This window comes from Rhinoraja longicauda, chromosome 4 (assembly GCF_053455715.1).
Source record: "Rhinoraja longicauda isolate Sanriku21f chromosome 4, sRhiLon1.1, whole genome shotgun sequence".
In the NCBI taxonomy this organism is placed as follows: domain Eukaryota; kingdom Metazoa; phylum Chordata; class Chondrichthyes; order Rajiformes; family Arhynchobatidae; genus Rhinoraja; species Rhinoraja longicauda.
Window position 1 is genome coordinate 53,529,465 of NC_135956.1, and position 72,089 is coordinate 53,601,553.

Consider the following 72,089-nt stretch of genomic DNA (forward strand, 5'->3'; position numbering starts at 1 on the left):
TAAAATAGTCATAAAGTCATACAGTGTGAATACAGGCACTTTGGCCGAACCTGCCCACACCAACCTATACGCCCCATCTATACTAGTTCCACCTGCCCGAGTTTGGCCCATATCCCTCTAAACCTATCCTATCCATGTACCTGTCTAAATGTTTCTTAAACGTTGTGATAGTACCTGCATTGTTATGGATAAAGGCAGTGCGGGCCCACGAGCTAAAATTCTGAATTGGGCAAAGGTCAACTTTTGATGGTATTAGACAGGAACTTGGCAGAGTTGATTGGAGTAGGTTGTTTGCAGACAAAGGGACGTCCAGAAAGTCGGATGTTTTTAAAGTATGATGACAAGAGTTCGGAGCATACATGTTCCTTTTAGGGTGAAAGGCAAGGGTGGGCATAAAGAAGCATGGATGACAAGAGATATTGAGATTCTGGTCTGGAAAAGAAGAAGGCATGGGGCTGTTATAGGCTGCTGGGATCAAATGTATCTTTTTTGGAATTTCAGGAACTGGAGTATACTCCAGGGCAAAATGGGGGCAGGAGATAGCTCTGGCACATAATATTAAGGACAACCCAAAGAGATTTTGTAAGCATATTAAGGGAAAGAGGGTAACTAAAGAGAATATAGGGTTCTGAAACCAAAGCGGTTATCTCTATGTGGAGCAGCAGTAGGTGGGGAAAGCTCTCAATGAGTATTTCTCCTGTTTTTAGAGTGGAGAAAGATATGAAGACTGGGGATCTTGGGAAAGCTAATGAAGATGTCTTGAGGACATTTCATATTATGGTTGAGGAAGTGATGTAAGTCCTAAGGAGTATACAGGTAGATAAACCTTCGGGGCCTGATCAGATATATCTGAGGACTCTGTGGGAAGGCACCCTGGCTGAAATATATGAATCATCATTATACACAGGTGAGGTGCCGGAAGACTGGAGGGTAATGAAAGAATGAATGATGAATGAATGAATCAATGAAGGTATGCAAGTAGTCGCCCATAAAGGGCGTTCACAAAGTTACAAAGTTACAAAGTGCCCACGTGCAGTTCCCCCACACTGGGGCCTCCTTTGTTGCTCAGGTAGCTAATGTTGTGCCCCTATTTAAGAAGGGCTGCAGAGAAATACCTGGGAAATATAGACCAGTGAGCCTAACATCTGTGGTGGGCAAGTTGCTGAAGAGTATTCTGAGGGATAAGAAATATATTCATTTGGATAGATTAGGTAATGGTCAGCATGGTTTAATGCATGGGAGATTGTCTCTTATGAATCTGATTGAGTTTCCGAAGAAGTAACCAAAAAGATTGATAAGGGAAAAGCCGGAGATATCGTCTACATGGACTTCAGCAAGGCATTTGATGGTTCTGCATAGTCGGCTGCTCTGGACTTTACACTGCATAGGATGCAGGGAGAGCAAGTTAACTCCCCGTTGTCTCTCTCCCTCCTTTCTTAAAAGGTGGAGTTGCATTGGCTACCCTCCAGTCCACAGGAACTGATTCAGAGTCGAGAGAACATTGGAAAATGAGCAGGAATGTGAAAGAGGGAGACTTCTGGCAGTGTGCACACTCTGTTGCTTGAATGGTAAAACATTTGACTGGCCAAGGATCCCACACTGAGAATTAGCTCAGTCTATTCAGTCTGCTGTATATGAATAGCAGCTAGGCCAGGCTATTCCCTCCTCTCCCTCCCCAACACAGTGCAAATGGGGGCAAGATTTAATTGCAGTGCATGAAATTAGTGGAAGTCCTGATGGGATAGATCTGTTTCCTTGAGCAGAGAAGGGAATAGCTTGGAACTAAGCTAAGATAATTTAATGTGGAATTAAAGAGGAACATAGAGCATAGAATATAGAATAGTACAGCACAGGAATGGGCTCTTCGGCCCACAATGTTTGTGCCGAACATGATGCCTAGCTATATTGATCTCATCTACCTGAAAATGATATATCCCCCCATTCCCTGCAAATCCATGTGCGTATCTAAATGGTTCTTAAACACCACTATCATATCTGCCTTCAACACCACCCCTGACAATGCATTCCAAGCTATCCTCATTTTGCACTGCAAATTTCTGTGATTCATTGGTAAACAGAACACACCTGGAATGGACCAAATTACATTAGGAAGTATAGCAAACCACACTAAAACAGACACCCTCACCAACACGCAAGCACACAAATATCAGCAGGCAGCTCAATTCTTTGAATGATATAACTCTCCCTGCCATGCATCCATCCATTCCTGTTCTCTGATGCAAACAGCAGAAAAGTAAAAGTAAAGTCCTGAGAGCTGAAGATTAATGGTGAAGACAGATGGGTATATCATCCTCTGTGTAGAAAAACTTGGCCCGCTCATCTCCATTATATTTTCCTACTCTGTTGAAGTTGACTCAACTAGTTGAATTTTAAGGGCAGAATAAGCTGCCGAGGGAGAAACCTAGATTAGATTTTTTTAAATATTTGCAGCTATTGAGGTGCTTTCAAATGCACATCCACAGATCAAGAGCTAAGCGTTGTATTACTCTTGATAGCACATCTTTAACTAACATGAACTGAATATCCTCATTTTGCACTGCAAATTTCTGTGATTCATTGGTAAACAGAACACACCTGGAATGAACCAAATTAGATTAGGAAGTATAGGAAACCACACTAAAGCAGACACCCTCACCAACACGCAAGCACACAAATATCAGCAGGCAGCTCAATTCTTTGAATGATATAACTCTCCCTGCCATGCATCCATCCATTCTTGTTCTCTGATGCCAACAGCAGAAAAGTAAAAGTAAAGTCCTAAGAGCTGAAGATGAATGGTGAAGACAGGTGGGTACATTAAAGCTCTGATTACAAATCCCACCAATCATAAGTCAGCAAACAAAGAGTTTGTGTTTTAAAACACAAACATAATTGCAGTTTGTTATTTTAACTTATTTCTGTAGATGTGAGTAACCTAGCAATCCTGGGCGTTCGACCTAAGCAGGAACAGTGTAATCCATGGTGACAGTTGAGGATGAATTGAGGACTTTGACAAGATGTCACCATGATGTACTGAAGTGCTGAATAATGCTAAAACTCAAAAGCAATGTATCTATTACCCAATGTTTTGAGATCTTCCGAGAAAGCAAAATGCCATTTGTTTCTCTTTTGTGGAATTATGCTTCCATCTGCCTTGGTCAAAATATTGCGGTGCCATTATATTTTTTTCTATTTGTAAATCTCCGTGGCTCACTCTGAATTTTTTAATTTCAGTCTGGTAATTCTCAAAGTAGGAGTCTTGGGTGTCCCAGCGAGTTGTTCTACTGAGGTGAGTGAGCATGCAAATTCCCAAAAGTACTCTTCCCTCGTAACTCATCAAACTTCCAAAGCCATCAACATGGTGGTCCAGGGTCGTCACTAATTTTGTGTGCTGTCAGAGTCTTCCCTTAACCTCTGACGATTCAAAGAAAACAATCCAAGTTAGTCCAACTTCTCCTTATAGCTAATATCCACTAATCCAGGCAGCATTCAGATAAACCTCTTCTGTACCTTCTTCAAAGCAGAATATTTCACCTGTGAAATAATGAAAATGCTATCTTTAGATGCCAGGCAAGCATTATAAGGCAATTTTAAAACTATTTGGCTTTCTCATATTATATCTGGAGTACTGGGTGAGGGTTCTTGTTCCAAAAATGTTTCCAGTTGTTGGAAGTGATATTAAGAAATGCTACATTTTTGTTTTGGGAACGACAGGTGTGAAACAATTGCCACAATTGGCTCCATGCTCTGACAAGAAATGAAGTTTGAGAGGGGATATTGCAAATGCCCTTAAGATGACCAGAATCTTGGATAACATTGATTTAAGGCAGCTGTCCTGCCATGGATAAGATTTAAGCACAAGAAATGAAATTAACACATTAAGGACAACAAAAGATAATAGAAGTTACAGAAAGAACACTTCTGGTCAAGGAATGACAAGTGGAATAGATTGCAGAGATGTGCCAGAACAAGAAACCTTACTGAGATCCGAGAAGAAACATGACAGGTTTGTGCCAACAAAAGAGACTTCGGATTAATTGGAATGTACCAAGAGAATAATGTGGATAGATGGGCTGGATGAAATCAGTGTCTTGTCCTGCCAAAACTAGTACCACATCATCATTAGCAGGACATCCTAATTACAGAAACACACTATAAGCAGAAGGGCATACAAATAAAGAAGAACACCAGACCAGCTGTTAATATAAGTTGAGCCCAAACATGCCTGTTACAATCAGCTTGAGATTTATTTGGTTATGGATTTAATTTCTTTCCCTGAAGTCTTAGAAGAAGAAACAATTTTCTGGTTGAAAACGTATTTCAATTCAATATCCTTGCACGGTTTAGATTGAATAGCTAATCATTGATCTGATACTTTCTACTCATCCGTGAGTCCAAATAGACACTTTCAGATGACCCAAACATCTGGAGTTTTCAACTTTCAGCAGGCCAATTAGATTATTCAGACATTCTGTAATTAAAAGAGTCAGATTAGATCTAATTTCTCCAGCACTTTCATTTATATGCTGGTAATCAACTTTCCTTTGATCAGCAGCACTAATTAAAAACACTTTGCACAGTTTCTGTAACTTACTGAAATCAAACTTTTATGGGTTTCATCCAACGTTGTCTCACAACAAATTATCTTCTCCCCCTTCCTCTCCGACCCCGTCACCGTATAAAACTAATGCTGTTTGATCAAATAATGTTGCGCATTTGATGTGTCTTTGCATTCGAGGATGGAGAACCCATCTGTGCACCTGCAGATGGTCGGCAACTTAACTAAGCACATTAGAAGACATTTTCATGGGCAGAAAACTGCCACTTACTAGATTACATCTGGAGGCTGCGCAATGAGCTATAAAAGATCGAGATCTTCAAAATTGACGGAGGAGGCAAACCTATTTGGAATGTCATAATTTCTACTTATGTTGCAACAAATTTGCCACTTAAGATATCCTAACAATGTAAAGAAAACCATTAAAATACAATTATTCCAAGAGCCCGTAACACAATGAAATTGACTGTTTGTAAAATGGTCTTAGCTTTTTCGAGTGATGTTTAATTGCTCAGTTCAATATGATATTTCTATTGTATTATTGTCAATTGCAACTATATAGTTCAGCAAATATTAGCTTCTAACTGTTCAGGAGGCGCATCTGAGGGCCAGTAATATATACACTAAAACTCTTGTTTGTTTGTTTGTACCTGAACTACAGCCAAAACGGTACACGATAGCGCAGCACTTTTAGGCCCACCTTACTCATCGTCGTCCCTTTGGTGCTAATGGAAGACGTTTCATTGAAATCGGTGTTATACTTTTAAGCCCATTCAAATTTTAAAGTTTAAATCTATCTCCTAGGGAGGGAGGGGGGAGGAAGGGAGAGAGGGAGTGGGGTGGAGGGAGGGACGGGGAGGGAGGGGGGAGGAGGGAGTATAAGGGGGGGTTGAGGGGGATGGAGTGGGTGGGGAGGGGAAGTGGGAGAGGAAGGGGGAGGGGAAGGGGAGGGGAAGGGGAGTGGGAGGGGGAGGGGGAGTGGGAGGGGGAGGGGGAAGGGGGCGGGGAGGGGGAAGGGGGCAGGGAGGGGGGAGGGGAGAGAGGGGAGGGTACATGGATAGGAAAGGTTTAGAGATAGGGCCCTATGTGGGAAATTGGGACTAGCTTAGATGGGGCATCTTGGTCGGCAAGGATGAGTTGGGCCAAAGGGCCTTTTTCCATGCTGTATGGCATGCTCTTTGACTCTAGGACCCTATCATTCACCTACATGATTTTTGAGGTATCTGAAGAAATCCAGATGGTTACAGAGAGAATGTGCTAGCTCCATAATTTAGCTAAGATAGAACCCAGGTTGTGTGACGGCTGTGAGGCGGCATAGCTATGAGTAGTCTTACTGTGCTGCCACAGCTATGGGCCCCATGGCCATATTCAGGAGAGCGGGAAAGGAACTCTGTCCTCAAGAATCAAGAATGTTTATTTATCATTTGTGCTGGCAACGGAACTATCAAAGTATTACTTTCAGCAGCATAACATGCCTGTAAACATAGAACTCATAGATAACATAATAAATTTAAAAAATCAATAGATTAGTAAACCCCAACATTGATGCAAAAAGCTCAAAATCCTAAATGCCACAAAGACAGCTCATAGTTCAAAGTCTAGTTAGTATTTTGTAGTGATCAACAGCCTTATGGTTGTTGGGAAGAAGCTGTTCTTGAATTTGAAGGTCATAGTTTTCAGACTCCTATACCTTGTTCCAAACAGTAGGTATGAAATGAGAGTGAGACCAGGACAGTTGTGGGTCTTTGATGATGCTGGCTGCCTTTTCGAGGCAGCGTCTCCGCCTGATCCCGGTGATGGTGGGGAGGTCAGTGATGGACTCCGCGGTCTCCACCACTTTTTGTAATCTCCTTCATTCCTGGGCGTCCGAGTTGCTGAACCAGTCTGTGATGCAACCAGCAAATATGCTTTGTGGAAGTTCAAGAGAGTATTCATTGTCAAACTGAAACTCCTCAATCTTCTTAGGAAGTATAGGCTATTTTGGATTTAGTGCATCTGAAGGAAACTGTGTGGTACTGCGTAAATGTGAAAATGTTTTTGCATGTTTCCAGGTACTTTATCAAAATAATTGCACTGGTATATTATTTATATGGTGTTGAATTATCTCCACAGAGAGTTCTCTTTGCTAGGGGCTGTGGAATCTGATCTATTGAAGTATGGGTTGAAGTGGGGAGTGTAGATGCATTGGTTTGATTCCTGGGGTGAGAGGTTGGTCTATGAGAAGATTTTGAGGAAGAATGGAGCTGAGGAGAATGACAAATCATCTCTGAGATAAACGAGGTTCTGAGAGAAATGTGTGAGAAGGAACTGCAGTTGCTGGTTTAAACCGAAGAGAGAAACAAAAAGCTGGAGTACCTCAGCGGGACAGGCAGCATATCTGGAGAGAAGGAATGGGTGATGTTTCGGGTCAAGACCCTTCTTCAGACTGGTTAGGGATAAGGGAAACGAGAGATATAGACGGTGATGTGGAGAGATAAAGAACAATGAATGAAAGATTTGCAAAAAAAGTAATGATGATAAAGGAAACAGACCATTGTAAGTGTTTGTAGGGTGAAAATGAGAAGCTAGGGTGACTTAGGTGGGGGAGGGATAGAGAGAGAGGGAATGCCATGTCTACCTGAAGTGAGAGAAGTCAAAATTCATACCACTGGGCTGAAAGCTGCCCCAGTGAAATATGAGATACTGTTCCTCCAATTTGTATTTAGCCTCACTCTGACAATGGAGGAGACAGAGGACAGAAAGGTCTGTGTAGGAATGGGAAGGAGAATTAAAGTGTCCAGCAGCCAAGAGATCAGATTGGTTCACGCGGGCTGAGCGAAGGTGTTCCGCGAAATGATCGCCCAGGCTGCGTTTGGTCTCGCCGATGTATAAGAGTCCACATCTTGAACAACGGATACAGTAGATGAGGTTGGAGGAGGTGCACGTGAACCTCTGCATAACCTGAAAGGACTGTCGGGGTCCCTGGACAGAGTCGAGGGAGAAGATATAACGACAGGTTTTGCATCTTCTGCGGTTGCAGGGGAAGGTACCTGGGGAGGGGATAGTTTGGGTGGGAAGGGATGAGTTAAACAGGGAGTTTTGGAGGGAACAGCCTCTGCGGAAGGTGGAAAAGGGTGGAGATGGGAAAATGTGGCTAGTGGTGGGATCCCGTTGGAGATGGCAGGAATTTTGGAGGATTATGCATTGTATGCAACGGCTGATGGGGTGGAAGGTAAGGACCAGGGGGCTCTATCTCTGTTGCGACTAGGGTGAGAGGGAGCAAGGGAAAGGGCAAAGCTGCGTGGTACCAAGAAGACATGAGTGAGGGCCTCATCGGTGATGCGAGAGGGGAATCCCCGTACCCTAAAGAATGAGGACATCTCGGATGTCCTAGTATGGAACACCTCATCTTGGGCGCAAATGCGGCATAGATGGAGGAATTGGGAGTAGGGGATAGAGTCTTTGCAGGAAGCAGGGTGGGAAGAAGTGTAGTCGAGATAGTTGTGGGAGTCAGTGGGTTTGTATTAGACGTCAGTCAATAGTTTATTTCTGGTGTTGATGACTGTGACATCAAGAAAGGGGAGGGACGTGTCGGGGGTGGTCCAAGTAAATTTGAGTGCAGGATGAAAATTGGTGGTGAAGTTGACGAAGTCCATGAGTTCTGCATGGGTGCAGGAGGTAGCACCAATGCAGTCATCAATGTAATGAGATAGAGTTTGGGGATAGTACCAGTGTACGCCTGGAACAGGAATTGTTCAACGTACCCTACAAAGAGGCAGGCAGAGCTGGGGCCCATGCGAGTGCCCATAGCTACGCCTTGGACTTGAAGGAAATGGGAGGAGTCAAAGGAGATGTTGTTGGGGGGGGTGAGGACCAGCTCCACCAGGTGGATTAGAGAGTTAGCAGAGGGAAATTGGATGGTTCTGCAGTTGAGGAAGAAATAGAGGGCTTTAAGGCCTTCCTAGTGGTGGATGGAGGTGTGGAGTGACTGCACGTTCATATTAAAGATGAAGGTGAGGGCTCGGAAAGCGGAAGTCATTAAAAAGACAAAGGGCATGTGAGGTATCTTGGACATAGGTTGGGAGAGTCGACGTACGTGGAAATCATTTCCATGGGACAGGGGCAGGCAGAAACAATGCGTCTGCCAGCGAAGTTGTGTTTGTGGATTTTGGGGAGAAGGTAGAAACGGGCTGTGCGAGGCTGGGATACGATAAGGTTGGAGGCTGTGGAAGGCAGACAGCCAGAAGTGATGAAATCAATAATGGTGTTTGAGAAGAAAGGCCTGGTGCTCATCTGTGGGATCATGGTCCAAGGATAAGTAGGAGGAGGTGTCTGAGAGTTGTCGCTTGGCCTCAGAGGTCAGTGTGCCAGATTACCACGGCACCTCCCTTGTCGGTGGGTTTGATTATAATGTCAGGGTTGCTGCAGAGTGAGCGGAGGGCTGTACGTTCAGAGGGAGTGAGGTTGGAGTAAGTAAGGAGAGTGGAAAAGTTGAGATGGTTGATGTCACACCAGCAGTTAGAAATAAAGAGGTCTAGAGAGAGTAGAAGGCCATTCTGGGAGTCCAAGAGGAGGGGGACTGGTGGAAATGGGAGAAGAGGTCATCACTGGGTGGTGAGGACTCCTTCCCATAGAAAAAGGCATGGAGGCTGAGGCGATGGCAGAAAAGCTCTATGTCGTGGCGGACCCAGAACTCGTTGAGGTGGGGGAGGCGAAGCGGAATGAAGGTGAGGCCTCTGTTGAGGATAGACTGTTCCGTATCGGTTTTTCTTTCTGGGGAGTCCAAAAAGAATGCCAGGATAAATGATAACAAGCCATTTCACCTGGCTGGATAGTCTAGAACTAAATGGCATAGTGCAACGATAAAGTGGCAACCATTTACAAATGAGACAAGCCAAAATTATTTTTCCTCATCTATATACTAAAACTCTCATTTGTTTGTTTGTTTGTGACTGAACTACAGCCAAACGGTACACGATAGCGCGACAATTTTAGGCCCACCTTACTAATCGTCGTCGCTTTAATGGTAATGCAAGTAGTTTTATTGAAATTGGTGTTATATTTTTAAAGTTATTCACATTTTAAAGTTTAAATCTATCTCCTAGGGGAGGAGGGAGGGTGGGATGGAGGGGGGTGGAGGGAAGGAGGAGAGGGAGGAGGGAGGAGGGAGGATAAGTGGGGTTGAGGGGGATGGGGTGGGGGAGGGGGAGAGGAGGGGGGAGGGGGGCAGGGGGGTTGTAGGGAGGGGGAAGAGGGGAGGAGGGGGAGGGGGGAGGGGGAGGGGAAGGGAGGAGGGGAGGAAGAGGAGGGAGTGGAAGAGAGGGGAGGTGGAGGGGGGAAGGAGAGGGTGCTGCACCAATGCAGGAGAGGTTTGGGCCCAACGAGTCCACTTGGTCTAGTAGGGTTGTAAATCTCTTAAGAATCAGCTGAAACCTATCTGAATAACAGAGCAAGCTCAAGGGCCTGAATAACGTAAATCAAGTCCTTCCAACCAAATGATCAATTTGATTATGTGATATCTTATTATGGAAAATAGTTTCAGAAGAATTTCATTAGTTCAGAATAAATTACTTTTGAGTCATTACATAATCAAAATTGGTTAATTACTGCAAAGTAGATTACTGCCTTTAATTTCAGAAAATAATTGATAAATTAATTTTATCACTAAAATTGCCTTGGAATCACAAAGCAGAACTTTGATTCAGAGGTAAAAAATAATGCATTACAAGTCCACCTGAATTTATAAACCAAACAGCAACACAGTAAAAAAAAAAAAGCATTAAAATAATCTTGCAGATCCAAGTTGTTGTTGTCCTCATGAGTAATGCCTACTATTATTCAAAGCTCATCAATGGAACATCTAGCATTCTTAAAGAATTTGGCGTTATTCTTGATTCTTTTATTAGCTTAGAAAATTAAATTCTACAATCCCATGAGATGCATAACTAGTATAATTAGAAACTCATAACCCGTTGGTAGAACTAAATATGTTATATTTCTGCTGTGGTTTGGAAATTCATTTCCATTGACTTTAAAGAAACCAAATGTTTGCAGAAGATTATGTTTCAGAGCTCCTCCTCTATAACATGCTTAGTATCTCTAATAAGTGATGAATTTCCATTGAATTCTATTTTGATGGAAGGTTAATGTCTTTTTCAACATATAATAACTTGTATAACTCTAATGTAGACCAAAGTGGTGTACATTGAAAATGTTAGACTGATAAACACGAGCAAACTAGTGCCAAGATATTAAAGCTTATTTGTGTTAACTTTGGTGGTATTGGTACCTGAATCTGAAGCATGCTGGCCTTCAGGTGACAGATCTATGCTCAAGAGGTGGTGTTTAAGAGGCTTTTGAAAACATCCTGAAATTCTTCAATGTGCTGGGATGGGCACAATAAAGAAATCTAAGGTTTGAAAGATGAATAACCTGGAAGACGTGAACTAGAAACAAAAAATAAAGATGTAACATTCCCTTTCATCCCCGCTATCTAAGTCCTACATCTCAGTAAGTTTTACCTGCATGGCTCACAGGTTTTCCTGCTTCCAAACACCTCACAATTATTTCACAAACCTCATGTGCAAGCCTTTATTAAAACATCTTCTGAAAATCTGTGCATGTAACATCCATTAATCATATTCTGCCTGCCACTCTGTTGAAAATTTAAAAGACTGCAGATTACAGAAATTTGAAATAAAAACAGAAAATGCTGGAAAACACTCAGAAGGTCAGGCAGCATTTGTGGAATGAGAAACAGAATGAACACTTCTGACAAAGGTTCTGTGATTTGAAATGTAACTTGTTTATTTTCCCTCGGGTGCCTGTTCAGCCGATTGTTTCTGTATTTTCTGTTTTCATGGCATCATAATGACTTTGCCTAAGGACTCTAACTCAAAAACACAACCCACCTTTAATTGGCATTGATGACACAATAATGAGCCAATACTGGATACTTTCAATAGTCAGTATTGAAATCTGGTCATTTACTCATTACTTGCATTAAACTCTGTCCCACTGTAACTTGGTTTGTTTGTTCCTTCGCTTTGGTTTATGGTACAGTCTTTATTGTCTTTTGTTTCCCTGGCGCTCCTCTTAAATCTGACAAAGTTTGAAAGGTTATAGAGCCTAATCATCTCAGATGTGCATTGTTCCTATGAAGATAGAAAAGCCAAAGAGGAAGGTGACTCAGATTTATGTCCATGCTGCTTCAGGAGTGTGGTGGGATTTCCCGAGTTTCCCTGGATGGATGTGATTAGAAAATCATAGGTCCAACATCTGGCTTGGTTCAACTGAAAATAAACAATGAAGTAGAATGGACAGAGACCCTGCCAAAAGAACACATTCTTTATTTCCATGAATGTCAAGGGGAGGTTGTGTGGCTCCATTTTCATTATGGAGAATGAGTGAATCAGAAAGCAAAAGGAGGTTGTTCAGCCTGTTATGCTGAAGCTGATTCTTTGTGTGAACTATCTAATGCATCCCACATTGTGGTGAATTCTCAAGTATACCGATGTACAATAATTCCCATTGGAAGGCATTAATGAAGCTGCTTCAGTCATCCTTCCAACTCAATACATACTAGGCTTTGGTTTGATCTCCATTTATTGTTGTGAAAGACACTTCTTTATCCAGCCAAGCCTAAATGTTATCTAGTGTGTAGGAAAGAAACTGCAGATTCTGGTTTACACCGAAGATAGACATAAAAAGCTGGAGTGACTCAGCAGGTCAGGCAGCATCTCTGGAGAAAAGGAGTAGATGATGTTTCAGGTTGAGAACCTTCTTCAGTCTGAGAGTCAGATATCTCTCCTTTCCTTTTCCCCTGAGTCTCAGTCTGAATAAGGGTCTTGACCCGAAACGTCACCTATTCCTTTTTCCAGAGATATTGCCTGTCCTGTTGAATTGCTCCAACTTTTTTGCGTCTATCTAAATGTTATCTAGCTCTGGCAACATTATTAGACGAATTGAGTTGTTACCTAGACTATATTACATCACACCCAAACAGGGAGGTTCTGAAATTTAATGTTGTTGTAATCTGTATGCTACATATAACACACATTAACCAATACATATCTTTCATTTAGTACCTCAATTTTGAGTTTTTTTATTTATCATGTTGATAAAAAGAATGACAAAGTCTTTTGCTGAGACTGAATTGCAATCGATGGCCTGTGCTCAGAATTTTTGTAGATTGTTTTCACTGAATGAGCTAAGGTGCTGAATTGTGTGTCCCTTGGAACTGAAATGGCTGTATGAATGATTCATTTATCTTGTAATTGGAAGTGTATTAGTCGTTCCATGCTTCCTATGTATGTTTAGCTCAATGCCTTATTCTGAGGTGGTGACAGCTGGCTAAAGCATTAGTTTTCAATAAGACCTGTTCCTTCTGCTGTTCAGGAAGATTGCATCGTGACAGTTAGTGTTGTGCCTCATAAATCACGAGGGCAACTGCCTTTAGTTTAGTATGAGAAAATAACTGCAGATGCTGGTACAAATCGATTTATTCACAAAATGCTGGAGTAACTCAGCAGGTCAGGCAGCATCTCGGGAGAGAAGGAATGGGTGACGTTTCGGGTCGTCTGAAGAAGGGTCTCGACCCAAAACGTCACCCATTCCTTCTCTCCCGAGATGCTGCCTGACCTGCTGAGTTACTCCAGCATTTTGTGAATAAATGCCTTTAGTTTAGATTTCAGTGTGGTGTAAAATCAATTACTCTGTAAAATTAAACATTCAGTTCCATCAGAAATAAGATTCATATAACAATATGCGGCACGGTAGCGGCACGGTAGCGCAGCGGTAGAGTTGCTGCTTTACAGCGAATGCAGCGCCGGAGACTCAGGTTCGGTCCTGACTACGGGTGCTGCACTGTAAGGAGTTTGTACGTTCTCCCCGTGACCTGCGTGGGTTTTCTCCGAGATCTTCGGTTTCCTCCCACACTCCAAAGACGTACAGGTATGTAGGTTAATTGGCTGGGTAAAAGGTAAAAATTGTCCCTAGTGGGTGTAGGATAGTGTTAATGTACGGGGATCGCTGGGCGGCACGGACTTGGTGGGCCGAAAAGGCCTGTTTCCGGCTGTATGTATATGATATGATATGATAATATTCTTCAGAAATGTGGAAGGTGCCAGTGTGAGTGAAATCATGATCTAACTTGCACCTGGAATTTACAAATCATCTTCCCATTGATCCTGTCCTAGTCTGGTGGTGGAACCACAAGCAAGGAATGCATATCAAGCTTGTCTTTCAAGCATGTGGCTACAAAATGCCTCACATTATTTTTGTCTAATTTTATTTAATCCAGCAAAGTTATTGCTGACCCATCATGGAGCCTAATGTGAAGAAGCAATGTGGATTTTTATTATATTGGATGACCAATGGTCTGAACCTAAACTTACCTGGTCTGTTCTGGAAGAAGAATGTAACTTATGTCAACAAAAGTTGGCTTTTCTGTTGGCAAATATTTCTTCTGAGAGTGATCATCCATGGGTTTTTTTCCAGTCCACAACTTCTCTCTGATCCATTATCCTGCCTTTCTGTGAAGGTAGACACAAATTGCTAGAGTAACTCAACAGGTCAGGCATCATTTCTGGAGTAAAAGGACGGGTGACGTTTCACAGCGGAACTCTTCATCAGACACTGTAGAAGTCTGAAGAAGTATCCCGACCTGAAACATCACCCACCCTTTTTCTCCAGCAATGCTGCCTGACTCGCTGAGTTACTCCAGCACATTGTGTCTACCTCCGGTGCAAACTAGCATCTGCAGTTCCTTTTTACACTTCCTAAGAAGGTTAGTAGATTAAAACATCCAATAAGATGGGTGATGGGCATTCAGACCTGCTGAAGTACACCAATCACCAGATTACAATAGGTTCAGATGAGGTCTTTCATTGGCTGCTCCTAAGGCAGCTGTTATGACATTTATATTTACTAATAGGGGGCTCACTGAGAAACCATAAAGAATATGGCGGATGTTGCTATGGATCATCAACATGGGGCAGCATGATGGCGCAGTGGTAGAGTTGCTGCTTTACAGCGTCAGAGACCCGGGTTCGATCCTGACCACAGGTGCTGCCTGTCCGGAGTTAGTACGTTCTCCCTGTGACCTACGTGAGTTTTCTCCGGGATCTCTGGTTTCCTCCCGCATTCCAAAGACGTACAGATTTGTAGGTTAATTGGCTTGGTAAAATTGTAACATGTTCCTCTTGTGTAGGATGGTGCTTGTGTGTGGGGATCGCTGGTCGGTGCAGACTTGGTGGGCTGAAGGGCCTGTTTTTGCACTGTCTCTCTAAGCTAAAACTAACCATACTTATTTGATGGTGGAGTTTGAAGGAGAATGGTTGCCGTCCTGAAAACTACTGCGTGTATGATCCTACCCCCTACACAATTACTTCCCCATTCCCTTCTCCTTTTAGCCTCTGCAGCAGTCCACTTAAGCTCACATCACTATCCCCCAGCCTCCTGACAAACTCCAGATAAAACAATAACAACTTGATGCGCATTCCTAAAATATAGGCATCGACGTAGAAAGCTGAAGGCTTGATAAAAAATATAGGTTTTTAACAGGTTGATTTAGATACAATGGAAGAGAAGCAGAGAATCACACAACTGTAGGACACTTCTGGAGATTTATGGAATTATTTCCCAGCAAGAGCAATGTGGAATCAAAATCTGAAAACAACACCTAGATCAAGAAGTGGTCTAAAGATCCTCGGGAGCTCAGAAGAGTTATCCGGTCATAAGCAAACCTGTGGAAAAGCTGTTACTGCTTCTTCACCATTGTGCTTGCTTCTGTCTAAAGCTTCTTTGGAGTCTGACTGAAGTATTTTTAATCATAACACTTATTTATTAAAAAGGTTAGCCTTCTGCCTGCACTGGGCAGACTCGATAGTCTTGCAATCCCGTAAATTGAAATGATGGAGAGGTGAATGGATGGATTTTGAGGGGTGGGCTCGGTGATGCAGGTCCTCAGAGAATGCTCATTCCTTCTCTCCCGAGATGCTGAGTTACTCCAGCATTTTGTGAATAAATACCTTCGATTCGTACTAGCATCTGCAGTTATTTTCTTACACTAACACTGACTGATATATTTACGCTTTTTATGCATCTATCCATAGAGGCCAGGCTGGAGTCAGGGTTTCATATCTGCCTCTGTGATTCTACTGCACATTCTCAGAAAGTTCATACTCCAGAACTTTGTTTCTAAGAGACCAAGGTACATTGCTATGTGAATATTACAACATTGGTTGCTTCTTGCATTTGTTCAATTTTTCAGCAAATCTTATTGGGATATCAAAGAATAATGTTTTCAAGGTGGGTTAACAAAGTCATAGAGTCATTGAGCACAGGACAGTCCTTCGCTCCCCTGAGTTCATATTGACACTTACATACCCATTTACACGAATTCTACAGTAATCTAACTTTATTCTCCCCATTTTCTCATCAATTCATCTCAAATTCTATCACTCACCTACACTCTTGGGGCAATCAACCTACCAATCTGCATGTCATGGTGTCATGCAGCACAGAAACAGGCCCTTCAGCCATTGATTTTACACTAATCCTACTTAACCTTATTTGATGCTCTCAACATTCACGGCAACTATCCGACCAGTCACTTGTACACCAGCAGAAACTTACAGTGGCAATTTATTCTATAAACCTACATGCCTTTGAGATGTGGAAGGAAACCGGGCTAAACCATGGTCACTGGAGCTGTGAGGCAGTTGATCCATTAGCTGCACCCTGTGATATCCTGATCGTTTCAGTAAACAATTATTGACTATTCAGTCAACAATTATTAAATTCCAAGATAGTTCTTCTGTTAACGACAAACTTATCGACTACATCTCCCCTACTATCCTTCATCCATCCTCTCCCCCCCCCCCCCCCTCCACACTACTGATGAAGATCTACTGACTCTCATACTCAAGGCTCAAGTATGGCTTTAACTCAAAGTATGAGCTACTTCTTTAATGTGACTGACGCAGAGCCCACTACCCATTCTTCATTTGACTCTCTTCGCATTGATTGCACTAGTATCAACAGCCAAGAAACCCTGCTTGCTACGATGGACCAACACCTGGATCTCTCTGTCACCGGACCATTGTTGCTCAGGTGCACCACACTGTGCAATGTGGTTGCCGAGATTCTGGCTCCAGCATTAAATCTCTTTAGTTTTCAGGATACGTTTTTAATTATATTGAATATTATCTCTGGTATGGACCTGAGTGGAGGTGATTAGCTAATTCCCTTATCAACCACGCCTTGGTGTTGGCAAAGCTGTACCTGATTAGGTTTGACTTTATAAACAGAAGGCAATTAGTCTCCCATCATTGCACTTAGCAAGAAAAACTGCCTTGTTTTAAGCATATTATACTGTATAGTGGCTACACCTGCAGTACTTCCATTTTTCTCCAGACCTGTACAAGGTTTTGTTCAAAACTTTCAACACAACATTAGGCAACTTCAAATGCATATTCAGAATAAGACATTATTGTTTTCATAAGAGGCATAGACCATGAATGCTCGAGAGGTCAAGGGGCATAGGGCAAGGATCACTTGTGATGCCTAGGGAATGTTGAATTGGTTCAGGATAAAGACCTTATGGGCTTGCTTTCCAATAGAGAATGACATTTCCTGTGATCCAACTCCAACAGACTCTTCATTGTTCCATATCCAAGGCAATGGAAGAGAGAGATTAATTAATATTTGCAATTAAAGTTTCCCCACCAAAAAATATATATTTTAGAACATAGAACAAAGAACAGTACAGCACAGGGACGGACCCTATGGCTCCCAATGTTTTTGCTGAACATGTTGCGAAGTTAAACTGATCTCATCTGCCTGTACAAGATCCATATCCCTCTATTTCCTGTGCTTCCATGTGCCTATCTAAAAGCTTCTTAAACATCACTATCATATCTGCCTCCTCCACCACTCCCGGCAATGTGTTCCAGGGCCCCACTAGTCTCTGTGTAAAATACTTGTCCCACACATCTTCATTAAACATTCTCCCTTCCAGGGACCCCGGCAATCCTTCCAGGTGATATAGAGTTTTATGTGCACCTCCTCTAACCTCATCTACTGCATCTGATGTTCCCGATGTTGCCTGTTTTACATTGGTGGGGGCCAAGCATAGATGTGATGACCGTGTTGCTGAACACTTGTGCTCGGTGCACTGAGGCCGACTGGTTCTCTTGGTTGCCAACCATTTTAACTCTGCATTCCTGTACTGACCTCTCTATCCTGGCCCTCCTCCATTCCCAGAGTGAGGCCACATGCAAACCAGAGGAATAGCACCTCATATACCACATAGGTGGCGAACAACCTAATGGAACAAACATTACATTTTCCACTTTTAGGTAAGAAATCTATATACCTCACCTCCTTTCTCCTCTCCTCTTTTCTCCTCTCCTCCTTTCTCCTCCTCCTCCTTTCTCCTCTCCTCCTCTCCTCCTCTCCTCCTCCCCTCCTCCCTTCCTCCCCTCTCTCTCCCCTCTCTCCCCCCCCCCTCCCCCCCCCCTTTCTGTCCCGCTGAGTTATTCCATCATTTTGTGCCTATCTATCTAACATTTTCTGTTGCCTGAAACTGGCTATGTGCGAAAATCCAGCAGGGATGGAAATAAAATGTTGTTCCAGGCATCTGATCACATAACATCAATGTTCCAAAAACATAATGCACTCTTTGTAGTTTCCCCTCCCAGGAACAGTCTTCTCCACCAGTATCACAGAGCTAGGCCCACAATGATATTCACACATTTCATTGACATGTATTTTCGAACTTGTTTTTCCTGTCAAGCTCGCAGCTATATCTTTGCCTGTTACTGTTTACACTTTTTAAACCATGGCAGCACACTCGTACAATCACTCCCATGGAAACTATATTAATGAAAATAGCACTGGTGCTAATCTTCACTGCTTTATTTCAGAATTAGTGACACAAAGATGTGTCTTTGGGTACTAAATGTCGACAGCATTTTGAAAAACTACCCATTTAGTATTTTCCAAATAATGTACCTTGGTACTAATACTTCAAGATATAAATAAAACATAGAACAGAACAACACAGGAACAGGCCCTTCAGCCCACAATGTCCGTGTCACACATGATGCCATGTTAACCGAATCTCCTCTGCCTGCACATGATCCATACTCCTCCATTTCCCACATATTTATGTGCCTAGCTAAAAGCCTTTTAAATCCCACTATCAAAATGGGTGCCTTTACCACCAACCCTGGCATCGTGTTCCAAGCAGTCATCATTTTCTGTGTGAAATATATCCCCTACACATCTAACCTTGATGCCAGGCCCTCTGGTCTTTGATATTTCCACCATCTTCTCTATCTATGCTTAATTTTATATACTTTGATAAGCTCTTTCTTCTACCTCTGATCTCCAGAGAAAACAATCCAAGTTTGTCCAACCTCTTTTATAGTTAATTCCTTCTAATCCAGGCAGCATTCTGGACCTTCCTCTGTACCCTCTCCAGAGTCTTCAGCATGAGATCCTGACTCTTCAACATGAGTTCCTGACTGAGGACGACGCATGCACCATATGTCTTCTTGATCTTCATCTAATTGCGATTCTATTTTCAGGAAGCTATGTACTTGGAACCCAAGATCTCTTTGTATATCAATACTGTTCAGGGTCTTGCCATTAACTGTATACTTTCCCCTTACATTCAACCTCCCAAAGTGCAATATCTCACTCTTGCTTGCATTAAACTCCATTTGCCAGGTCTCTGCCCATTTCTTTAATTGATCTACATATTGCTGTATACTTTGATAGCCTTCCTCACTGTCTGTAACTCCACCAATTTTGGTGTCTTCTACAAACTTACTAACCTATCTACATTTATGTCCAAGTCATTTATATGTATTACAAATAACAGAAGTCCCAGCACATATCCCTGAGGAACTTGACTGGTCACAGACCAGAATATAACCCTTTCATCACAACCTTCTGTCTCCTATGCTCAAGCCAGTTCTGAAACTAAATGTCCCAAGTTGCCATGAATCCCATGCATCTTAATCTTCTGGATCAGCCTACCCTGGGGTACATTATCAAAGGTCTAACTGAAATCCACATAGACAGCATCTACCACTCTAGTCTTGCGTAGTCTCTTCAAAAAACTCAATCGAGTTTGTAAGACATGACCTGCCGTGGACAAAGCCATGCTGATTGTTCCTATCTTGGGCCATTTTCTTCCAAATGTGAGTAAGTTTTATCCCATAGGATTCACCCCAATAACTTGCCTACTATATGAGACTCATTGGTCCATAATACCCAAGATATTATCTCTACTACCCTTCTTAAACAAAGGGATAACATAGGCTACTCTCCAGTCTTTCAGAACCTTGCCTGTGGTGAGTGAAGCTACAAAGGTCTTTGTCAAGGCCTCTACAATATCCCCTCTTGCTTCTCTTAATAACCTGAGATGGAGACCCTCAAGACCTCCTACCTTTTTGTCTCAAACTGTCCTGACATATCAGCATTCCCCACATTGATCTCACTATCGTCCATGCCTTTTCCTTACTGAATACAGATACAAAGTACTCGTTTAGTACCTCGTCAACATCGTCGGACTCCAAGCACAAATTCCCTCCTTTATCCTTGAGCTGTACTACCTGATCCCTGGTTATCTTCTTTTTTTAATGTACATATAAAAAGCGGGATTTTCTTTAATCCGACTCACCAATGGCATTTCAGGGCCCCCATTTGGCCCACTGTCATGTACTCACAGAGCTGGCTATATCAGCTACCTTCTGCCATGCTCCATATCTTGAGATGGCAAGCTGGAATGAAAGGGTTAAGGACCTGTGAATAAGTCAGGCCGTTAAAACTAGATGTGTTGCGACAAATTTACTAATATACACATTTAGCAGAGTCATGAAAATATCTGCGTTTTAACTACTTCAGTTTGACCAGCATTTTGTGAATGTTGTGAAGTGCTCATTTTTGTATCCACCTCTCATTTGCTGTGAGTTCACTGAACAGGAATTTCCTTTTCATTAAATAGTTATGCCATCATCATCTTGGCAGAAAATCAAGGGTCACAGGAAATCCTCTGTCAAACAGGTTTTGGCTCGGATGATTTTTGTGGAAATCAGACGTCATTTTGCAGAGCAACACAGGAAACACAGCAGCTTGAGTGAGGAACTGGGCAGTCATTGTAGCTCATTAAAACCAAATATGGTAATGAATCATGGAAGGGTTACTGCCAATCCTACAGGATCATCCTGAAGTGATGGAAATGATCCTGTGATCTAGGAAATGAAGTTTAATTCCATGGACAATGCTGGGAAATGACCCTAATTATTAAAAAAATTGGAAAGATGGGATAAAATATTGCTAACTTGACAGCCAAGGCTGGCCCAATCAATCTCTTCTTCTTCTAGTTGTCACGTATTGGTTGACTAATGATGGCATGCAAGGAAGTCAGTCATGTGATGATATCTCTCAGGACACAGTCTATTGGAGCTGGAGCCTGAGGTCAGGTCTGATTTCCAACCTTCTACTGATACTGATAAACATAGCTGGAGTGTGCCCAGATGAAAAGTAAAATCTCTCTAAACCAATGACTGGATTGTGTTGGTTTCCTTTTCGTTTTATTTACATGATGGCACCATGATCCTGCCTTTGTTAAATTTAATCTGGATTTTACACGGCCTGACCTCCTGGTAAAAGTAAGTGGGGAAATGTTTCATTCAGGGATGGGGCAGGGAGGGGGTCTGAAGATGTAGCAGATGTCCAATGCCTGACCCTGGCCAACTGCTATCAATACTTGATCCCATCCACCTAGCATTGGTCGGGACAGCCAAGTCTGTGGCAATTAAGGGGAACAGCTGCAGTTGAGAAAAGAGGGTAAAGGACTGGCAGGCATTTGCAACATAGTTTCTTGCATTCTGGAGTCATAATGAGGTGTGATGTCCTCACTGCCTCGGAAACTGCAAATGTGCTGGCTGCTGATTCCACCTGATGCTTCCTGTCATTTTCTGTGCAGTTACCTTATCTTTAACTCACTTCTCCAGTGGTGTTACAGAAGGGTGTCTTCCTGTCTGATATCTGGACCCAGATCATTGGGAAACTGTTTCAAGCTGGCAGCTCACCAGTCACATTAGATCTTGGGCAGTCAGTCAAAATGGCACAGTGTGCCCATTGCTTCCTTTGTACAGAACTCATTCACTTCTTGGCTCAGCAAAAAAAATCAACCCCCATTGCCTTCAGACCAAGGCTCAGAAGATCAAAGCAGAAATAAATCCAGTGCATTTGAGCCAACTAAAAGTGCATAAATTAGATTGAGTAAAAATAAAATTCCCAGTAGAACCAGCTAAAAATGAAAAAACTGGCTTGATCTTTTGTTAATTGCTAGCAGAACCATGCTGGGACAATTTCAGATAGCTGGAAGAGTCTATTTTTTTTGGTCCGGCAGTTTGATTTTCATTGTCTACCCAAATGTTAGTGTAATTCTCAAAATGTTACAAGCTGGCCATATCCATCACTACTTGATTCATTTCAAATGTTATCCTTGACTTTTAATCTAACAGCATTTTCTCCCTATTTCCAAAAATGTTATGACTAATGTGAGTTTTCCCAGCATTGTCCTTGGAATAGGAGATGTTCCAAAGGATATATTGATCAAGCAATAAAAGTATGGTTACATTATCTTCTACTAAACATAATTGAATATTAATCCTAAGTGCAGGAGCAACACAGCAGGTTATGCAGCATCTGTGGAGGGAATGGATAGGTGGCATGTTGATTTGGGACCATTTTCAGAGTTTTCTAACTCAAAACATTGCCTATTTATTCCTTCCACAGATGCTGCCTGACCTGATTAGTTACTCCGGTATTTGGTGTTTTACTCAAGATTCCAGAATCTGCAGTTCCTTGTGTCTCTGAATATTAATATACTGTAATTCAATAATTTTCTGTCTGATCCTTTCAATGTATGCACCCCCTCAGGAGGTAAGTAGAACATCTTGTTTCCTTGGTTTGACCTGTTAACGTTCTTCTGACTTAAATGTATTTGTTAATTTTTGTGGAATCACAGAAATATATTGTACAGAAGGTAGAGCGGTGTAAAATCAGCGACTTATCCTTAATTGGACGCATTGTGAGGCATTGGATTTGGGACAAACTTTGCAAAAGATGGAGATGATTATTTGTCCGCAAAAGGACATGGTGCTACTCCAAATTTGACTCAGGATGGTTGAAAATTGCCCTTTAGATAATATTGTCACTTTGCTTTGATTGACACAAATGCAAAATATGAAAAGCAAAAGTTCCCACAGACTTGCTGAATGTTTCCAACTACTATTGCTTATATTTCAGATTTCAAGCATTTGCTGTTTCTGGATCTTGATGGTTCTATGAAGGAAGACTGATAAAAAAAATGAACTCTGGCAGAATTCTCCTTACTAGGTAGTTAAAATCAGGGCAGCAATTTACTCCCTTGCATCAACTACTCTCTTGTTTGATGTCATTTTAACTTTGCTTCTTTTAACCAAATCAGTCACCGTTCAGAATAGAAAAGATCAACCCTTTAAGTCAATCTTACTCTGATAATTTCACCGAGGTGTGACTGTATTAATGGTGGGTGGATGCATGGAGTTTCAAATCATTGGCCAACCATGATCTAGGTGAGTGTCTGTAACATGCTCTCCAGGGCGACCAGATCATGCAACACAGAAGGAAACCATTTCAAAAACCAATTTCATTATTCCCGTGACCACCTCAATTAACATTACTGAAGACAGACACTTTGGTCATTATTACGTCATTGTTGCTGGAAGCTTGTGTATAATTTCTCTCACACGTTTCCTACTAGTCGTCACTGACTGAAGGCTAAGGAGCTATATGAATATTTTTTTTTAAATCATGAATGACAATTGTTGGTGAGCAGAGGCAGAACAGACATTAGATTTACTGTAAATAGCTAAAGCATGTGCCAAAAAATGGTGACCGGTCCCATTAATAATACATCTTTCCCAGACTGTAGAGTAAGCTGTATGACAACTCAATTATTTTCATGACATAAGATTTTACCAAGGGTCTCTCAGGCCAGTCTGTCAGAAACTCCAGCGAACATTATATTCTCCATCATCACTGTTGGTAAAAGAGAGACATAGGCTCCATTGCATGTGAAGTTGCAGAAAGTAGTGGACATTACCTAGTTCATCACAGCTATTGACTTCCCCCTCCACTGAAGTGATTTATTGGAAGCGGTCCCTCAAGTAGACAGCTAATAATTAAAAAAACACCACAATCCTGGCCATGCTTTCATTTAGTGCTGCCATCGGGAAGGAGGGATTGGAGCCCGATAACAGCTTCTTTTCATCAACCATCAGGCTCTTGAGAAACAGTGCACAATACTAACCACAACCCACCTCAGCACTAAACTACTTTGGACTTTGTATAAGGTTGTATTATATACTTTGACTCGCTCTCCATCTCCTCGATAACTTCTGGTTTTCAGGCCCCCACTCCCTCATCTGAATACTTATGTAAAAGTGATATTTCAGTTATTTCTTTTTAATTACTTTGCAAAAATTTCTAAACACCTGGTTTAGCTTTTTTATTATGGGGTATTGTGTGTAGATTGATGAAATATTTTTTTTTAATCAATTTTAAAATAAGGCTGTTACGTGGCAAAATGTGGAAAAAGTGAAGGGGTCTGAATACTTTCTGAATACTTTCTGAATGCACTGTAGATCTCATGGGAACCTGGGAGAGCTAGTTAACTTGATACAGAATTGGCTTTGTGTGATGGTGGACAATTGTTTCTCAGATTAGAGGTCTGCGACTAGTGGTGTTGGAATCAGGTGCTGTTTGTCATTTATTTCAATGATTTGAATGAAAATGTGCAAGGCATGATCAGTAAGTTTGCGGATGACACTAAATGAAGTGATATCATAGGCAGTGAAGGAGGTTATCAAGAATTAGAGCGGATATTAATCAGCTGGGGAAATGGGCCAATAAATGGAAAATTATGTTTAATTCATGTAAGTGTGACATCTTGCACTTTAGCTAGTCAAACCAGGATGGTGAATGGTAGGTCCCTGGGGATGTTATAGAGCAGAGAGAACCACAAGTCCAAGTACGTTGGAAATAGAGTCACAAGTGGATAGGTAGGTGAAGAAAGGTTTTGGCATGCTGGGCTTAATCTGTCAGAGAATGAAGTATAAAAGTTGGCATGTTATTTTACAGTTGTATAAGATGCTGATGAGACTACACTTGGAGTATTGTGTACAGATCTATTTACCATGCAATAGGAAAGATACCATTAAGCTGGAAAGAGTGCAGAGATGATTTATAAGGACAGGCTTGGACTTTATTTCATCAAGCATAGGAGACTGCAGGGTGATCTTATAGAGATGTATAAAATCATGAGGGGCATAGATAGAATGAATGCGCATTGGTCTTTTCCCCAAGGCGGGGGAATCAAGAATTGGATGGCATAGGTTTAAGGTAAGAGAGGAAAGTTTTAATAGGAACCTGGGAGCTTCTTTTTCATACAGACGATGGTGGGTATATGGAACGAACAGCAAGACGGAGTGGTTGAGACAGGTATAATAACAACATTTAAAAGTCATTTGGATAGGGACATGGATGGCCCAAACATAGGCAAATGGTACCAGTTTAGATGGGGCATCTTGGTCAGCACATACAAATTGGACCAAAAGGGCCTGTTTCTGCACCATGTGACGTTATGAATATGACTCTATGACTCTAAATAGTGAAGCTCCCAAATGCATTTCCCCTTTCAACGTAGTAACTTTTAAACACATTCTTTGGTGCTTCTAAATGACAGAAGGCAAAGAGCACTGTGCGAGTCAAGGGTATTGAATTCAGCCAGAGTCTTAAACGAATGATATATCATGGTTGAATTGTATTTTTATTGAATTTTGATAAAATTATGCATGTGCAATTTTATATAAAAGAATAAACATCAAGTGATGACAGAATCAATAACTTGAGCAGAGAAAAGCCAGTTGAGTGTTATCAGTTGGACGTGGTATAAGTAGTATTAAATTATTAAGTGTTCTTGTTCAGATTTGTCATATGATTTTTATATACATGCATTATTCACACCCAAGACTTCAGTGTTGATGTTCTGAAGATAATCGCATCTTCATTTATCATTTGTTGTGGAAGGTCCATTGGTGAGTTCAGAGGGTTTATTTTAGCATGGCTTTAACTAGTTAATCTTGTGTCAGAGGTGGTGCTGAAATGATTGAAGTGGGCGCAGGTATGATTATAATATTTAAAAGACACTTGGGACAGTACATAGATAGGAGGGTTTAGAGGGATATGGACCAAATGCAGGCAAGTGGGACTGATTTGGTGAACAATGTGGTGGGCATGGATGAGTTGTGATGATGGGTCTGTTCCCCTGCTGTGTTATGTTACCACTCTAACTTTATGGGCCAGTGAAGTTCCTTCAAGCTCCTCAAAATAGTTGTGCATTGTTGTGTTGGGTTGCTGTTGGTACAACCATAAGCATGGCCTCACATCTTTTCTTTACTCTCCTCCACTCTATCCCCTTCAATACCCTTCCTCGTCAATCCTTTTCTTTCCCTTCACTCTTTGTTCCCATCCCTTGCCCCTTTTCCTTCACCCTATTACTTAATTAACCTTTCCTGCCCTTTCAGTGACTCCCTCATTCTTTCCCTGTATCTCTCCTCCTCTCCTACCCTGAAGCCGCAATGCACAGGAACATATTCTATCCACTCTTGGTAATGATGATTCTCCTCATTAGATTTATTTATCAGTGTTTTATTTTTATGACTCCAAGAAGTAGTCATCCCCACGGCCACTAATGGTTTATTTTGTTAATGATTTCATTGTCATCATCTCCAATTGCCTGTGGTCTATTGATAAATGTTCCTTGTAGGGAGTAAAATATCCTTTAATTGGCAAAATCTTCAGCTCAATAAATGCCCCAAATACATTTACCTTGAAGGCCCACATTGCAGTTCTGAATTCAGCTATCTGGTTGTGTAGAGCACTCTCCATCATAGATATGATGGTCTGAATGGCCTCATTCTCAGCCAAACACTTTCACAACTCTTCACATTGATGTACCCGATGAGTCTGGATAGGAGATTGAGGGCAACATTTCACCTGAGCACCCTTTTATCTTCTTAAAGCCAACCATGGGTTTTCTGATTGCCTGTTTCGAGGTCAACGTCAGACGAGTAATAGTATGCTTTACTAATAATGTATTAAATGCTCCACTGGCATAGTGACCCATGTCGACCCATGTGAGTATTTTACACTGCAGGGAATGGTCAACAGGGGTTTGAATTTGAAAATCTAGATAAACTTGTAATTTGTAGGCCTCAGACCCTTCTGTTCTGGTCCAGGATTTGTTCTCTGACCTCAACTGAAATTGGCTGAGCATTGCTAACCAATTCCATTCCAAGAATGGAAGTACGTTGTTAATTTGCATTTTTGGTAAATTTTATTTGTATTTGGAAGAGGGTAAAGAATAAAGTCTTCAAACATTTTGAACAATCTGCTTGTCCAGAGGCAGAGTGCTAAAATAGAACTGAGCTTCTTCCCATCCTGCCTCTTATAATAATCTACAAATAATCTATCCCCTCCCCCAATTCCTCAGTCTCTGCCGCATCTGCTCCCAAGATGAGGTGTTCCATACTTGGATACTCAAGATGTCGTCAGTCTTTAGTAAATGTGAGCTCTGCCCTTCTTTCATAGATGAGACCCTCACATATGTCTCCCCCGTATACCGTAATTCTGCTCTTGCTCCTCCACCCTCCAGTGGCAACAGGGACAGAATTCCCCTAGTCCTCACCTTTCACCCTATCAATCAATATATAGAAACCCACTCTGGGAACACCAGATTCAGTAGATGAGGTTGGATGAGGTGCAAGTAAACCTCTGCCTCACCTGAAAGGATTGTCGGGGTCCCTGGATTGAGTCGAGAGAGGAGGTATAAAGACAGGTATAAAGGAGGTATAAAGACAATTCTCAGTGCAACAGCACATTGCACTGGCTACAGCGCCTGGAGGGCGTTACATAATTTCTGCTGCCTCAAACGCAAGAAGAAGAAGACCCTATCAGCCATTGCATACAACATATCATCCTCCGACATTTTCATCTCCTCCAATGAGATCTCACAACTAGTCGCACCTTCCCATCTCCAACCTCTTCTCCTTTCTGCAGAGACCATTCTGTCTGCAACCCAGGTTATCTCATCCCTCCTCACCCAAACCACCCTACCCCAGGGACATTCCCCTGCAACCGCAGGAGATGCAACACCTGTCTTTATACCTCCTCCCTCGACTCCATCCAGGGACCCCGACAATCCTTTCATGTGAGGCAGAAGTTTACTTGCACCTCATCCAACCTCATCTACTGAATCTGGTGTTCCCAGAGTAGATGAGGTTGGATGAGGTGCAAGTAAACCTCTGCCTCACCTGTAAGGATTGTCGGGGTCCCTGGATGGAGTCGAGAGAGGAGGTTCTGACCCAAACCATCACCGCTCCCAAGACAAGCCGCTCACGTTCGCCCTGGCAAAGGTCTCCGACCCATGGTCTGCCCGACAGCAGCGCCAGTTGGCGTACATCTCTGAATTCACTACCTCCATCCGCTTCATCGAGGGGAAGGAAAACCGGGTGGCCGACGCGTTGTCTCGCCCCGCCATCAATGCCGTTTTAGAAGTGGCGCCCGGCATTGATTATTCTGCCCAGGCGGAGACCCAGCTAACGGACGGGGAGATGCCCGCCTATCGGACTGCCATCTCTGGCCTCCGCCTTGAGGATGTCCCCCTCGGTCCCGGAGGAGCGACGATACTGTGCGATGTGTCGGCAGGTCAGCCGCGCCCCATCGTCCCGGCCGCGTGGCGCCGGAGGGTGTTCGACGTGGTCCACGGGCTCGCTCACCCATCCATCCGGGCGACGACCGCACTGGTAGCTGCGCGGTTCATGTGGCACGGTCTGCGCAAGCAGGTTGGCCACTGGGCCCGCACCTGCATTCCGTGCCAGACGGCAAAGATTCAACGCCACGTCCGGGCGCCACTCCAAGAGATCGGTCTACCCTGCCGACGTTTCGACCACCTGCACGTGGACATTGTGGGCCCGCTCCCGCCGTCCCGGGGCATCACCCACCTCCTCACGGTGGTGGACCGCTTCACGCGGTGGCCGGAGGCCATACCGCTGGCCGATACATCAACAGCCACATGCGCTCGTGCGTTGGCCGCGCACTGGATTGCTCGCTTTGGGGTGCCGGTGGTCATCTCCTCGGACCGGGGGCCACAGTTCACCTCCGAGCTGTGGTCGGCCATGGCCCACCTGTTTGGCGTGCGGCTGCACCACACCATGGCTTATCACCTGCAGGCAAACGGCCTGGTGGAGAGGTTCCACCGGCAGCTGAAGACAGCGCTGAAGGCGCGACTCTCCGGCCCCGACTGGATGGACGAGCTACCATGGGTCTTGCTGGGCATCCGGACTGCGCCCAAGGAGGACCTGGCTTCATCGTCAGCGGAGCTCTTATACGGGTCCCCGCTCACGGTGCCCGGGGAGTTCGTGCCCTCGTTGCCGGGGCGAGAGGAACCGCCCTCATCCACCCTACAGCGCCTCCGAGAGCGAGTTGGCAAGCTCGCATCCGTGCCGACGTCCCGCCATGGGACATTCCGACACTCCGGGACTGCCCCTTTGTGTTCCTGCGCCGTGACGCCCACCGGACGCCACTCCAGAGACCGTATGAGGGCCCGTACCGGGTGCTGGAGCACGGACAGACAACCTTTATCTTGGACATGGGGGGCCGGCTTGAGGCTGTGTCAATTGACCGCCTGAAGCCGGCCCACTTAGACATTGACCAGCCTCGGCCACGAGGTCGCCCACCCTTCCGGGACCCACCACCTGTCCCTCCAACTGTGCCTCCGCCGGCCCCTCTGTCGACCGATTACCGTACGCGGTCCGGTCAGGTTGTGCGACCACCAGTGCGCTTTGTGCCTCCGGTTCTGGGGGGGGGGGTCCTGTGGCGGCTCCCAAGGGCCGGGCCATACCACTACCGACCCCTCGGCACGGGAATGGACCAGTCCAGGGGGGCGGTCCGGTACCATGTATATAAGGACAAGGTTTTGGGCGCGAAGCCATTCCGGCAGACTCGACCCGTCTGATAACCGTGTATTAAACCAAAACGCCCCCAAAATACCTGGCTCCTTGCCTTTATTTCGGGCCTCTACCGACGCGCCACAGCCTATTCTTTTTCTCCAGAGATGCTGCCTGACCAATTCAGTTACTCCAGCATTTTGTGCTTATCTTCGTGATTAACCAGAATCTGCAGTTCCTTCCTACATGTGCTAAAATAAGTGTTCAGCTGGGATATACTGTGGACATGTAGGCTAGAGTCTGGGAAGTAAGCCTGTGCTGTGGTTATGTTCCTGATCTGTGGACCTAGACTAATGATTCTAAGATGTGATTCTGAATCAGAAAACACAAGCAAGGGGCTATAAAATATTCTGGAATAATAAGGTATCACAAAATGCTGGAGTAACTCAGCGGGTCAGGCAGCATCTCTGGAGAGAAGGAATGGGTGACGTTTCGGTTCGAGACCTCTCTTGAGACGTCTGGAATAATAAGGTAGATTCCAAGTGTTGAACATGAAACAATGGAATTGTGGTCAAAATCAATCAGGTTCACATTTGGAAATTGCCATGGTAACTTGGTTTGAATCAACCAGTTGTGGTTCTTGACAAATCTGACTGCATGTTCAAACAGAGATAAGTGTCCTTGACATCAAGGCAGAATTTGACTGAGGGTTCACCGAAACAAAACTGAAATCAATAGGAATTAAGGGAAGTCGTTTTTACTGAATGGACTCATAATTAGCACAAAGGTTGTTTGTCGATTGTCAATTCCAAGACAATATTGTATGAGTTGTTCTATTCCCCATCATCACATCAAAAGATAAACTGTTTTGTAACGTTCCGTTACCTTTTTGTGGCAGGGCAGACTTAGATGGGCCAAATGACCTAATTCTGCTCCTGTGTCCCGTGTTTTATGGTAATCATAGCCAGTGTCCAGTCTATTCTCATGCCTGCAGGCAGCAAGATCTGGACAACACTTGAGCATAGTTGAAAAATGGCAAGTATTCTTTTTGCCACATAAGTGCCTGGCAACAACAATCTTCTTCAGGAGGGAGTCTACCTTTGTCATTGACATTCAGTAGCATTACCATCACAGATCCCTAATCATCAATTTCATGATGGCCACTATTAACCAGACCCTTAAAAGAATCACATGCTGTAGCAATAAATAAGGTCAGGTTAGAGGCTGCTGGAGGTATGAGTTACTCTTCAAATTAGAACATAGAACATAGAACACAGAACATAGAACAGTACAGCACAGGAACAGGCCCATCAGTCCTCAATGTCTGTGCCAAGTTAAACTAATCTTGTCTGCCTGCACGTGATCCATATCCCTCCATTCCATGCATATCTATGTACCTATCTAAACACCTCTTAAATGCCACTATTGTGTTTGCCTACTCCACTACCCATGGTACCTACAATTCACTATGTAAAAAACTTGTCCTGCGCATCTCCTTTAAACTTTTGTTCCTCACACCTTAAAGATATAAATTGCTAAAATCCCCAAACTTTAAAGCACTAAATTTCACAAACTTTACTACCGTCCACAAGACACACATCAGGATTGTGATGGAATACTCATCTTTTTCTGGAGGAGCGAAGCTCCTCATTAAGAAGCTCAAGAACACTAGGACAACGGAGCCTGATTGACTGCTTTCCACCACCGTAAAAACTTACTTCCTCCTCCATGAGCACTCCCTGGCTGCTATGTGGCCAACTGCAGAATTCGCTGCATTTACTCACCCAGGCTACTTCAACAGCACCTCCTCAACATGCAACCACTGCTGTCTGGAAGAACGAAGGAAGAAGACATTTGGAAACTCACAATGTCTTCTTCGGGGCAATTAGAGACTGGCAAATGCTAGTCTTGCCTATGATGCCCATGTAAAATGATGCTGATGCACATTTTCACTGTACTATTTTAGTGATGTGTTGTGGGAAACATTATTTACTATTACAGTGTGTTACATGTGTAATATATCATATCATCATATCATATATATACAGCCGGAAACAGGCCTTTTCGGCCCACCAAGTCCGTGCCGCCCAGCGATCCCCGTACATTAACACTATCCTACACCCACTAGGGACAATTTTTACATTTACCCAGCCAATTAACCTACATACCTGTACGTCTTTGGAGTGTGGGAGGAAACCGAAGATCTCGGAGAAAACCCACGCAGGTCACGGGGAGAACGTACAAACTCCTTACAGTGCAGCACCCGTAGTCAGGATCGAACCTGAGTCTCCGGCGCTGCATTCGCTGTAAAGCAGCAACTCTACCGATGCGCTACCGTGCCGCCCGGTATGTTTATATTCATTCTGAAATGTGTATTAATAGTAATACAATACATGCTTTATTGTACATCGTAATATGGTATATTGCTCATTTTATCAAAAATGTGTGACTTGTTCATAATATCATCTTTCTCCTAAGAGACTCTCCAGCAGTTTAGAAAGAAGAAAGGGTTATTACCTATCCCTATGTCAGTAATTAAGCCCAAGATGTTGGTTTGAAACTCCAGAGTTTGAAGCTCCAGCTGCTCTGGGGATCTCTTGGTTTTTTAATGATCTTACATGGTCTAGAATTTCAAACATGAGCTAAGCGTGGATTTTTTAATTATCATTTATCAGATGGCAGAATGTAAATCTTCTAGCTTATAACCATAATTTTGCTCTTTCATTAGTGTGTTTCAAATCATCATAAATATAAATTCCAGTGTGGGTGGCGTTTATGCCTTTCTGTTGAGCCATTGAGGCAAATCAAGCAGAAATATACTTCACAAAAAATCTGTCGGAGACTAATGCCATAATTATTAAAATGCAGTCCATAAAATGAAAATTGCACACATCATAATTTAAGACTGGGATCTAATAGGCTTTATCAATGTCACTTTAGTTCCAGATTCATCAAATTTTGATATTCAATATAATTTCAGAATCCCACAGGTATATAAATGACTGCTGTTAAAAGTAAACTTTTTACTTACTATGTCGGCAATTGGCTTAACTAAAAAAATAAATATATATATATATATATAAGGAAAATGATTTTGATTATTGATTCTATGAATCTATGAATGAATTGTAATTTTTTAATTGAATAGTCCAATTATTATTCAGAATTTTCAATCATGTTTTGTGCACTGGGAAGAGTACTGAAGAGGTGCAACTGGATATTTAATCAAAGAAGAAAGGTTTGCATTTATGGCAACACTTTCATAAATGCAGGGCGTCCCAAAGTATATTCCAGCTAACTACGTTTTTTAACTGAAGTATAATTTTTGTCATAATTTAGGAAACAATGCACCTAATATATACAGAGCTAACTTCCACAAACAACTAAGTGAGAATGAAAGGACCATCTTTTGCCTTAGTGAAGAGAATGTCCTACTTATCCTCAAAATCGTGCAGACGATATTTCATTTCCACCTGCAAGGACGCTTGGTTTAATTTCATCTCCCAATAATAATTTTCACTCCCTCAGTACTGAACTTTCATTTCAGTTTGGTTAAAATCTATTATTTCCAATCTGACATTGCATTACCACAAGGACTAAAGTGGTCACATTTATAGAGCAACTGTTGATGAATAATAAATCTGTCCTGCTCTTCATTTGCCACATCGTTGTGATAGTCTCTGCAATTAGCTACGTATAATACAAGTAAAGAAGGGAAATCACCCTCTAACTACCCCATTTGTCATTTGTTCCACTTGCCACCTTTTTTGCAACTTAAAATGATGTTTTCTTAATGTTTCTTTTCCAGTTTTGATGAAGTGGTTCCATTCCTAAAAATGTAACACAAATTGCTGGAATAACTCAGCAGATCGGGCTGCATTTCTGGACAAAATGAATAGGTAAAGGTTCGGGTTGGAACCCTTCTTCTCTTTCCACAGATGCAACTGGTCCTGCTGAGTGTTTCCTGGATTTGCAGTTTTGTTTCATATTTCTAACATCTACAGGTTGTTTTTAATTTAATATAACAACTACATATCCATCTAGTTGAAGAGTAGTAGAAATTGGCTGTCATGTTTTCCCACAGCATTAGCATTTCAAAAATGATTCATTTAAAGTAAAGTGATAAAGTACAGAATTGCGTGCAGATGTATGTTCATTGCTGCCATCTGTAATTTGGTGTAAATTACTTCCTAAACTACCTTGATTAAAAATACGGAATCCCTTTGGTCTATTCATCATCCCATTTACTGACATGTAATTCTAAATCCATTTTCCATTGATGTACTGTTATATTATTGTGCTAAATATCCAATAAGAAATCACAAAATGCAGCACTGTGGTGGAGTTCCAATGAGAGAAACGTGGTTTATGCCTTTCTTTAATACCATCTGACTGTTCTCTGTTGGGAGGTTTTCTTCAAAAGACGGATTATCTATCAGGCATCAAATATCCGTTTGGCCCAGTCCTTAACTTCCATTGGTGCACATTTGGCATATATTGCCACACTGTTGGTCACAGAATCATAGAATTATATAGCATGGAAACAGACCCTTTGACCCACTGACACTATGCTGACCATCAAGCAATTATTTTTGCAATTATCATACCCGACACCATTTTATTCTCCACGTTTCCATCATTTCAGACACTAACCTACACAGTAGGGGCATTTTACCGTGGCCAATACCTAGATGTTTTTGGACATGGGAGGAAATCGGAGCACCCAAAGGAAACCCAGGCAACAACAACGAGAAAGAGGGAACTCCATACTGAGTGCAGGTTGGTTGAACTTAAGGCAACAACTCCACCAATAGTGTCTCTGTACATAATCTATGTAGATAGAGAATAATCTATATTTTGGGCTAAAACTTGAATGGCAGAGAGAGATTTCCCATGCATTTATTTAAAGATAAAAGAAACTGGAGAATCAGTGAAGATATACTTTTTTGCTGTTTCCCAAGAGGCTCTGCCAATTTGGCATCAATGCTGACACTAGATATTTGTCCTGCTTATCTCCTTGATTTTGTTGTGCTATCTACAGTATAATATTCATTTTACCCACATTTGAAGGGTGAAAAGGGGCATGAATCCTTGTGCAAAATCAAACCCATGTTCTAAAATTCCTCAAACTGGAGAGATTATATGGAGTAGAAGTGTTGAGATCGACTGAAGGAGTACGGCCAAGCCAAATGGCAAGTGTCTCCTTTAGGAGGGAATTAATAAAAATAAATGTTTTCCATGATCCACTTGGTCCTCCTGGGCATTTTAGTACAGATTGAACAAGTGCATTAGCTCAGGGCGAGGTCACTGATTCCAGTGTGCCCTTGTTGAACTCTTGTTGCCTACTCAGGTTGTAGTATTAAGCTCATTCCTAGTGTTAGGATGGGGTCTCCAGCCTTGGGTTAGAGGTAAGGGAGGGTTGCAGCTGCATTCAGTAGAGTATGCCCTCCAGCAATCTCTACGCACAGGTCAAGAGTCATCACTGGAAATGTTGACTAGGCATCAGCACAATTTATCCACTCAGATCCAGGAAATAGGCAATTACTAATTGGGTTTTGCAATGGTAGACCTGCTTCTCCTGTGGCAAATGGACTGGAAACCTTGAAACTGATGTGTCATATTTGTGAATTTGCATATTTAATCCCTGGATTATGAGCAACCGACTTTAGTTTAGTTTAGTTTATTATTGTCACGTGTACTGAGGTACAATGAAAAGCTTTTGTTTGCATGTTATCCAGTCAAAGAAAATACTTTCGGGCATCTGTACAGAGCATTGAGCTCCCACAAAATTATGGAAGCTGTTAGAGGAAGTGGTTGAGGCAGGTATAGCAATATTTAAGACATTTAGACAGATACACAAATAGGAAATATTTGAATGGATACGGGTCAAATGTGGACAAATGGGACTAACGTAGATAGGTATCTAGGTAGGCGTGGACAGATTGGGCTGAAGGGCCTGTTTCTGTGCTCTATGACTCTATGGCTTTATTAAATTCAAGAGTCCAATGGGCATATATACCTCCGTTCATGTGAATAGCCGATCTAGTTTCTGCTCTCTCTCCATTTTTCGTTCTTCTTTTTTATCACTTTTATGTGCTTTTGGTGCCATTCATACAACAGTGAAGGTATGGTTTCCTATGTTGAATACTTTTTGTGTAGACAAAATTGACTTATGGAAAACACAGAACCTGCTCGCTGCCTGAAAATGGCCTCTACTTATTATGGATGAGAACTTTAACATTTCAGATAAATTTTAATTTCTTATCATTATATTTTTATGTTCCATGCATGTTATGTGATATTATAGAATCAATGGGTGACTTTTATTCCAAAACTGCTAGTTATTGCTCTTTAATTATTTAACAGCATTTTAATAACATTGACTTTTGTAGCACACTTACAGCACTGTAAAAGACAAAGAAAAAGAAAATCATTTCTTTCATTACATTTTCAAAATGGCATCCTGAAAAGAAAATGGGGTTTCCCTTTATTAACTGTGCAAGATGTTTCAGAGCATATTTTGTCCAACTAAGGTCAATAGGTCTGATTGATGGGAAATCATTATATCTGCTTGTCAGGTTAAGTGGAGGTGACTAGAGATAAACATATCCACCATAAAACTCCCAAAGGAAGCTTCTGTTGCATGTGAATTATAAAGATATTGTACCCTATTAATTCTAGGATATTGGTGAAAGTATTTGGCCAGTGACTGCAAGCATTTATAATGGTTTAGTTAAACCTTTTCTTCCTTAGTCCCATCCTTCAAAGTCATTGCTCTTCCAAGGGTATTTGGGTGGATATTAATAGCAGGATCAATAGTTAAAAAAATTCCCAGGGCTGTAATGTGGATGCACCTGCAGTGCTTCAACAGCTCGATGTGCAGTTGTGCCTCTCCCCCTCAGGGAAGCTTATCCATAACTGGTACATTTCCTGTGCATCGGTCTCATCTTGAGTAGCAGTAGACTGAGAGGTCTCCATACAGTTATTCCATGGGAATAAAAAGGGGTAATAGCATAGAAATTCATGAATGTACAGTATGTCAAACCACACAAAAGTACAATCACACACAGGGGGGTGAACATGTGTTTTGTGTACAAGAATTAACATAGTTGCATGAAACCAAAGGCAGAATGGGAGCCTTCAGAATAACATAGAGAAGATCTTCAGATGAATATATTACTATTCCTATTACAGTCACATAGTGTGATTTTAGTCTCTGGAGATTGGAGCTATAAATGAGTTCTTATGTGGGATCGGTGAAGAAAAATTGAGACGGCCATGAAATGAATACTAAAGATGTGCATGGAGAAAGAGGATTCTTTGCATTAGTTTGCAGATAATATTTTCCCTCTCTTGTTCGCTCATTCTCTGTAAAGCAAACAACTTCTGCCCTGTTTTCCTTTACTTGTCGACAGGAAGTGGGCACTGCCTACTAAGTCAATGTTTATTACCAGTCCTCTGTGGCAGGCTGTTATGGGATGCTATCCATATGATATTTTAACTCTCCCTCCTATTCCTACACTTTCATCTCTGTTCTCCATTGCCATGCTACACAAATTGGAAGAACAATATCTCATATTCTGTTTCGGGAGCTTGCAGCCGCAATTTCAGGACCTCCCCTCCCCTCCTCCCATAACCATTTACCAATCCACCAGAAGTTTAGTTCTCTCATCCCCTCCCCTCACCTGGTTCCATTTGTCCATCTCCTTGTGGTTCCACCTCTCACCTACCAGCCTCGAGCCCAACCCCATCATAGTGCGATATACTGCAATCATTCCTCTTCCCTCTTGGTCTTGATGAAGGGTCTTGATCTAAAACATAAACTTACACCTTTTGCTTTCACAGTTAATACAACCCACTGAGTTCTTCCAGCACCCTATTTATTCTTTGTTCAGATTCCAACATCTGGAGTCCTTACTGTCTTTGAATGTGTATTTTGTCTTGGATGTTGTTAGACTTCCTGTGTGTTATTGGGATTGAGTCGGAGTCGAGTCAAGTCGAATCAAGTAAAGCGGAGTCAAGACAAGTTTATTTTTCCTATGCACAAGTACGGTGAGGTACGGTACAGGTACAATGAAGGTCTTGCTTTCAGGTGGTGACCATTCTATCACATTTTTGACTTGGACCCTATGGATGGTGTTAAAAAGCATTGTGAAATCAACAGAAAAATTGACCGAATACTCAGCCTCCATCCTGTATTACAGGGTATCGAGTCTCTGACCTCTTGTTGTGGTCAAAATACAGACATGGTAAGTCTAGTTCTGATATGAATGATGTCCACCAGGAAGTTAATAGTGCTAGACATAGTGGTGGTAGTACCATTGAATGCCAAGGAAAGTTGGCCAGATTGTCACTGCATTGCACTTCTATGTTTGCAAATGTTACCGGCAACTAATCATACCATCGCTGAGTGTTCTCTCTATCGTGCTGCATGCAGGCCAGGGTTGCTTCCCATCTGGGGAGTTGTGAATGGAATTAAACATTATGCCATCATCGGCAAGCAAAACCACCAGCAAACAAAAACAACTTTCTTTGTATTAGGTAACATGTAATATCCGGAGGGATCATGACAGGGTGGATGGGTAAAGGATATTTCCTTCTGATATTAAAAAATGATGGGTTATTAGTTAAAGTTAAGGTGACACCCATTTTTTATGAAGATGAGGTGAATCTTTTTTCTCCCTCAGGTGTAAAAGCCTTTGGAATAAAGTTACCCAAAGCACCTTGAAAGCATCCTCTGAATTTTTTTTTAAGGCAGAGGTAGGTAGATTATTGATGATTATCAGTTATTGGGGATTCATGGGAATAAGAAATTGTAGTTATATTTAGATAACTGAGAACTTATTAAATGATGTAGCAGGCTTGAGTGGTCTTTGCCTGCTCTGAATTCATACATTTGTTTGTTAGTTGGTATGAATCTAGCTACCAAAGTATTTTTCACGTAATTCGCTTCAACTTCAAGTTTTCCAAAGCTCCTTGAATCCACACAATTCAGCAGGAGGGAGAACACTCAAGTGAATTCCAGTTTTTCCAACTGACATTCACTGCTGTCCAACCATGATTCCTTTTCCGATATTTATTCATCCTATCTGCCTTTTGGCCCTTGATTACCAATTCACCAACCTGTGGAAAAAACCTTCCCTACATCCATTCACTATCTGGAGGACCTCCGTTATGTCATTCCAGACTCTCTATTCAGTGGAGAAAAGATTGCTAAACCATGCACATAATTACAGGCATTTACTCTTGTTATTATCCTATGGGCTTTCACGGCTCTACTGTTCTAAGCATAGGGTGCTATGAATTGTAGATAATCCTTTTAGTTGTGCGATAATGAATATAATACATAAATTCAACATTTTTTCACAATTAAGGTATAAAACCCAGATTGGATTTTTCTTCATTCCTCCTGGAACATTTTTGTTCAATCATATTCCCCATTTGGGATTAGTGACCTTCCACAGTTGTTTTCACAGTGGTGGCACTGAATTGCATCAGCTGCCTCTTTGCCCTCTTCACGACACTGTCTCTGAGAAAATGTTTGCCTTTCTCCTTATCATCTGCAGCGTTCTTTAATTTGTTAACGTCAGCAAGCTTGGGTATCATTCCTCTCCCAACTGTGGCAAAGAAAAATAGAAAAGGGTCTCAGCACAATCCAATTACAATAGACAATAGACAATAGACAATAGGTGCAGGAGTAGGCCATTCAGCCCTTCGAGCCAGCACCGCCATTCAATGCGATCATGGCTGATCACTCTCAATCAGTACCCCGTTCCTGCCTTCTCCCCATACCCCCTCACTCCGCTATCCTTAAGAGCTCTATCCAGCTCTCTCTTGAAAGCATCCAACGAACTGGCCTCCACTGCCTTCTGAGGCAGAGAATTCCACACCTTCACCACCCTCTGACTGAAAAAGTTCTTCCTCATCTCCGTTCTAAATGGCCTACCCCTTATTCTCAAACTGTGGCCCCTTGTTCTGGACTCCCCCAACATTGGGAACATGTTATCTGCCTCTAATGTGTCCAATCCCCTAATTATCTTATATGTTTCAATAAGATCCCCCCTCATCCTTCTAAATTCCAGTGTATACAAGCCCAATCGCTCCAGCCTTTCAACATACGACAGTCCCGACATTCCGGGAATTAACCTAGTGAACCTACGCTGCACGCCCTCCATAGCAAGAATATCCTTCCTCAAATTTGGAGACCAAAACTGCACACAGTACTCCATGTGCGGTCTCACCAGGGCCCGGTACAACTGTAGAAGGACCTCTTTGCTCCTATACTCAACTCCTCTTGTTACGAAGGCCAACATTCCATTGGCTTTCTTCACTGCCTGCTGAACCTGCATGCTTCCTTTCATTGACTGATGCACTAGGACACCCAGATCTCGTTGAACTCCCCTTCCTCCTAACTTGACACCATTCAGATAATAATCTGCCTTTCTATTCTTACTTCCAAAGTGAATAACCTCACACTTATCTACATTAAACTGCATCTGCCATGTATCCGCCCACTCACACAACCTGTCCAAGTCACCCTGCAGCCTTATTGCATCTTCCTCACAATTCACACTACCCCCCAACTTAGTATCATCTGCAAATTTGCTAATGGTACTTTTAATCCCTTCGTCTAAGTCATTAATGTATATCGTAAATAGCTGGGGTCCCAGCACCGAACCTTGCGGTACCCCACTGGTCACTGCCTGCCATTCCGAAAGGGACCCATTTATCCCCACTCTTTGCTTTCTGTCTGTTAACCAATTTTCTATCCATGTCAGTACCCTACCCCCAATACCATGTGCCCTAATTTTGCCCACTAATCTCCTATGTGGGACCTTGTCGAAGGCTTTCTGAAAGTCGAGGTACACCACATCCACTGACTCTCCCTTGTCAATTTTCCTAGTTACATCCTCAAAAAATTCCAGTAGATTTGTCAAGCATGATTTCCCCTTCGTAAATCCATGCTGACTCGGAATGATCCCGTTACTGCTATCCAAATGCTCAGCAATTTCGTCTTTTATAATTGACTCCAGCATCTTCCCCACCACTGATGTCAGACTAACTGGTCTATAATTACCCGTTTTCTCTCTCCCTCCTTTCTTAAAAAGTGGGATAACATTTGCTATCCTCCAATCCACAGGAACTGATCCTGAATCTATAGAACATTAAAAAATGATCTCCAATGCTTCCACTATTTCTAGAGCCACCTCCTTAAGTACTCTGGGATGCAGACCATCAGGCCCTGGGGATTTATCAGCCTTCAGTCCCATCAGTCTACCCAAAACCATTTCCTGCCTAATGTGGATTTCCTTCAGTTCCTCCATCACCCTAGGTTCTCCGGCCCCTAGAACATTTGGGAGATTGTGTGTATCTTCCTCAGTGAAGACAGATCCAAAGTAACGGTTTAACTCGTCTGCCATTTCTTTGTTCCCCATAATAAATTCCCCTGCTTCTGTCTTCAAGGGACCCACATTTGCCTTGACTATTTTTTTCCTCTTCACGTACCTAAAAAAACTTTTGCTATCCTCCTTTATATTATTGGCTAGTTTACCCTCGTACCTCATCTTTTCTCCCCGTATTGCCTTTTTAGTTAACTTTTGTTGCTCTTTAAAAGAGTCCCAATCCTCTGTCTTCCCACTCTTCTTTGCTATGTTATACTTCCTCTCCTTAATTTTTATGCTGTCCCTGACTTCCCTTGTCAGCCACAGGTGTCTCTTACTCCCCTTAGAGTCTTTCCACCTCTTTGGAATAAATTGATCCTGCAACCTCTGCATTATTCCCAGGAATACCTGCCATTGCTGTTCTACCGTCTTCCCTGCTAGGGCCTCCTTCCAATCAATTTTGTCCAGCTCCTGCCTCATGCCTCTGTAATCCCCTTTGCTATACTGTAATACCGACACTTCCGATTTTCCCTTCTGCCTTTCCATTTGCAGAGTAAAACTTATCATGTTGTGATCACTGCCTCCTAATGGCTCTTTTACCTCTAGTCCCCTTATCAGATCAGGATCATTACACAACACTAAATCCAGAATTGCCTTCTCCCTGGTAGGCTCCAGTACAAGCTGTTCTAAGAATCCATCTCGAAGGCACTCTACAAACTCTCTTTCCTGGGGTCCATTTCCAACCTGATTTTCCCAGTCTACCTGCATGTTGAAATCTCCCATAACCACCGTAGCATTACATTTTTGACACGCCAATTTTATCTCCTGATTCAACTTGCACCCTATGTCGAGGCTACTGTTTGGGGGCCTATAGATAACTCCCATTAGGGTCTTTTTACCCTTACAATTTCTCATTTCTATCCATACTGATTCAACATCTCCTGATTCTATGTCACCCCTTGCAAGGGAATGAATATCATTCCTTACCATCAGAGCAACCCCACCCCCTCTGCCCACCTGTCTGTCTTTTCTATACGTTGTGTACCCCTGAATATTCAGTTCCCAGCCCTGGTCCTCTTGTAGCCATGTCTCAGTGATCCCTACAACATCATACTTGCCCATGACTAACTGAGCCTCAAGCTCATCCACTTTATTTTTTATACTACGCGCATTTAAGTACAACACTTTAACTTCTGTATTTACCTCCCCTCTCACATCGTTCACAATTGGCCCTGCCCTTAATTTCTTTTCCGCTCTAGAACTTCTGTTCCCATTCTTCCGAGAGTCTTTTGCAATATCTCCTGTATTCCCTTTTACCTCATCTTCATATTCACAATTTGTTAACCCCTCCCCCCCACTACTTAGTTTAAAGCCACAGGTGTCACACTAGCAAACCTGCCTGCCAGAATGTTTGTCCCCCTGCTGTTAAGATGCAACCCGTCCCTTTTGTACAAGTCACCCCTAGCCCAGAAGAGATCCCAGTGGTCCAGAAATCTAAATCCCTGCTCTCTGCACCAGCCCCTCAGCCATAAATTCATACCCTCTATCTCTCTGTTCCTGGCCTCACCAGCACGAGGTACCGGTAGCAGTCCAGAGATAACTACCTTCGACGTCCTACTTCTCAGTGCTTTTCCCAACTCTCTAAACTCCCGCTGTAGCACCTCCTTCCTCTTCCGCCCGACGTCATTCGTGCCCACATGCACAACGACTTCAGGTTGATCGCCTTCCCTCACTAGGATTTTCTGAAGCCGGTCTGTGATGTGTTGAACCCTGGCACCAGGGAGGCAACAGACCATCCTCAAGTCCCTCCTGCTGCCACAGAATCTTCTGTCCGTCCCTCGGACTATGGAGTCACCGACCACTACGGCTCTTCCAGACTTCGGTCTCCCCTGTCGAGTATCCTTGCCAACAGGTCCGCCACTCGGACTGGAAACGTCTTCTGCCCCGACAGTTCCCAAGAGGGTATACCTATTTGCAATAGGCACAGCCACTGGGGTCTCCTGTAGTCCACGTCCACGTCCACTCCCCCCTGAAACAGTCTCCCACCTTCGCTCGACCTGGACCCTTGGCGTGACAGCCTCACAATAGGTCCTGTCGAGGAAACTCTCGCATTCTCGGATGGCCCTGAGGTCATCCTACTGCCTCTCCAACTCCACTACACGTCCCTTCAGGAGCTGCACCTGGACACAGTTCTTGCAGGTGTAGCTCCCAGAAGCTCCAGCGACGTCCCTGTCTTCCCACATCCTGCAGGAAACACACCGCACCAACTTTTCCGCCATCACCTTGTGCCTATAACCAGCTCTGGCTTAAAACAATCGTATCCTCCTCACCTCGCCGAAGACTCGCAGCCAAAGACTCGCACTTTTCTCACTGGGCACTTCCCTCACTGGGCACTTCCCTCACTGGGCACTTCCCTCACTGGGCACTTCCCTCACTGGGCACTTCCCTCACTGGGCACTTCCCTCACTGGGCACTTCCCTCACTGGGCTGCACCCTTTTGCAAGTATTGCTTATATCACCAATTAAATTGCCTGATTGTCCAATTTACCTGACTTCTCACTTAAACTAGCACTTACTTTACTGCTCAGCCATTTGTTTTGCTTCACATTTCTCTATCCATGTGGGCACATTCCTAGTCACAGTATGGATGATTACAGCAGATACTGGCCCTGTAGTATCTGAAACATAGAAACATAGAAACATAGAAAATAGGTGCAGGAGTAGGCCATTCGACCCTTCGAGCCTGCACCGCCATTCAATATGATCATGGCTGATCATCCAGCTCAGTAGCCTGTACCTGCCTTCTCTCCATACCCCCTGATCCCTTTAGCAAAAAGGGCCACATCTAATTCCCTCTTAAATATAGCCAATGAACTGGCCTCAACTACCTTCTGTGGCAGAGAATTCCACAGACTCACCACTCTCTGTGTGAAGAAATGTTTTCTCATCTCGGTCCTAAAAGACTTCCCCCTTATCCTTAAGCTGTGACCCCTGGTTCTGGACTCCCCCAACATCGGGAACAATCTTCCCGCATCTAGCCTCTCCAACCCCTTAAGAATTTTATATGTTTCTATAAGATCCCCCCTCAGTCTTCTAAATTCCAGCGAGTACAAGCCCAGTCTATCCAGTCTTTCCTCATATGAAAGTCCCGCCATCCCAGGGATCAATCTGGTGAACCTTCTCTGTACTCCCTCTAAGGCAAGAACGTCTTTCCTCAGGTTAGGAGACCAAAACTGCACACAATACTCCAGGTGCGGTCTCACCAAGGCCCTGTACAACTGCAGCAGAACCTCCCTGCTCCTAAACTCAAATCCTCTTGCTATGAATGCCAACATACCATTCGCTTTCTTCACTGCCTGCTCCACCTGCATGCTTGCTTTCAATGACTGGTGCACCATGACACCCAGGTCACGTTGCATCTCCCCTTCTCCCAATCGGTCACCATTCAGGTAATACTCTGCTTTCCTGTTCTTGCCGCCAAAGTGGATAACCTCACATTTATCCACATTATATTGCATCTGCCATGCATTTGCCCACTCGCCTAATCTATCCAAGTCACTCTGCAGCCTCCTAGCATCCTCCTCGCAGCTAACACTGCCACCCAGCTTCGTGTCATCCGCAAACTTAGAGATGTTGCATTCAATTCCCTCGTCCAAATCATTAATATACACTGTAAATAACTGGGGTCCCAGCACTGAGCCTTGCATTACCCCACTAGTCACTGCCTGCCATTCCGAAAAGGACCCGTTTATTCCTACTCTTTGCTTCCAGTCCGCCAACCAATTTTCTATCCACCTCAACACTGAACCCTCAATACCGTGTGCTTTAAGTTTGTACACCAATCTCCTATGTGGGACCTTGTCGAAGGCCTTCTGAAAGTCCAGATATAACACATCGACTGGTTTTCCCTTAACCACTCTACTAGTTACATCCTCGAAAAATTCTATAAGATTCGTCAGACATGATTTGCCTTTGGTAAATCCATGCTGACTTTGTCCGATGATTTCACCACTTTCCAAATGTGATGCTATCACATCTTTAATAACTGACTCTAGCATTTTCCCCACTACCGATTTTAGGCTAACTGGTCTATAATTCCCCGTTTTCTCTCTCCCTCCCTTTTTAAAAAGTGGGGTTACATTAGCTACCCTCCAGTCCTCAGGAACTACTCCAGAATCTAAAGAGTTTTGAAAAATTATCACTAATGCATCCACTATTCCTTAAGCACTCTGGGATGCAGCCTATCTGGCCCTGGGGATAAACATTTATCAGTGGTCAAGATAAATTCTCTGCTTTGTATTTTCCTTTTCTTTTATCTTAAGATAATTTTATTTGTCATTTGGATTACTTCATGTTTCTGACAATTTTTTTAAAATTATGGGAATTCTTTCCACAATCTCTTCATCACTGCTCCTTAGTATAAAGTGTGTAAATGGACTGTTTGGTCTTTTTGCTTTTTTAATGCTCTAAATCATGCTTGTCTCCGCTTGTGTTAAGCTACTCCATTGGTTTACTTTTATCTGAGGCTGTAACCAGTCTCTTAAATGTAACTTCTCCTTTCAACCATGAATTCACCTTTGGAAAAAATCTTTGTAGTTCCATTTATCTTGAATCCCAATTACTCTCTCAGTCTTCCTGTAAAAATTCTGAGTTTCCTTCCATAATCCTCTCGATTTTTCACTAATTTCTACTCCCATCCTTCTATTTACCTACAAACTCCAGACTTTGGCACACAATTTCATTGATAGTCAAACAGTATTAAAACATTACATTGGACATTACATTTTTAAATGTTTCCCAATGATGAGCAACAATCATTGTTGGCGGCGCTGCCATAGCAGCTGCGGCTTACCTGCGGTCCATTTGTCTTTGTGTTTTTGTTGTTTTTTTGTCTTAATTGTAGTTGTGATGTCGTGTTTTTGTGTTTGTGTACTATGTGTGTATGTGGGGGGGAGGGGGGGAACTGTAAAATTGTAAATAGGTGTCCCTTCCGAACGGAGACCCGACCTTTGTTTTCTGGGTGTTGTCTCCGTTCCTGCTGCGGCCTACCATCGGCCCAACTCCTGGAGCTGGCGGCCTCCAGGGCTCTGGTTCGCAGAGCCCGCGGACCGGACTTACCATCACCGGAGCCGGCCGTCCTCGGAGGCTGCGGGAGCGGCTGCGACTCGCCTTAGGCTCGGGCCGCGTGGATGCCGACATCGGGAGCTCCGGCAGCGGCAGCGTGTTCGCCCGCTGGGGCTTGGGTCGCGGACATTTCACCGTCCGGCGCGGCCTAAAATATGCCGCGGGATTTTTCTCTGCTGGGCGGGGGCTTCAATGTCGGGAGCCACGACCGCCCCGACGTGCAGCAACAGCAGCAGCATGTTCGCCCGCCCGGATCGGACTTATCATCGGCGGAGCTGGCCGTCTTCGGAGGCTGCGGGAGCGGCTGGGACTCGCCTTGGGCCGGCCCGCTGCGGACCGTCCGGCGCGGCCTGCAACCACAACAACCTGACCGCGGGAGAAGACGGCAGGAGAAGGGAAAGACATTGTGGCCTTCCATCACAGTGAGGAGAGGACTGGAGGAGACTCACTGTGATGGATGTTTCTTTGATGGATGTTTCTTTTTTTGTGTGTTTTTGGGGTTGTGTAATTTTAATGCCTATTTAATGCTTTTATTGTTGGACTGTGGGTGACTGAATTTCGTCCAATATTGGATGACAAATAAAGCTATCTTGAATCTCTTGAATCTTGAATTTTCAATCATTCTAGTAAATTAATTTGGATCTCCAGCCATTTGTCTCCATCAATTTCTCTTCTGTATTTAATTATTTATGTGAACCCAATTAAACTGTGGTCACTATCCCTGGAGTTTGACTGCTTTACTTGTTCTCATTTTGTTGAAAATAAATGGAAGCATTACTGCTTTATTCATCAACATATCATTTAAAGGGAATAATCCCTTGGATTAGCTATGAATGACTTCCACAATTTTCCTTTTGTGAATCAATCAGAGTGCAATTAAAATTCACCAAAGTGAAGTCAATGGAAAACAAAATCAAGGTGATAGGAAACCAAATGGCATTAATTTCCTGCTGACAGTGATGCGTCAAAATGGCCTCCAAGATTTATTTATTTTCTAGTATCTGTTTCTAAATTAATCTCTAAGATTTTACATGGTTTACAGACAAATTCTCCATCCCATGGCACATTCACTTTCCTCAGGGTTTTCGCTTTTGACTTAATTCTTCATTATTCCTTTCCTCAGTAACTGTCCTTCAACTTCTGACTTATGTCCATATTTCTCTTTGACTGATTTCATATCTGTTATTGCTAGATTTTCTCCAATTGATGCATGATTAACCCTTAACCCTTCCCCTCTAGATCAAATCCTCTGCTACCCTTTCTTTAGAAATAAACCCTCAATACCAATCGGCAAGACCAAGAATAGACCCAGTGATGGTTTTGCCGAACACTTGCACATTGTCTGCCAAGGCCTACCGAATTTCTCAGTTGATACCATTTTAATTCCTCTTCCCATTCCCATACTGACCTTTTCGTCATGGGCACTCCTCCATTGCCAGAGTGAGACTACAAGGAAACTGGAGAAACAGCACCTCATATTCCGTTTGGGAAGTTTTCAAACCAATGGTATGAACATTAAATTCTCCAATTTTAGGTAACTACCACCCCCGTCCTTCTTCACCCCCCCCCCCTACCATTTCTCCACCCCTCTCTCTTCCCTGTGCCCCACCTGGACCAGCACCTATTTCTCCCCTCCCGCTCCCTTTCCTTCTTCTAGTTTTACAATTCACAACTCTTCCCAAATTTTCCCAAACTTGTTTCCCAAACTTTCTATCTTTTCACCCTGTGCTTTGTCCAACCATCTGCCTATCAAACACTCCCCTCATCTGTATCCAGCTGTTACGTGCCAGGCTTTGTCCCAACCCTCCTCTCTTCCAACATTCACCCCCCCTTCCCATCACAATCAATTTGAAGAAGGGTCTTGACCCAAAACGTTACCTATCCGTATTCTCCAGACATGCTGCATGACCCACTGAGTTACTCAGTACATTGTTTCTTTTTTTGAAAACCAGCATCTGCACTTCCTTGCTTCAGACTTAAATTTTAATATTGATTTAAATTATTGACTTAGCAAAGCTTAGGAGATAACGAAAGAGCACATGGTGTCCTGTCTAAACAATCAGGAGACTGCCTCGGAAATGAGTTTCTTGAGATGGAAATAATTTGCCTTTGTGTAAAATAATAAGTAAGACTGTATACTCTGGATGTTGAAAATAAATAAGAAAGCATTGGGAATGCACAGCAGACCCATTAACGGTTGTGAAGGCAAAAATAAATTTTATTTGGATGGAGAGGGAATACTTGATGAACATTATAACATTGGATGCCTGAGTATTGCAAGATATTCCCCGCACAGATGTCAATTGAGCAGCCAAGAACGTGCAATGAAGCTTAATCCCTTTCTCCGGCTCCTGCTCCACAGCTGTGTAGGCAATGACAGATTAAGTGTTCACTTTGTGCATGAAATGAAAATCTCTGTTTTTATCACCATTTTAAGGCAGCATTTCTACCACCCTGTGAGTGAACAAATATGTGCCCCATTTAATGTTCAGCTGTACTCCATGTTTAATTTTCACCTCATAATTCTCTAGAAATGTAACCTTCAATCGGATTCATAGACGTAATTTTTTAAGTAGCATTTTAGTAAGATTGAGTAAATGTGTTGGGAAAGGACAACTAGCCTCCTGAGTATGCCCAATATTTTCTGTTTCTGCTAACTTCTTAAAAATGTTTTTCAACTCGGGTTGTGCCTGCAGAAAGAATCACAGCACATTAATAAAAAATATTAATATGATGCCAACAAGACTAGAGATGAGGAAATGTTCTCCACAAGAGAGTAAATACGAAGTAGATTCCCAGTAGAAGCAGTTTGTGCTTAAGAAAAACATGGATTTTTATAATTCCCTTCATGATCAAAAATATTCAGAGGCACTTTGTAGTGGCACAAGGGATAAATGGATATGAATCTAATGGTTTAGAGTGCCTCTGCCCAGAAGCTTTAGAAATATGGGGCCCTGTATAAACTTAACATAAAAGTGAAAAGATGTATATAGCTGCTGCAGTCAGATGGACCTATTTACAAAGAAAATAACATGGAACAGTACAACACAGGAACAAACCCTTCAGCCCATAATATATGTGCTGAATTAAACATCCAGACAAATTAAACTAATCCCTTTTGCCTGCACATGATCCATATCCCCCCATTCCCTGCATATCCATGTGCCTATTTAAAAGCTTCTTAAACACCAATACGATATCTGCTTCCACCATCACCCCCGGCAGTGTATTCCAGGCACTCACCCCTCTCTGCTGAAAAAATGTGCTCCTTCCCCCATTCCACCCTCTCCCTTTAAAGCTGTGCCCTCTAGTATTTGTCATTTCCACCCTGGGGTAAAGGTTCTGATTGCATATCCTCTCGATGCCTCTCATAATTTAATGAATTTCTATCTGTCCGTGTATCTTGCTGTATGTTTGCATTTTAAAATGTTTGTGTTCAAAGCGTGGAAAACAACCTTCCGGTGAGTCACAGGATGCTAAAAAGGTAGACTGCCAGTCAAGGATTTTGGAGCCCAGGGAGTGTAGCATACAAGAAGTAGGGAGCGGTGCAGCTTGGAGCAAGAGCAGGAAAGAGAACATGGGAGGTCCTGGAGGAAGGATAGGATAGAGAGTTCCAGAGAAAGGGTGGGAGTTCTGGTTGAGCAAACCAGAAATCTGCAGGTCCTGCCTCTGCCGTGATTACCATAAACCTTTGTTGGGTGTGAAAAATCAACGCTCCTCATGGTTTGGGAACAGCTCCATCCAAGGCTGCAAGAAACTGTAGAGAGTTGTGGACCTAGCCCAGACCAAACTCCCTTCCATGGACTCCATCTGCACTCATGCACTCAAGGCCACCAGCATAATCAAGGACCAGTCTCACCCTGGCCCTCTTCTCCTCTCTCCCATCAGGCAAGAGATACATAAGTTTGAAAACGCATACCTCCAGATTCAGGGACAGTTTCTTCCCAGCTGTTATCATGCAACTGAACCATCCTCTCACTAGCTAGAGAGCAGTTCTGACCTCCCAAAATGGAGACATTTGAACTATCTTTAATCAGACTTTATCGTGTATCTGTTCAATGTGGACTGCTTGATTGTAATCATGCTTTGTCTCTGTAACTGCACAGCATGCAACAAAAAGTTTTTCACTGTACCTCAGTACATGTAACATTAATAAACTAAATTAAATTAAATCACATCTATCAACTAACCAAAAAGTTCCAAAAGTATTAAAAATTAAAACTTACTAAAATATATAAAAGCATAAAGAAACACTTAGAAAGTATTAAAACATTTAATTCATCACAATTAATTAAAACAATTCAGCCTTCCTAATTCTTTCTTTGGTTTCTCACAGCAAGGTTGGAATTTCTGAAGGAAAAATCCAGTTCAATCAAGAAGCCAGAGAGATTGTTTTTAAGTATTTATGCCGGCTCCCCTATATCAGGCCATGTGTCAAAATGGCTGAGAATTCTCACCTGATATTCCTTTTAAAATCTCCTCTCCTGGTGTTGAACTGATTGGGCTAGAGTCACTTGGGTTCTCCTTTATATTCTCATTCCTCTAGTGCGCCAACATCACTCTTGTTCTCAAGAAGGATTCAATGACAGCAATTGCAACCTTAGTTCTCTCAGCAACCAAGACTGCATGCAATCTGGAGTTGGTGACTTGCCGTGTTGCTCACCTTTCAAGAACCTCTTTATCTTATCCAGTATTCTGGCAAATTTTCCATTTACTAAGCTTTGACCGATAGCTTAGTAAGCCTATCCTTGTTCGATACTACATAACTTATTCATTTAGTAGCTCAGCTGTACCAAATGGATCACCACATTTTGTCTCTAATTAGCTCTCCCCTTTTATAGCATAATAAAATACTTCTGGAGTCTGTTTTAGGTATTGAAAGATAATGCATTCATTTTCATTATACTAACTTTCAAACTAATATTGCCCTTTCAAAGTTAGTTTGCAATAGATAGCAAACTAACATTGAGATTTGTAAATTTTCTATGGAGATGTGGTAAATTACCAACATTATAAAGTGACCGAAGATAGATACAAAAAGCTGGAGTAACTCAGCGGGATAGGCAGCATCTCTGGAGAGAAGGAATAGGTGATGTCTCGGGTTGAGACCATTCTGAGACCACACAGAGTATTTTCTATACGACAGGTCTTCCTTTGAAGGATATAGCTGCAATAGAAGGAATGGACCAGAGGTTCGGCAGCTGTTTCCTGGGATGCTGAGTTTGCCTTATGAAGAGAGATGAAGCAGACTGGACCCATTACATGAATGACAGGTGATTTTACTGCAACATACAACATACTTACTGAGCTTTACAGGGGAGATGTAGGGATGATATTTCTCTGAGGTAGGGTATCTACAACCAGGTTTCACAATTTTAAAACTAAATTGTTAGTACAGAGCCGAGAAAAACAAAAATCTCCACCAGAGGGATCCTTGGAATGACTGATGAAGTTCAGTCATTCTTCGTGAATGCTCATAGACGGAGGTCAATAGCATTTTGGACATTAAAGAAACCAAGGAATATGGTACAATGCAGGACAATGGTGCTGGATAATCATGATCATATTAGGTAGGTACACTGGGTTGTTCAAGGGGTTGAATGGCCCATAATTACACCTATCTCTTACATTCCAGTTTTCTAGAAGATCAATTTTAAAGTACATTAAAAAATTTAAATGCCTTTTTTTCAATAGTTTTCCATGACTACATTATTATACAAACTCATAAAATAAAAGGCTGCTTCACAGAGACCTTGATGCTGTTTATTTTTTATTTCTTATTCAGTTTAAATAATGCAGCATAATATAATTATCATTTCATCAAGTATCACTGACTTGCATTGAAATGGAGTCGCCAATCTTCAAATTTTATTTTGTACCAGACATCCCAAAATGCTGACATCTGTGTTGATTCTACAAGTAATTATGTTAACAGGTTGGCTAATACAGAAAAACAATTTTAGCTAAAACACAGCTGGGGTGTTGCATTTGACTATTTACCTAATGATAGTTTAGACACTGTCCATTACTAGGATGTTAAGCAGACAGGAGGATTCAGCAATTAACATTTCCTTTTAAACACAAAATTAATTCAGGTTAATAATAGCAACTTCTCTTTGCATTAGAGTCATACTTATGCTGAGTGCAAGCAATACTACCCTCCACACTGGAAAGTGTCAACCACGTCATTTCCCTTAGCATTTCCTGAATCCTCCTTTTTCAAGAGAGAGATTTAACTCTTAGGGTTAAAGGAGTCAAGGGATATGGGGAAAAAGCAGGAAAGTGTACTGATTTTAGATCATCAGTCATGATCATATTGAATGGTGGTGCTGGCTCAAAGGACCGAATGGCCTACTCCTGCACCTATTTTTCTTTGTTTACTTTAGTACGGGGAACTGTCTACAATGCTGCCTGAACTATGTACTACAGGTTAGCAAAGGCTCAAATGCACACGCTGGCAATAAAATTCATTAGGCTTGATTAAGGATTCGCATCGGGTTAATTAACTTTGGCAGATTAACCTCAGTCAATAAATCCAATTAAAAATAATGTGATAAAGTAAACTCAATTTTATTTTCACAGATCATGTGATTGTGTTTTCTGGAATATTGCAGTGTGCTACCTAATGGGAGTGCAATGGTACAATACGTTGCCATTTTTTCTGAAGTCTGTTTCCTTCTGTTTTTATTATATTCCAGTAACAGCCCATGTACTGTAGAAATAGAAACTAGGGCCCAATTTAAGTTGGAACGTGAGGGGCGATTTGGACAAGGAGGGGTAGGGTGTGCACACCTCATAACTGATATCAAGGAGCAGTTCCTGCCTGAACTTGGCTTGAATGATATGAAGGAATGGGTGCATCACCGAACCCTAACTTCCAAATATTTATCATCATCATATCATCATCATATATATACAGCCGGAAACAGGCCTTTTCGGCCCACCAAGTCCGTGCCGCCCAGCGATCCCCGTACATTAACACTATCCTACACCCACTAGGGACAATTTTTTTAACATTTACCCAGCCAATTAACCTACATACCTGTACGTCTTTGGAGTGTGGGAGGAAACCGAAGATCTCGGAGAAAGCCCACGCAGGTCACGGGGAGAACGTACAAACTCCTTACAGTGCAGCACCCGTAGTCAGGATCGAACCTGAGTCTCCGGCGCTGCATTCGCTGTAAAGCAGCAACTCTACCGCTGCGCTACTGTGCTTGAAGCAAATTCCTCACAAGCCATGCAAAAAAGATAACATAGTTAGGGCTTCTAAATAAATATACTTTATTTAAGATCAACTAACATCAATGACTGAAGGAATTTATACACACTCAATAATGGTTCAGTGATACTTTGTTGTCACATGTATCTAGCTACAGTGAAATTCTCTTTCTGTACACAATTCAGTTAAAATCTTACCATACATAGCCACAAGATTGTTACAAGAGCGTAGGAATAGTAGATTACACTGAAGTAGTATACATGAGTCACTATGCTTCAGGTGCCATCTTGTATGATTCAAGTCTAAAGTTGTTACAAAACGTAGAGTCTTAACTTAGCCATAAAGGCCTGTTGTCCTGACGATGGCACTGGGTTTTAGTTACAGCGTTGGCCTGGCCAGGAGATGTTGGCGTCTTCTCCTGCTGTTCTGCCACTCCATGCCGCTGCAGACGTTGTCCGACCCCCACACTTGGCCACTTGGTGTGGCACCTGATTTACTTTAGCCCTAGGCTATTGTAGGGACTCCAGCAATCCATTCCAGCAACACGTCGATCCAGACACATCGACCTACCATCATCTCACATGCTCCATGCATAGGGGCACCACCATTCAGCCAACCTTGGAGCATGCAGTGTAACTCCGAGGGTATGGGAGATAAGGCCCCAGCCCGCTTACCGGCACCATTGTTTACCTGTATTTGCCACTGCCACCAGAATCTTCATATTATCAATATATAATACACCAGGAGTGAAATTGGCATTGGGCAAGAGAGAGATATGAAATGAAAGGTTGGTATTTTACATCTGCTTTGATGTCTCATTTGATCCATTCTTGTCAGGAGCAAGGTTTAACGTTGGGCCTTTGACAAAGTGAGGTTGCATAAAACCTTTCATGTATGGGTGCCAGCTAACAGCCTTTAATGGGATATAAACATGTACTTTATTGGATTCTGAATTGGGAAAGCTTGTGAAATTGGGTAATGCAAAACTTGAGCAAGCAAAGCTTAGACATCATTCACTCCTAAACCATTGTTGGACTGCCTATTCTGGTATCTTCTGGAAGGAGGTAGAGTGGTTCTGCAAATTTCCAGTGCCTTTGGACAGCTGGTGATTGCCAGCCAACAACACCTTCATTGCCCAGTTCATGGAGAGAATCTAGGAGGGCCCAATTTCTGAATATGTGGCAGTGAAAATTGATGACATTTTGAAATATCTTTGCCATGGTCCTTCGTAATCATCCTCCAGACAAGTTAAAATGAACTTTAAATACCTATTTACATATCGATCCCTAAGTAGCGATGAGGCAACAGTAGAGTTGCTGCCTTACAGCACCAGAGACGCGGGCTCAATCCTGACTCAAGGTGCTGTCTGTACGGAGTTTATAAGTTCTCCCTGTGACCGCGTTGATTTTCTCTGCGTGCTCCGGTTTCCTCCCGCACTCCAAAGGTATACAGGTTGCTCTAGAAATTGTGGATGCATTGGTGATCATTTTCCAATGTTCGATAGATTCAGGATCAGTTCCTGTGGATTGGAGGGTAGTTAATGTTATCCCACTTTTTAAGAAAGGAGGGAGAGAGAAAACAGGAAATTATAGACCAGTTAGTCTGACATCAGTGGTGGGGAAGATGCTGGAGTCAATTATAAAAGACGAAATTGCAGAGCATTTGGATAGCAGTAACAGGATCGTTCCGTGTCAGCAATGATTAAGCAAGGGGAAATCATGCTTGACTAATCTTCTGGAATTCTTTGAGGATGTAACTAAGAAAATTGACAGGGGAGAGCCGGTGGATGTAGTGTACCTTGACTTTCAGAAAGCCTTTGACAAGGTCCCACATAGGAGATTAGTGGGCAAAATAGAGCACATGGTATTGGGGGTAGGGTACTGACATGGATAGAAAATTGGTTGGCAGACAGAAAGCAAAGAGTGGGGATAAATGGGTCCCTTTCAGAATGGCAGGCAGTGACTAGTGGAGTACCACAAGGCTCGGTACTGGGACAGCAGCTATTTACAATATACATTAATGACTTGGATGAAGGGATTAAAAGTAACATTAGCAAATTTGCTGATGACACAAAGCTGGGTGGCAGTGTGAACTGTGAGGATGATGCTATGAGGTTGCAGGGTGACTTGGACAGGTTGTGTGAGTGGGCGGATGCATGGCAGATGCAGTTTAATGTGGATAAGTGTAAGGTTATCCACTTTGGTGGTAAGAATAGGAAGGCAGATTATTATCTGAATGGTGTCAAGTTAGGAAAAGGGGACGTACAACGAGATCTGAGTGTCCTCGTGCATCAGTCACTGAAAGGAAGCATGCAGGTGCAGCAGGCAGTGAAGAAAGCCAATGGAATGTTGGCATAACAAGAAGAGTTGAGTATAGGAGCAAAGAGGTCCTTCTGCAGTTTAATAGGGCCCGAGTGAGACCGCAACTGGAGTACTGTGTGCAGTTTTGGTCTCCAAATTTGAGGAAGGATATTCTTGCTATTGAGGGTGTGCAGCATAGGTTTAGTAGGTCAATTCCCGGAATGGTGGAACTGTCATATGTTGAAAGACTGGAGTGACTAGGCTTGTGTACACTGGAATTTAGAAGGATGAGAGGGGACCTTATTGAAACATGAAAGATTATTAAGGGATTGAACACGTTAGAGGCAGGAAACATGTTCCCGATGTTGGGGGAGTCCAGAACCAGGGGCCATAGTTTAAGAATAAAGGGTAGGCCACTTAGAACGGAGATGAGGAAAAACTTTTTCAGTCAGAGAGTTGTAAATCTGTGGAATTCTCTGCCTCAGAAGGCAGTGGAGGCCAATTCTCTGAATGCTTTCAAGAGGGAGCTAGATAGAGCTCTTAAGGATAGCAGAGTCAGGGGGTATGGGGAGAAGGCAGGAACTGGGTACTGATTGAGAATGATCAGCCATGATCACATTGAATGGTGATGCTGGCTCGAAGGGGCGAATGGCCTACTCCTGCACCTATTGTCTATTGTCTATTGTCTATTGTTTGTAGGTTAATTGGCTTTGGTTGAAAAAAGTTATAAATTGTCTCAAGTGTTTAGGATAGTGCTTGTATACAGGGCGATCACTAATCGTAGTGTACTCAGTGACCAAAGGGCCTGTTTCTGCACTGCTTCTCTAAAGCCTAGTGATAAAACCACGATGAACTGTAAATACTTATGTTCAGCTAGTGATTATATCCAAGGCTGAGATTGGCAGATAATTAATTGTTTAGGTAGTCGAGGGATATGGAGTCGGGTGAAAAGATAGGAATTGGCTATTGACAGGTATCGGCTGTGATAGCAATGGGCCCTGATTTTATTGAGATTAGAGCAGGTCCAAGTCGATGAATGGCCTTTTCCTGCTCCGTTTCTTTTGTTCCTGTGTCATTGCTGTCACCATATGTAAGTTAGTCCATCCTCAGCAGTTAATCAATACATTATGCCGGAATAGCAGTACATTTGACAATTGAGCATACAGACCAGGCGAACAATTCTCAATTAAAATATTTGTGATCACTCAGCCTCCATTTGAAATCTGTCGTCTGAAGACCCACGTTCCTCTATAACTTTAGTTTAGTTTAGTTTAGAGATACAGCTTGGAAACAGGCCATTCGGCCTACTGAGTCCGCGCCGACCAGCGATCCCCGCACATCAACACTATTCTACATACACTAGGGACAATTTACATTTATACCAAGCCAAATAGCCTACAAACCTATATGTGTTTGAAGAGTGGGAGAAAATCAGAGCTTCATGGAGAAAACCCATGCATGTCACAGGGAGAACGTACAAACTCCATATAGACAAACACCCGTTGTCAAGATCAAATCCGAATCTCTGATGCTGTAAGGCAGCAACTCTACCACTGCGATACTGTGCTGTTTTGTTGGAGTCCCTCTTGAGTCTGCTGGCTCCATTAGACAGTGCCTGATCCAATAGTTATTCATCCTTACCAATGCACCAATTCTCACAGAATATGCAGTATGCTCTTGTGTGCACTTAGTAGGTGGTAGTAGGTGTTCAGCTTTGTGTTGCTAAGTGGTTGGTGCTCCACTAGGTTTTCATTGTTTTGTGAAGCTAGCAGACAGTGCATTATGAGTTCCTAATATAGGATTCCTTAAGGATAGCGGAGTCAGGCGGTATGGGGAGAAGGCAGGAACGGGGTACTGATTGAGAATGATCAGCCATGATCACATTGAATGGCGGTGCTGGCTCGAAGGGCCGAATGGCCTCCTCCTGCACCTATTGTCTATTGTCTAATTATATTTGTACATTTTGTATGAACAGATTGACTAAGTGTACTATTATGGTCTTGTATGTAATTAATATATGGACATGTTCCTGTAATTTATTTTGGAAATCACAGAATATCTTATTGCTCACTTTATCACAATCATTTCTCTAATACTGTAGAGTAATAAAACCTTGCATACTTTCTTCCCAGAACAAACAACACCCATGTTCTGTTCCACCAGAATGTCTGTGAACGACATTTAAAATTCTCTTCCTTGTTTTAAAATCTTTGCTGGTCTTGTCCCTCCCGTCACAATAATTTCTGCCGGTTCTAACCCACCGAAGATTTGTATTCCTTCTAATCTGTCCTCTTAAACAATCCGTCTCCATCACCTCGGGCCCCACCTGCAGCCATGGATTGTCCAAAAACTGGTGTGCTCAAATAAATTCTTGTCTCCTTCTGTCTGCATATACATATTGGCTCCATAAAACCTTATCTCTTGGACCAAACTTTAGGCAATCTGTCCCAACATCTCCCTAAATAACTCAATGTCAAAGTCAAAGTCTATGTAATGCTATTCCCATCAAATGCCTTTGGGTCTTTTAATTCATGAAAAATACCACACAAATAAAAGCTTATGTTGACCGTGGTTTCTTTAGTCTGGAAGTCCATCATTTTATGTATGCTGGCTTCTTCTATCAGATACAAGTTTTTCTTTCAAATTCAAGATAGTGCCTCACCTCAGAAATATCTGCTTGAAACTTGATTGACTTAATCATTCTGTTTTTACGTTCAGTCGATATTTGTTACATTCTTGAAGACATTTTTGTGTCAGTACAGTAATACTTTGCATTTTTAATATCTGCAGCATTTTCTCTCACTCATTTATTGCTGGGTCTTCCACCTTCAGATGTGATCAATGCCTTGCCGTGATTTATGCCATTGAAACTTCCTTTGCATTTCCTGCCAGTTCCTGTTAGTCAGGCAGAGTGCGTCGATATTCCCTATAATTAATCCTCACACATTGTGGTTTCTTTGCATGCTGTCAGATAAGCTGAACGTGCCGAAAATGATTTTCATCACTCCATTTTCGGTGCTTTGCTGTTCACATATTAGAAGCAAGAACTATGCACTTATGGCTGCATTCAGCATTTTTAGGAAATGAAATGGTTGTTACCAACTTCAAAATGTTGGAGGATCATTATCACATGTGTATTATAATTGATGGATGTTTGTTTTCATGACGAAATAGAATTTTTCACAATTGACAAGTTAGGTACACTGTCAGATTTGTTTTGTTAATAGTAGTTTGTTGCATTTTTATAGCTACAAAATAAAGGGGGGCATTCATTAAAATCTGAGGTGCGTGGAAATGTCTCCTCTGAGAGAGTAGCCAACCTCTGAAATTCTCTGTCCCTGAGGGTGGCAGAGGCCAGATCATGAGACACATTTAAGGTGGAGATGGGTAAATATTTGAATTATGAAGGAATTGAGAGTTATGGAAAATGGGCACAAGTAAAGAGTGAAAGTAAAAGTAAAAGGCAAGCATAGATCAGCCATGATCACTCTGAATTGTAGATGCTTGAGGTGACTGGTGTCTACTTCCACTCTGATTTTCTTATGTTTTTGTTCTCTTAAGCTAGAAATGCCATCCCAAGAACTTACTTTCATTTATAATTGCCGTCACCCACTGGACCTCCCAACGATACAAGTCCATCGCAGGAGTTAGGCTCTTTATCTTATGTACGCATTTCTGTAGAGCTCCTAACTAATTTTAAGTTTACTCAATGTATTCTATCGAAGTAAGTGTGATGTCACATGATTTTCCTGGTCATGTGTGTGCTCCATCTAAAGAACTACAAATGAACCATACATAACTTTGAGAGTACCTTGTGTATCCCACAAGTAGTGAGGAATGCTGCTCCCTCACAAGTTCAGTGACCTGGGTTCAATCCTGACCTCTGCTGCTCTCAGCATGGAGTTATTATCTTCTCCCTGCGATGGTGCGGGCTTCTGGTTTACTTTCTCGTCCCAAAGACATGTGGGTTGGTAGGTTAATTGCCCACTGTAAGTTTCCTCAAGTCAGTGGTGGAAAGAAAAGTGGGAAAGAATGGAGAGTTGATGGCTATCATATCATATCATATCATATCATATATATACAGCGCGGAAACAGGCCTTTTCGGCCCACCAAGTCCGCGCCGCCCAGCGATCCCCGCACATTAACACTATCCTACACCCACTAGGGACAATTTTTACATTTACCCAGCCAATTAACCTACAAACCTGCACGTCTTTGGAGTGTGGGAGGAAACCGATCTCAGAGAAAACCCACGCAGGTCACGGGGAGAACGTACAAACTCCTTACAGTGCAGCACCCATAGTCAGGATCGAAACTGAGTCTCCGGCGCTGCATTCGCTGTAAAGCAGCAACTCTACCGCTGCGCTACCGTGCCGAAGAAACATAGTAAATAGGTGCAGGAGGAGGCCATTTGGCCCTTCAAGCCAGCACCGCCATTTATTGGGATCATGGCTGATCATCCGCAGTCAGTAACCTGTGCCTGCCTTCTCCCCATATCCCTTGATTTCACTATCCCCTAGAGCTCTCTTTTAAATTCATCCAGTGAATTGGCCTCCACTGCCATCTGTGGCTGAGAATTCCACAAATTCACAACTTTCTGAGTGAAAAAGTTTCTTCTCACCTCAGTTTTAAATGGCCTCCCCTTTATTCTTGGATTGTGGCCCCTGGTTCTGGACTCCCCCAACATTGGGTACATTTTTCCTGCATTTAGCTTGTCCAGTCCTTTTATAATTTTATACGTCTCGATAAGATCCCCTCACATCCTTCTAAATTCCAGTGAATACAAGCCCAGTCTTTCCAATCACCAGGGCCCTATATAACCGCGGAAGGACCTCTTTACTCCTATACTCAAATCGTCTCGTTATGAAGGTCAACATGCCATTAGCTTTCTTCACTGCCTGCTGTATCTGCATTCTTACTTTCAGTGACTGGTGTACAAGGACACCCAGGTCTCGCTGTACTTCCCCATGACCTAATCTGACACCATTGAGATAATAATCTACCTCCTTGTTTTTGCCGCCAAAGTGGATAACCTCACATTTATCTACAAAAGATAGGTTGTTAGGAATTGATGGGATTGCTCTGAGAGTTGGCATAGTCTCGATGGGATGAATGGTCTCTGTCAACGTCATTAAAAAAAGACAAAATAACAATATATAAAGGTGCATATACTGCACTGGGGCAACTCTGTATTCGCTTGCCCCTTACATTTAATTTACAGGTAACAACTGCCTTTAAACAAGCTGAGGAAGTCTTTAGCTCTGTTGGTGGTCTCCCCATACTTACAAATGGAACCTTCAGATAAATGGATTGAGCAGAATGAATGTCTGAACTTGAGATGCAGATGGTATATTAAAGAGGTGATACAAGGTCCAGGATATCTTAGATGAGGAACTCATATACTTTAGACTGCAGTTTTTGGCAAAGAATTAAGGTGTAGATCTACATGAGAAGTAAATGGAGGAAAAGTCAATCTTTATTAGCCTTTCCAATCTATTTGTTGCCATTATCAGTACTACCCCAAAGGTATTTGACATGAAGCTTTTGGGGCTGACAGTAACGAACAGTAAGGGACAAAGGCAGGTCCCTGCCCCTCTCCCTGACAGCGCCTGGTGACTTTGCAAGCTGTAGGCAACTGTAGTTGACAGTATTTCAGGCAGAAGTAGAGTTGAAAAGTGATGACTGACTTGCACCCCTCTTTTCCACCATCCGTATCAAGGGATGATCATGCTCGTGCATTCTGGATTCTGTCATGAAGAATGGCCTCTTCTGTGAAGTCTACAGAAAAGAGTGTACTCAGAAACACATTTTATAGGTCATTTAACTTTGAAATGTCTCAGTGGCTTGTTATCTGTTAAATTGCTTCAGTCCAGGTTATAGCTGCGACATGAATATATTTGCAGAAGTTTTCATTATCTGACATTTATGCAACAGATTTGCTACCTTAAAAGACACAAAGTGTTGGAGTAACTGAGCGGGTCAGGCTGCATCTCTGGAGAGCATGGATAGGTGAGATTTTGGGTCTGGACCGTTCTTCAGACTGATTGTGGTGGGACAGGGTGGGGAAGAACGCTGGAAGAGAGGTGAGGGCAGCACAAAGTCTGGCAAGTGATGGGTGAATACAGATGCAGGGAGAGGTTTGATTGACAGATGGTTGCACAAAGGCTAGAGATGAAAAGACAAAATGTGTTAGATAAGGATAGAAGTAGTGTGAATTGTGAAGCCAGAGTAAAGAACATAGGCGTAAAGGTACAGACAGAGGGGGGAGGGGAGGTGGGCCAGAGAGAAGAGAGGGGAGAAATGGTGGAGGGGAGATGGGTGCGTTGTTTGTAGGTTCGTTATTTACATTGGGGAATCCGGTATTCATACTGTTGGGTTGTAATCTATCCAATTGGAATATGTGGTGCTGTTCTTCCAGTTTGCATGTGGCCTCACTCTGGCAATGGAGTGTGGGAATGGGAGGGGAGTTAAAATGGTTAGCAATCAGGAGATCCAGCAGGCCTTGGCACATCGAGTGCAAGCATTTGGTAAGAAGGCCGCCTCATCTACACCGTCTTGCCGTTGTAAAAGAGGCCACATCAGGAACACTGAATGCAGCAGCTGTGGGTAGAGAAGGTGCATCTGATCCTTTGTGTCTCATCAGGATGGACTGCTGGGGCCACTGGATGGATGTGAGGGAAGAGTTCTAAGGACAGGTGTTACATCTGCTGCAGTTGCAAGGGAAAAAACCCGAGGGAAGGTGTAGATTGGGATGAGTAAACCAAGGAGTTGTGATGGGATCAGTCTCTGTGGATGGAGAAAAGTGGTGGGGCTGGAAAGATATGACTGGTGGTGGGATCACATTGAAGTTGGCGGAAATATCGGAGAATGATCAGTTTGATGTGGAGGGTGGTGGGGTGAAAGCTAAGGAGCAGGGCTCTCTAGCCTTGTTCCATCTGGGGCAGAGGGCAAGTGAGAGCAGAATTACAGGACACAGATGAGAGGAGGGTGAGGGATCCTTCTTTGACAGCATGGGGGAAGGTACAACTGTTACCTCCTTATTGTGAGCAAGTGCTCAGTTCATCACCACCTTCTCAAGGAAATTTCGAGATGGCCAATAAATACTGACCTTGTCACTGATAACCAAATCGCAGTCAATCTATAAATAAGTAAGAAGCCGAGGTCCTCCTGTGGGTTTGCATTGGAGGAGCTGTTGTGGATCTGAATATTGTGGGATCGTCAGTTTACAGGTTCATTCATCACTTATGATGGGCAAGTCGAAAATATTTTGTCTATGTGTGATATCCATTGGAGCTTCTGAAGTGCTACCATGGGTGTTTTATGATTAGATTGCAAACATTGAGAATTTAACCAGTTCTGCCCAGTTTATTAGTCCAAATCTCTTTGGGGTTAAGGATGATAAGGATTATAATCTGTTTTGCTGCTCTGATGTGCTTAATATTTTGTTAAAGCTGGATACCATTTTGTGCCAGCCTCTTCTGATGGCTTTCATTGTGCATTGCCCAGGCAAGAGCAGTTTGAATGCACAAGTTGTACAGAACGAGGAGGATTGTGGTGGGAAGGGGTGGGGGGAAGAGGATGGCACTCCTTTGGGGTTTAGGATGATTTTATTCTGTTCTAGTTCTGTAGGTCCTGAGTTAACAATAGATGATGTCAGGTTGAGGCAGGAGCTGCTTGATGGGTTGGGTGGATAGATAGTTTAAGTGGTGATGTGCTCCTTCTGTCATTTATACTGGGCTTCTCTGTGGTCCTGACATGAAGTCATTAGTTCCATTCCAGATGTTCTTTCTTTGAGCATCATGAGGCAGGGATTCTCAGAGGTGAGTAGATATGAGTCGCTGGACTCACTGGAATCAGACAGAGATACAGCACAGAAATAGCCCTATGGTCCACCCTGTCTGCTGACCATCAAACACCCATTCCTAAATGTGTCAGAGGCCCAGCGCAAATTGGAGGAACAGCACCTCATATTTCGCTTGGGAAGTTTACACCCCAGCGGTACCAACATTGAAATCTCTAACTTCAGGTAGTCCCTGCTTCCCCTCTCTATCCCCTCCCCCTTCCCAGTTCTCCCACTAGTCTTCGTGTCTCCGACTACATCCTATCTTTGTCCCGGCCCCTCCCCTGACATCAGTCTGAAGAAGGGTCTCGACCCGAAATGTCACCCATTCCTTCTCTACCGAGATGCTGCCTGACCCGCTGAGTTACTCCAGCATTTTGTGTCTACCCATTCCGAAACTAATCGTAGCTTAACCTATTTTATTCTCTCTACATTCCGATCAACTCCCCCTCCCCACACCTGATACAGCCACTCATCTATACACTGGGGGACATTTAAAATGGCCCCGCACATCTTTGGGAACTGGGAGGAAACTGGAGCACCCAGAGGAAACCCATGGAGTCACAGGGAGAACACATAAACTCCACAATGACAGCAACCGATGTAAGGATTAAACCTGGGCGACAGGAGGTGGAGTTTCTTTAGCCAGGTGAATCTGTGGAATTCAAGGTTTCAAGGTTTCACGATCAGTTTATAGTCACATGTACCAATTAAGGTACAGTGATATGCGAATTACCATACAGCCACACAAAAAAACAAGCAACAAGACACACAACGACATAAAAATTAACATAAACATCCACCACAGCGGATTCCCCATGTTCCTCATTGTGATGGAAGGCAATAAAGTCCAATCACCTTCCTCTTTTATTCTCCAATGGTCATTGCCACTGATGGAGGTGGAGGCCAAGTCATTGGGTGTATTTATTAAATGGAGATTGATAAGTTCTTGATTAAGGTGTCAAAGTTTAAGGCAGGAGACTGGGGTTGAGAGGGAAAAATAGTTCAGCCATGATCGAATGGCGGACCAGACTTGATGGGGTTAATTCTGTGCCTATCATCTTATGAGTTGAAAAGCAGCTGCCCTATTAATTTCATGACTGTGATGCTGTTGTCTGCCTTCTCCAGCTGCATATCAAGGCTCCTTTACTAAATTGCCTGCCTTGCACTCTCCATGGGGAAATGCATATGGTCTAGTAGCCTGATCAGAAATACCAATTGCCCGATCTGCTGACGTAGCAGGGCACTACAGATTGCCTGCTCATGTTTGGAAGGATTGAAAGATGCCAAAGCCAGAAGGAAGCTGCCTTCAAAGTGCCAATTCTGCAATTGGTTCCCTAGTCTGGGTGCAGGGATGCAAACAGTAAGTGAACCCTTGGGAATTTAGACTCTCTTAGTTTCATAAATAAATAAATATTAATTTAGACCGCATGTACAAAGCTCTTTTCAGCCAATAAAGCACTTTTTGAAGTTTAATCACTACTTTAGTGTGGAAAGCACATCAACCATGTATCCTGCAGCCTGTTGCCAGTCATGTGGGACCTGGGCATTAAGAATGCCTAAATGTATTGACAGTCCTTTGATTTGCATGTCATTCCACCTGGTGAAGAACCAGGAGCCAAGGCGTTCACTTAATGCACTGGCAGCTAGAAAAGTCATAATTCAGAATCTCAGCACTTGACATAAAAACAGCTTTTTTTCCCCATGAGTGATAGTTCTACTCAATAACCAAAGTCTGTAGTCTCTTTTTTGTTCTGGTTTATTTTCACCCACATGTTTAGGCCGTAATGTTGTATCCTTATTGTTTTGATGTGGTTATGCCTTATTCTTAATTGTTAACTGTATGTTTGTGTTGTCACTTGTGAGCGGAGCACCAAGGCACATTCCTTGTATATGCATACTTGGCTAATAAACATTCATTCATTCATGACGTGCATCAGTGCCACATACACTGAGGATCTCATTAGCACCCTTTTTATCTTAGCAGGGTAGCTCATTTATTGCTCTTGTCGGTTAGGCTAAAATGAGTCGAAGTGGGCACCTCTAAATAAGGGCTTTATGTGTTACGTTCTTTTGACGAGTGAGTTTGAATGATGCTTTAATTTGAGCAGGATGTTCAAACCTTTGTGGGAATGTATGGAAAAGTACTGGAACAACTTTGCAGTCTCTTTTGTAAATTTCTGTGGTTGTACATGAGTAATGGGTTGGCTGTGACCCCTTGTAAGCATATCCTTATCTAAAACTCATCCTGACAGACTAACATCAAGCCTGCATAAATTAATGTGGATCTGTGAAATGCATCATTTTTTTGTTATTCTGCTCCATGAGTATATCTTTGCCAAGGGGCTGATTGCATCTATTTAACTTCAGTTGTTGACAGCAACTTTGGATGTTTTTTAATTCACTTTATTTGTAATATCTGCTGATTATGTGCCAGCTGAATGCATTACTGACATGAGTTAGGAATAATTAGTGACCTCGTGGCCTCCACCCTCCGCCTAATGAATATCAAAGATGAACAAATCAACACTGGTAATTGCATACTTTTCTAGATCTATGGTGAAAGTAAATAGGGTTGGCACACCGTCTCCTTGTAAAAATATCCTTTGCAAATTTACAATCTGTTACCTAACATTAGCAGGAAAAAAATGTGAAGCTTTTGGCCCATATAATTAGGAACCAAAGCTTTCTTTCCATTATTGATATGCATGAACAGAACTGGCTTTCAACACATTAGTTATTTTTTTCAAGGATGACATTATTTTTCATCATGAAGTATGTATTTGCCATTTCCATTTGTAAGCATGGACTGACGATAATTCTTGTCGAGCCTTTGACAAGCTCCATTCCCATTAAGTATATTCACCCTGAATAACAGTTCTTACTATGGAGAATTCTCACAATCTGTGTAGAATAATGTCCTTGAACTTTACATGGTAAGTAAAATATTCTTGATCATGGAAAAGTCTTTCAAATTTGTGGTCTCTTTTCTGGGAAGATGCACTGGTGAGAGATAACAAGCAAAGTTCATTCAATCTTGTAGCACCATAGAAACCTATCAATCAGAATGGTGTGAAGGCCACATTTCCTTATTTTAAATGGGAAGTATTTGTACTGATTTGACAAATGTAAGTTTAGACTTAAATGCAATTTGTACATGTGTGTTTTCAGTGGAAGAACATAAGTTATGAAGTCCTAGCTAGCAGTAAATTATTAACGTCTGAATCCATGCATTGTTTACCCACTCAAGATACTATCTCTCTTGGGTTGCATTCAATTTCCCTGTTCTGGTCACTCAATCTATATTTGGCATTTCAATTGAGAAACATGAAGATTTTAATAAAAAGAGCTTGCGTCCCTTGGAGCCTTCCTTCGTAAGGAAACACAACTGTATACACTAATGCAATGTGTAAGCTGTCAGTCAGACAACACAGATGTCCCAGAAAATAGTTGGTGAGCATTTTATAAGCAGTGGATTCTGCCTTGTATATGTACTGGAGTTCTTTCATGGGATTTTTAAAGGAGAACAGTATAGAACAAAAATCAATAAACCATTTGGATTGTTTAGGAAAAATCAATAAATCATCTGCATTTTTGAAGCAAGTTATAAAAATCCTTGGGGTTAATGCATGAAGGAAATTAGTTTTAAGCATTCGCAGTTGTTTTGTTTCAACAAAGTCGTGGTCAGGTTTCTGGATTAGTATCTAGAGGAATGGTCTATTCAGTTGGAATCCCACCATTGCCACTGTGGAATTTAAATTCAAGTAATGAACTACATTTGGAATGAAACACTAGTATCAGTATTGGTGACTTTGCAACCACTGGATTGTGATAAAGATCCATTCGCTACACTAATAGTCTTAAGGGAAGGAAACCTGGCAAGTTTCCAAGGCTAGCCGACATGTTACTTCAGATGCACATCACATTCATGAATAATATTTAAATAAAATGGATAAACTGTCTTGAAAAGTGGCTTAAAAATAAAAAGTGGTCATTATGCTTGTTTTTTAGGTGCAATTGGAATTAATTCTCTTGACATTTTAAGTCTCATTCAGCTCTGTTCTATTTAAACCACCACAATTCACAAACCTATTTCAATTACTACTGGAACTGGGTGCAGGAGGTCAGCTTTTACAGTAGTTCACTGAAAGAATGTCAAATGGTGAATAGAGCACAAAGCCATCTTTTTCATTATTCAGTAAAGGCCTGCTGCTTAAAACCACATATGTACTTAAACAGGTAGACTACTTACCCATCTCCTAATTTAGGAGCTGGATGGTACAGTAAACAGTCTAAGTGATTAGATTGTTTTAAAGTGTAATATTTCAAAGTATTGTTATAGATTTCCTGCTTCATTAATCGTTTTCCTGGCTGCTGACTTCTAAAGTCCAAGAAATTCCCAATTTCATGTATTTTATCTTATGAAATTAAAGCGTTACCTCAAGCTATTTTATTCATAAATCGTTGCTCATCAAATGTCGGAGTTTTTTAAAAATTCAAGCAGATTGTTGAAATGATTTCATTCTGGAATTAAATTGAAATGAGAATGTGGGTTTGGAGACACTGTTCAGTCAGGAGAAAATCAGTATTGGCAAACACTAGTCAGGGACCTAAAATCACAATTTTATGACCGCATTACACAAGTCAATTTGTGAAAATCTTGTGATTTCTGTCTCGTCCTCTTATCTGATTAGGCCTATCTCAATAACCAGGAGTTCAGAGGGTAACTATCTATTATTGACTATTGGCTTCCTCTTCAGCCCGTTCAGTGTGTGGATGCCTTTCCCATGTGAATGCAGGAAAATTAATTTAGTTTAGAGATACAACGTGGAAACAGGCCCACCGAGTCCTTGCTGACCAAGGATCACCTGTACACTAGTGCAATTCTACACACTAGGGACAATTTACCTAGAAATCTGCACATCGTTGGAGTGTGGGAGGAAACAGGAGCACCCGGAGCACCGGGAAGAAACTCGCAGAGAGAACGCACAAACTCTGTATAGACAGCAACCGTTGTCAGGATCGTACCCGGGTCACTGGCACTGAAAAGCAGCAACTCTACTGTTTAGCCACTGTGCCACCGTAGGAATAATGACGGACTATTGGCTGAATTTTATTGAGTGTTTTAGTTGTACATAGCCCGTCTCAGATTATATCATTGTAAATTGAGATTCCATGTTTGTGCAAGTTTAAACACCATTGTGCTGGAAGCTATTCCCAAGCTCCACAAATAGCCAAACCACACCCCAACTCCTCCTCAACCTGAATTAATTAACATTTGTGGGCATTCAATAAAGTTGCAAAAGTTAACCTGGTTCTTTTGGACACAAGAACAGTAACTGGCATGTTTAAGAAATAGAAGAGAAGAAATGAGGAGGCAGACAATTTATATTAGCTTTGGCATCCTGCAGTAATTTTTCAGTTGATTTGCAGGGTATTTGTTTGAGGCCTCATTCCAGAGCCCCAAATTGAAGTGGTCATCTTTACACAGTGCTTAAACTGCTGTCCAATCATTAAGATATTCGACATTTAGACTTTGGAGATACAACCTGGTAACAGGCCCTTTGGCCCACCGAGTACGTGCTGACCAGTGATTACCTGTACCCTAGTACTATCCTACACACTAGGGACTATTTACAATTTTACCGAAGCCAATTAACCTACAAACCTGTACATTTTCAGAGTGTGGGAGGAAACCAGAGCACCCAAAGGAATCCCAGGAGGTCACAGGGAGAATGTACAAACTCTATACACACAACATCTGTAGTCAGGATCGAACCTGGGTCTCTAGCACTGTAAGGCAGCAACTTCTACTGCTGCGCCACTGTGTCACCCAAACCAAGTCTTTTCTCTCAGATGCACCATTCAAAGAAGAGCAGGTTGTCTTGGCCAATATTTTCCATCAGCCAGCATAACAAAAACAGGTCAGGTTATTTCCACCTTGCTCTGCAGCAATTAATTGCAAAGATTTTCAGACTACAATAATTGCTAAACACCATTGATTTTAAACATTATGTATATTTGCAGATTGTCATTTTGCCAAATTATTCATAAATAGGACCAGACTAGTATGCCAATTGCATGACCAGATTGAAGTGCAATCTCAATGATGGCAACTTTGAATGTTGCAGCAAAATTTTGTAGTAAAATGCATCTGCCTTCTCTCGGATTCTTGAGTTTGAAACTAAAAAGGCAAATTGCATTTCCAGAGGAAACATTTCTTCCAAGACAAGAAAACTTAGCAATGATCCACTAAGGACTTTCTTTTGATTGCTGCATACTTCCGTTTTACACGACTATGCTTTGGTTTCCTAGTAATACTGATTAACTATTTACTGTATTGTTGATAAGTGTACATTTATTCATTGTGCTTTCACGTTAATGGGCCAGTAAAGCTGCAGCAATGAACAATTTCATTGTTCTTTTCCCAGTGCATTTGACAATTAAACTCTTGACTCTTGACTTGACTGTTTACTCTAAAGGAGATTACTTTGTTGAAACAGTCATTGAGTAATGTAGGTTTCTCGGGCAGGACTACAATGTTGTGCTTGTTGAAAATCTGAAATAGAAACAGAAAACTATAAAACTCAGCAAGTGAGGCAACATCTGTAAAAAGAGAAAACCTGAATGTTTCAGGCCTGTTGAAGATGTGCTCAAACTGCACGATCCTACTGACTGTTGGGAATCTTTGGTCCATGACTATTCATCGTGGAGCAGTATGGCATTGAGAACATTGAGTCCATGCATCAGGAGCACACGACATTCCTGTGTGATCAATGGAAGGTGAATACCACTTCACACACTGCTGAGCCACCTGCCCTATCAGATACCTCTTGCCGCATCAGAAAGAGTCTGTGGTTTTGGAACAAAATCCATCTTGCAAAGTGGTGTTACTACCAGAAAAAAAATGCAAGAGTCCTCTCTGATACAACTTGATACCACTTGATTTTGGAATTTTATGTGATGACTTAACCTCTCTTAACTCTCTTAATTTGTTTTTATTATGAACTTCTACTTTTAAAGTGAAATCATTGAATTTATTTAAGTTTTGACCTCCTGATTGCCTTTGCACAGAGTTCTGTTTCAGGAAGACTAGCGCTCTGGGCAGCTCCTACTGTGGAGATGTTTTTAGTGTGTTCCTTCAAGTACATTATCTAAGGTGGCATCATAACCCAGTCTGATCCTATTCTAATTTGTCATTATTGTTTTCAGCAAGACCAGCTCCTAGGATTTAAAAGACATTCAGTCAGCCTGCACTAACTCTCTAATAACATTCTATTCTTTGTGTTTAACCTGGAGTCTTTGTCCACATTCATTTTAAAAGATGTTATTAGAGAGTTAGAAGATGTTACAATTCTTTAAGCTCGCACTAACAATCACGGAAACTCAATTTAGACTGGATTTAATCTGAATTGGAATTTGTATTACCAATTTTGGGGACATCGTACAAAAATCATTCAGCATTCAGTCAAATGCCCAAATATCCACCTATATTTCTGGTAGAATCTACTAACAACTCGCTTCACTAAATAGTTTCTCCTCTTCTTTGGCTTCAGTAATGATTGGAAATAATATTTTTCAAAGACGTTATTAAAGCCCCTCAACAAAATGCTGAAGTAACTCAACGGGTCTGGCAGAATATCTGGAGAAAATGGAAAGGTGACCTTCCGGGTCAGAACCTTTTCTTCTGAAAAAGGGTCCTGACCCAAAGTTCATCTGCATGCCCTATTTTAATAGTGGTGTGATAAATAACAGGATTAGATTTCATAAACAATGAACAGCAGGGGTATTGATTAATACATATTAACCCATTGGCATGTTACAACATCTCAGAGGTAATTTAAAATGGAGTCTTCTTCTCGTGTGCAATCAGTGATAGTCCAATGGAATCTGTCGTTGTCTGGCACAATGTAAGATCATAGTAACAGAAATAGGCCACTTCGTCCCTCAAGGCTGCCCTGTATTTCAAAGTGATCATGGTTGATCTGTCCCAAGCCTTATCTCCTCTTCTGTGCCAGTTTTGAAAATGTATCTACTTTCTCTTTAAATGTCCCCAATGATATAACCTTCACTCACTCCAGGGTAAAGAGATTCATCGTTCTCTGTTACCAGAAGTTATGACACATCTCAGTACTAAATGACTCCCCCCTTATCTTGTAACTATGTCCCCTCATTCGTGATGTTCCCCACAAAATGAAACACCTTGATATTTACTCATGTTCCTGAGGAGCTATTTTATGCTTCATTAAGATTAACCCATTATTTTTCTAAACTTCAAACAATATATATCATATCATATCATATCATATATATACAGCGCGGAAACAGGCCTTTTCGGCCCACCAAGTCCGCGTCGCCCAGCGATCCCCGCACATTAACACTATCCTACACCCACTAGGGACAATTTTTACATTTACCCAGCCAATTAACCTACATACCTGTACGTCTTTGGAGTGTGGGAGGAAACCGAAGATCTCGGAGAAAACCCACGCAGGTCACGGGTATTGAACTTCTAAAGAAGGGTCACAAACTGAAACGTCTCCTGTCCATTCAGATGCTGCTAAACCAGCTGTGTTCCTCCAGCACTTTTATGTTTTGCTCAAAAGTCCAGC